Source organism: Lotus japonicus, chromosome 4 (assembly GCF_012489685.1).
Source record: "Lotus japonicus ecotype B-129 chromosome 4, LjGifu_v1.2".
Lineage (NCBI taxonomy): Eukaryota > Viridiplantae > Streptophyta > Magnoliopsida > Fabales > Fabaceae > Lotus > Lotus japonicus.
Window position 1 is genome coordinate 65,348,696 of NC_080044.1, and position 52,495 is coordinate 65,401,190.

General features: G+C 39.7%; 4 protein-coding genes across 4 annotated transcripts; 3 read left to right on the forward strand and 1 right to left on the reverse strand.

Annotated features, from left to right (window-relative positions):
- Nucleotides 1-1,889: 1,889 nt before the first annotated feature.
- LOC130713162 (uncharacterized) lies at nucleotides 1,890-2,591 on the forward strand. The gene has a single exon (XM_057562954.1). It carries the CDS (start codon nucleotides 1,890-1,892, stop codon nucleotides 2,589-2,591), a length of 702 nt encoding a protein of 233 aa, XP_057418937.1.
- A 9,837-nt stretch (nucleotides 2,592-12,428) lies between these two features.
- Nucleotides 12,429-19,230, forward strand: LOC130713163 (uncharacterized). The gene is made up of 5 exons (XM_057562955.1): nucleotides 12,429-12,884; nucleotides 12,984-13,383; nucleotides 13,561-14,146; nucleotides 18,458-18,613; nucleotides 19,089-19,230. The coding sequence occupies exons 1-5, from the start codon at nucleotides 12,429-12,431 to the stop codon at nucleotides 19,228-19,230; spliced, it is 1,740 nt and encodes a 579-aa protein (XP_057418938.1).
- A 2,535-nt stretch (nucleotides 19,231-21,765) lies between these two features.
- On the forward strand, nucleotides 21,766-26,360 carry LOC130711160 (uncharacterized). Its single transcript, XM_057560658.1, has 6 exons — nucleotides 21,766-22,083; nucleotides 22,961-23,959; nucleotides 24,080-24,253; nucleotides 25,359-25,501; nucleotides 25,859-25,969; nucleotides 26,065-26,360. Exons 1-6 carry the CDS (start codon nucleotides 21,964-21,966, stop codon nucleotides 26,135-26,137), a joined length of 1,620 nt encoding a protein of 539 aa, XP_057416641.1. The 5' UTR covers nucleotides 21,766-21,963; the 3' UTR covers nucleotides 26,138-26,360.
- Nucleotides 26,361-27,024: 664 nt separating this feature from the next.
- On the reverse strand, nucleotides 27,025-29,404 carry LOC130711161 (uncharacterized). Its single transcript, XM_057560659.1, has 4 exons — nucleotides 28,118-29,404; nucleotides 27,929-28,008; nucleotides 27,636-27,707; nucleotides 27,025-27,510 (listed from the first exon to the last, which is right to left on the reverse strand). The coding sequence occupies exons 1-4, from the start codon at nucleotides 29,249-29,251 to the stop codon at nucleotides 27,261-27,263; spliced, it is 1,536 nt and encodes a 511-aa protein (XP_057416642.1). The 5' UTR covers nucleotides 29,252-29,404; the 3' UTR covers nucleotides 27,025-27,260.
- Nucleotides 29,405-52,495: the final 23,091 nt, after the last annotated feature.

Sequence of the window (52,495 nt, forward strand, 5' to 3'; positions counted from 1 at the left end):
TGGCGATAAGCGGCAATGAGGTGGTTGTGTCCACCCGATTGTCCCGCCTTGTGTGGCGCAATAAGTGGCTGTCAGGTGATTGTGTTCACCTGGTTGTCCCGTCTTGTGTGACGTATAAGTGGCTGTCAGGTGATCGTGTTCACCTGGTTGTCCCGTCTTGTGTGACGTATAAGTGGCTGTCAGGTGATTGTGTTCACCTGGTTGTCCCGTCTGTTGAGACTTTATTGATCGACTCATATTGTTGGTTTATTGTTATCTGATATGTTAAGTGGTTGACAACTGAGTTAATCTATTTTGTTGAGGATTGTCGATATCTGATTTGTCGTTATATTGTTGAGGATTATTGATATCCGAATTGAGGTTATATTGTTGAGGATTTTGATATCTGATTTGATGTTATATGTTAAGTTGTTGATATATGAGTATAGTTATGTTGCTGGTTTATCTACCATGCTAGGTAATTAAATTTGAATAACATGATTTTCTCTCTTATACATGGTAATTGCATGGAGTTAACCCTTTCTATTTGCTACTTGTTGTTTGGGCGCTTAACGCTATTAGGCGATGGAGAGCCTTCCGCTGAAGCTTAGCTGTTTTGAGTTGAAGATCGTGACCGTGGGCGGTCAAATAATGGTGGATGAAGCAGTTGCTTCTCCCTTTTTGGAGGAATGTGTCTGAGTTTCTTTTTCCATCTGAAAACTCTGTTGTTTAAACCTTATCTTCGCCACTTGTCTAAGTGAGCGTACTTATTTTGGAAACTTGCTTATGATATTGTAAGACACTATTATTATATGTCGGGAACGGGTTGTTTAATTAAGACTATGTTATGTATTAAACTGTGTTTAGTTGTTTTGAAAAGGAAAAAAATTATCGTGTTTTATTAGGATTACGAAATAGTCCTTAGACTTTGTTAGGTTACTAATGTGACTCCTCAGTTGAGAAATTGGGGCGTTACAATTGTGGTATCAGAGCTTTGGTTGAGAAACCAGAGCTTTTGGGTAGAGTGTCCGCTTAAGATGTTTGAACTCTGAGACCGATTGATGGGGTGTCAATCGGAGGAAGAGTGTGCTTGATTACTGTTTATATAAATTATTCTTGAAGGTTGTTCGTAGGTGAATAACCTTATGCTAGTTATCGTTAATTATACATTTGATATAAGTATATACATAGTTAGTTATTATTATAGAACTTTGTGTTGTTCTAACCTGAGTATCTGTTGTGGTCTTTGATTGTTCATGAAAACAGGAACAGGAGACTTCCACAACCGAACGAGACTGAAGGTTCAGACAGCATGAACCCGATGGAGCAAGCTATTGCTAATCTGACCGCCCTTATGGCACAACAAATTACTAACACTGCTGCACGAGAGGAAGCTGAAGCTCAACGTGCTGCTACTGCTGCTTTGGTGGCTGCACAAAACCATGCTGAAGAAAATGCTCGTCGTGTTCAGCGTGAGGAGCGTGAACTAGCTGCTTCTCAGACCAGGGGTCTGAACGATTTCAAGCGTCAGGATCCGCCGAAGTTCTCTGGGGGGCTTCGATCCGGAGGAGGCTGACTTATGGCTCCAGGAGTTGGAGAAGATCTTCACCTTTCTGCGTACCACTGCTGAGATGAAAGTGGATTATGCGACCTACCTGCTGACTGGTGAAGCTGAGTATTGGTGGCGTGGGGCTAGAGCTATGATGGAAGCCGACCATCAAGCCATCACTTGGGAGTGTTTCCGTGGAGCTTTCCTGGACAAGTACTTTCCTAAGAGTGCTAGAGCCGCTAAGGAAGCACAATTTCTGAGACTCCGTCAGGGGGGCATGACCGTTGCTGAGTATGCTGCAAAATTGGAGTCGTTGGAGAAACACTTTCGCTACTTTAGAGGATAGATAGATGAAGGCTATATGTGTGAGCGCTTCATTGATGGGCTGAGTTATGAGCTGCAGAAGGCGGTGCAACCGCTAGGGCTGAACCGCTACCAAGTGCTGGTGGAGAAGACCAAGGGAATCGAGGCCATTGATAACGCAAGGGGCAAGTACCGAGGTCTGAACAAGTCTAACCAAGGAAGTGGAGGTCCGACAAGGAATAACCGAGGAAGAGACGACCAGGGCAAGCACTATCAGAAGAAGCCGTACCTCCGTTCTCAGGGTGAGGGAGCAGCTTCTGGGACTTTTTATCCCTCGGGCGGAAATGCAGTTGCACTTGGAACCCCGTCGATGAACCGAGAGGACGTGACTTGCTTTAGGTGCAACAAAAAGGGGCATTTTGCTAATCGCTGTACTGAAGGTCCTCTGTTGTGCTGGAACTGCAACAAGCCAGGTCACACTGCCGTAGAGTGCAGGATTCCTAAAGTTGAGGTTGCCGGGAATGTTGCTGGGGCAAGGAGGCCTACTGCTGGTGGAAGGGTCTACTTCATCAGTGAAACTGAAGTTGATGAAAACGAGGGTCTAATCCGCGGTACCCGCGAGATCCCGGGTAATTCCCTTATCGTACTATTTGATTATGGTGTTACACATTCTGTTATAGACTTAGCTTGTGTGACGTGGTTAAAGCTAGATGTGACAGAATTACTGTTCGACCTGATAGTATCTATCCTTGTTTCATAAGGATGTAACAATAGAAGGAATAGAAGTTAAGAGACAGATTCTGATGAGAGGTCGTATGAGTTTCAGGAGTAGGGTAGTATCTTTTGCAAGGAGGAGTTGTTAGATATTTGATAGATTAAGAGATGACCTTAGATTAGACGTGGCTACTTGATGAGATAGACTCATTGGCCTTACTGGTGAGTTTTTCTGAATTTTCATCCGCAAGATATTGAGCCTGATCAACTTAATATTGAGGGGGTGATATTTGGAATCACAGATGGCGTGGACTATGATAGGAGGATTGATTGGATTGGAACGATGATTAGTCAAGTTGATAGATGGGTTTATGTTGAATGTTTGATTCTCCTTGCGGATAAGTTGTAGTTTTAAGAAATAAGTCTTCCACTTGAGGAGGGTGAGAGAGCGAAAGGATAATAGAGGTTCAAACTTATTAAAGGTGTAGTAGACTTTAAGTCTAAGAATTCTTGTCCTAAGTGGGTAAAACCTAGAGACTGTCAGACTTTGGGTAGGAAACTAAGGATTTGATTGGCATAGGAGTGACAAGGTTAAGGACGGAAAGTTCTAGCATTGGGTTGCAGATTGGAGGTTGTTATCTGTGGGACAGTCACCAAGAACCTAAGGGTAAACGAGACGTTGAGGATAGCTTAGCAAATGTTATGTGAGGGAATGACACTCCCGAGTTCCTCTGACACCAAGTTTCGAGGACGAAACTTTGTTTTTGGGGGGTAGTATTGTAAGACCCAAGATTTTAGAATTAAATAAATAAATAATTTTCAGCTCACGCATAGGATTCTGTGTAAGCGTGAGAGGAACTTGACTTTCGTTTAATGTTTGGATTAGTATTATGAAGAAGAAAACGTTAGTAAACGACTAATTTACACTTAAAGACACGATGGAAACTAATTCCAAAAATCTTCAGAGAAATGCTAGAACTCCTCTTAATCCTTCCATGATAAGCGTTTCGATACGAAACCCTGGAATGTACGAACGTCCGATTCTAATTCTCGGAGGCTTGCCGAAACTAAATCACTGATAGTTCAAGAAACCTAAAATCAACGGACGATGAATACTTTTCCTGTTCGGAGCTTCAAATAAAGATTTCATCCGCGTACGCCCACTCTAATCGACGTTCCAAATATTTCTTCAGAAGGAAGTTTCTGCATCCGAGGTCAAAACCATAAAGTGCATTTTAAGCCGGTAAACATTAAAAACAAGCCTCGAAAACCAAAAATCATACTGATATTTCTTTGAAGAATTAGAAGATTCAGCGGGAAAATTATCGTGTCTAAAATACGTTGGAATCAGTAGGAAAAATCGGAATCGCGAAATTTTCATTTTTCCGCATTTTCCAAAACCTGTAAATAGCTTGAAAATGAAAAATAAAAAAACAAAAAAAAAATCACAAAACACACACACGGCCGTGGCTTTGGAGAGGAAGAGGAGGAAAAGTGATTTTTGCCAATTCTTGACCGATCGTCGTTCTGTTCGTTGCTACGCGTAGGCCTCGAGGTACTGATGCTTTTCCTTACCTCTGATCGCAAATTCTGTCGCTTTTCTCTATGTCTTTCTGTGCTCAAAGTTTTGAGCTTTTTGTAAAAATGTCCAAATAACTTGATTTTAGTGTCTAAACTTATTCCCTACGTGCTCCTGAGTATGTTTAGCGGATTACATTTCGCCGAATCTCGTCGAATCGCCGCAGAACTTCAATTCTGCTTAAGAACCCATTTTTATGCTGAGGTTCAGCTTTTTGGATCAAAAACTCTCGACTGAGCTTATCTTTAGTAGGATTAGTTGTTATAAATGTCATTAGGATCGACCCCATCTAATTTGTTTTTCGAAATTCTGATTTTGAGTTTCCGAGCTAAAAATATTGACCAAAATACCCATGCGACAGTTTTCGACCCGATAATTTTTCTGAGAGTTTCCCTGGCCTAGATATCGCCTAATAATACCTAGGAATTGATTTAGATCGAAGAAAAAGTTTAAACCCTATTTTCCATAGTGGCCGAAACCTATTTGCTTGGGTACCGTGTCCAAAAATAATTTTTGGGTCTCTATGAACTGAGCCATTGCGTAGCTCTTTCAATTGTCGAAATTTTGGTGCCGGTTTCGTGTCATTCCGAGTTCTGTAGCTCGAGTTATGCTCGTTTTAGCGAACGAAGTCTCCGTTGTCAATTTGTGCCTAAATAGGAACTCTGAAGCTTTAGAGGCTTTCTTTACGATTTCGATTAGTATTAGTAGATCGTGTTACTCCTAGTGAAGCTTGTGTTGATGAATGTGTTTTCTTTGTTCTAGGTTCGCAATTTCCATGCCCAACTTCTACTCACGAAGGTAAGGGTAACTCAGTTTTAGAGCGTCTTTGAGTCCTGCCTGCTTTTATCGCACTGCATGCGTTTGAGATGAATATGTTTATGTTGATTGGCATTTAATTATGATTGTTGTGCTGAACTGGGAAAATGTTTTTCTGGAGGCTTCGGCCGAGTGAACTTATTGAGACGTGTGTCTCCGTTTTCTGAGAGGCTTCGGCCGTTTACTGGTTTCTGTCATTGAACTGAGTTGGTATGCAATTGAATTGATTTATGTTTGCTGATATTAGGAATAACATGTGGTTACTCCGAATTAATAATTGGTTTGGGCAGTGTTGTTGATTGGCTTGGCATTTAGGGCCTAAGCCTAAGAGGCGATCAGGTGATTGTGTTCACCTGGTTGTTTCGCCTTGTGTGGCGATAAGCGGCAATGAGGTGGTTGTGTCCACCTGGTTGTCCCGCATTGTGTGGCGCAATAAGTGGCTGTCAGGTGATTGTGTTCACCTGGTTGTCCCGTCTTGTGTAACGTATAAGTGGCTGTCAGGTGATTGTGTTCACCTGGTTGTCTCGTCTGTTGAGACGTTATTGATCGACTCATATTGTTGGTTTATTGTCATATGATATGTTAAGTGGTTGACAGCTGAGTTAATCTATTTTGTTGAGGATTGTCGATATCTGATTTGTCGTTATATTGTTGAGGATTATTGATATCCGAATTGAGGTTATATTGTTGAGGATTTTGATATCTGATTTGATGTTATATGTTAAGTTGTTGATATATGAGTATAGTTATGTTGCTGGTTTATCTACCATGCTAGGCAATTAAATTTGAATAACATGATTTTCTCTTTTATACATGGTAATTGTATGGAGTTAACCCTTTCTATTTGCTACTTGTTGTTTGGGCGCTTAACGCTATTAGGCGATGGAGAGCCTTCCGCTGAAGCTTAGCTGTTTCGAGTTGAAGATCGTGACCGTGGGCGGTCGAATAATGGTGGATGAAGCAGTTGCTTCTCCCTTTTTGGAGGACTGTGTCTGAGTTTCTTTTTCCATCTGAAAACTCTGTTGTTTAAACCTTATCTTCGCCACTTGTCTAAGTGAGCGTACTTATTTTGGAAACTTGCTTATGATATTGTAAGACACTATTATTATATGTCGGGAACGGGTTGTTTAATTAAGACTATGTTATGTATTAAACTGTGTTTCGTTGTTTTGAAAAGGAAAAAAATTATCGTGTTTTCTTAGGATTACGAAATAGTCCTTAGACTTTGTTAGGTTACTAATGTGACTCCTCAGTTGAGAAATTGGGGCGTTACAGTCGTTGCCGTCTCCGCCAGTATAGTGGGCTTGAGAGAGATTAGCAAGCAGTGAAGAGATGAAGGAGAATGGTTGGGGGCCTTTGTGAGTGTGTTTTCTGTAAGGTGTTTGATTATAAGCGGGTTTGAGGAGATTGATTTTTTTATTTTCTGAATTTTATGATGAAGATGGTTGAAGACTTGAAGAGGATGAAGAACCAATGAATATTCTGGGCTATTGTTTCTTTTTTATTTTTTAATTTTAATTTTAATCCAGAAAACGTTAAATCTTGGACGGAATGAAACGGAAAATCAAAAATGCAAACGATAGGTAATGTGGGGGACGAAAATTGCTCATTTTTTTTGTTGAGGACCAAAATCGCACAATTGGTATAAGTGGGGACCAAAAGTGCAGTTAAGCCTTCTCCTTTACTTTGTGAGTTTCTATATTTTTAACTCTGTTCCTTATGATTATTTATTTATTTATATAGATTCATGATACCCACACCCGACGCTTACTCTATTTCATCGTGTAAAATCAACTGATTTAATTTTCCCCTATAGGTATGGATTTGTATATGCATGTATAATTGGGGTGGTTTTTTTTATTGAATTTAATTGTCCTTTTCATAGGTTCATGTTCTCCTTTTCGATTTTCCTCTTTTCTCGTGCTCTTTTTTCATATGGATTTCTCAGACACCCTATTTTTTTTTTATGGCTTAATCCAGTTTTTAGTCCCCAACCTTTGCCATAAATATGACTTTAGTCCCTCGCCGGCGTAAAGGTGGGGATTGGTACTCAGTTTTTGGCAAAATGATTGGCTTTGGTCCTTCCGGCCGGTTGGGTCAACGCCGGAGCTCCGGGAAGCTCATGTGGCATTGCCACATCATTTAATAAGCTTGGTTGGAATTTTTTTTCTTTTTCATTTAAAAAATTAAAATTAAAACACCATTAGGATTTCTGCGTGAGAAGAGAGAGGGAGCACGTTCAATCTTTCAAATCGGAGAATTTTAACAGAGATTTGAATAATAGCTGGAAAATTAGCAGTGTGAAGAAGGTTCAGAGCGTGAGATTGGAGAATCGAATTAGGGGATTATCTGAAACAACGATGAAGAGGTCTTCGTTGTCGTCGTCGACGGTGATGATGTCGTCGTCATCGGCGAAAGAGAGCTTTGCGGTGGTGAAGAAGACGTCGAAGGAGTCGTACGAGGACTTCAGGAAATTGATGGTGGAGATGATAACGGAGATGGAGATATCTGAGGCGGAGGATCTGGAGCAGTTATTGTAGAGTTTCCTGGCTTTGAACTCACGGAGATATCATGAGGTGATTGTGAGAGCTTTCATGGAGATTTGGCAACAGATGTTCATTTGGAACCCTGCATCTGTGAAAAATCTCAAAAAATGGTGCTGTTAAAACGGATTTGAAAGACTAGATTTTTTTTTTCATTCATGGAGTTTGATTTCTTTTCCTTTAATCAGGCGTGAGATTATGCAAAAAGTTTCAATTGGTTTTGGCTCTATTTTCATTTTTTTTTTGTTTCAAGAAGGAATAAATCATGTAAAGGGATGGTGTGGTTTTTATTTCCTATGGAGACACTCATTCTCTGGATCTGAGGTTTTTTCTTTAACTGAAAAAATCTGGGTTGAAGAAAGAAGAGGAAGAAGAAGATGCTCATAAGAAGAAAAATTGGTTTTTTTTGAATTAATTAAGAAGGAAGTTAATTAGTGAGGGTTAATGGTGTTTTAATTTTATTTTTTTAAATGAAAAAGAAAAAAATTCCACCCAAGCTCATTTAATGACGTGGCAATGCCACATGAGCTTCCCGGAGCTCCGGCGTTGACCCAACCGACCGGAAGGACTAAAGCCAATCATTTTGCCAAAAACTGGGGACCAATCTCCACCTTTACTCCAGCGAGGGACTAAAGCCATATTTATGACAAAGGTTGGGGACCAAAAACTGGATTAACTTTTTTTATTGATTATTCATGGGTCGAACTAGTTCTTCTTTCATTTTTATGAAAATTTGAGCTCATGTGTTTGGCACTACTATCATCTACTGATTTTTAATGCCACACTTCACTATGATTCACCACACGATGCATGCCACCATAAAATAAAAAAATCAAAGCACAGCAACATTACATAACTAAACTTGCTTATAAAAAAAAAAAACATAACTAAACTCAGAAATCACAATAAAAGGATCACAAATAGCTAGCATAAATTCATTCCATAATAATATTGTAAGTTGTAACCACACTCATGAAGCATCACCTTTTATTTGTTCTAATAATATACAAAAGGGCCACACGGTGATACATGACAAGTAAAGGCATAAAGGTATATTGGGGGAATTATAATTACTAAACTTTTCAGTAGCTCAAATCCTATGATTTGATTTTGCCCTAGTGCTTCAAAATCACCCACAGAAATTTAAGGATCACATGCATATACTCATAAGCTCCAAGCTCCTGGCGCATATACCAAATTAATCAGGGGTGGGGGCCATGGTGGGGAGGGTGCCCATGTGGCCCAGGAGGAGGTGCATGGGCATGAGGACCAGGCGGTGGTGCATGAGCATGAGGACCAGGCGGTGGTGCTGCTGGACCAGGAGGTGAAGGAGATGGATGAGCATGTGGTGGCGGAGAAGGTCCGGGATGCGGTGGACCCGGGTGGTGGTGAGGGCCTGGGCCTCCTGGTCCTGGTGGTGGTGGATTAGGCATATGTTCCTCAACTGATGAATTTGTGGAGGAGATGAATTAGTGACAATGGGTTTAAACAATTGAAACCACTGCTTTGATTAATATAGGGGATCATAGAAAGAAAGAGCCCTTATCTTATCTTCAGCAATCCATCAGTCAATGCCCAATTTTACTTTCTGTTAGGCAACTAACATTCTTCAATTTGTGTAGGTGAGAGTGGAAAATCCTGTAATTTTATTAAAATGGCGAATGAAAGTTCTACCCTGCTTACTATTTACTGCGTGTGATGATGCAAATTTATAAAGCCATCTAGAAGCTAGTGCTTAATTTTCAATGTGTGCATAATATATTTTTGGTCTAAGGAAAAAAATTATACATTGAGAAATATGACATGACATGACTTTTTAGTGTACTGAAAAGATAAATTTACATCTAGATTTAGTCGATCACCTTCTGACATATTATTTTATAATAGTTTTTAATTATCATTAACATTTATAGCAGTTAAAAACTATCACTAAAATGTATGGTTGTAATGTGTTGAGAAAAAATCATATGTCGATGTATCACCGCTCTTTATTATATATAACCCCAATTACCTTTGGCCCAAATATGTTTGGTTTTGACGAAAACGAAATGAATGAATGGAGAAGAATAGAAAATAATACTGATATTAATGTATTTAGAAACACAAAAGCATTCATCCATGAATCTTAACCCAATCCACTGAATGGCTCTCCTAGGGTTAGGGAGGCGGCCGCCAAACAAGGTTTTGTTTATCCAAGGTTGATCACCACGTTTTACTTCTCTCTTTTGACTAAACGCTGACCCTGTCTGGTGAACCATATTCTTTTCTGCGTCTATTGCATGCAACAGAGGTTTTTTCTGCTATCAAGACTGTACGAAGGCCGATCATGGCGTTTAATGGTGATGTTCCGATTCTGAACTGGGAAGAGGAGGAGAATGTCGTTCTTGACCTAGGTGAGGCTGAGGTTGACCCGCAGCTCGGTGTGAATGTCTGGCTCGTTGGGAAGGTGTTGTCCCCGAACAAGGTTACGACACCTATTTTTAGAAGCGTCATGCTTAGGCTCTGGGAGACAAGGAACGTGAAGGAGATACGACATGTTGGCCCTAATCTTTTTGCTTTTGAGTTTGGCAAAACAAAAGACAGAGATTTGTTTCTGCGATCTGGTCCGTGGCTCTTTGATCGTCACCTGGTGGTGCTGGATGTTTTTGACATCACCAAGGATCCCATGCAAGTGCCCTTGACCAAAGTTCCTCTCTGGGTACAGGTTCATGGGCTCCCGTACACGATGAGATCAGAACGGATAGCGAAGAGTTTGGGGGAATCTTTCGCCGGCTACCTGGGTTGGGACAAATATGAGGCACACAGGTATGGGTACTGCTTGCGGATTAGAGCTTGGGTGGATGTGACTACGCCGCTGCGGCGAGGTCAACTCGTAGCAACTAGAGGAGAAGCCCCCCTAAGGGTAACGTTTAAATATGAAAAGATAGTCAATATTTGTTACAGTTGTGGGAAACTAGACCACGTTCTCCGAAACTGTGCGGTGGAGGGGAATGGTGGTGCTCTCCGTTTTGGTGCTTGGATGAGAGCTGAGGATGATCACCCTGTTGGAGGTTACCGTGGGGGAGAAAATAAAGGATACATACAGCCCAATGAGGATGGAAAGGAACCCTATGAGGAAGATGGAGATTATGTCGAGGAGGAGGAACTGGAACCTGAATCAGATTTGGTGCAAAATTGTGACGGAGGGAACAAAAATTTGAACGAACACGAGGAGGGAGAAAACTGTGAGCTTGCTGCCACTTCTAGTAAGGAGGACACAGTTTACTTGCAAAAAAACACATGTAGGTGGTGAAGGTAAACAAAAGGAGACCAAGCAGCACTTAGATGGAAAAGTTTTTAATTTTGGGGCCCAAAAATCACGTGGCTTCCAGACCAAAATGGGGCCAGTGGCAAGGGATATGAGAAGAGGCAGAAACATGGGAATTAATAGAAGGGAAAGTGGTGATGGATTTGAAAATCATGGCTTACCAAGAAAGCGGGCAGGTGGACCATCTTCTACATTTGCTCAGCAGCGCACGGGGTTCTCTCCCCCACTGAAGAAGATAAATAATTCTGATGGATTGGGGATGGCGGGCACTGCTGAGCAGTCCCGCCCACCTCAATGAGGATTTTAGCTTGGAACTGTCGGGGGTTGGGGAGCATCCTGGCAGTTCGAGCCCTTGGTAGGCTCATTCAGTCTGAAGCTCCCGGCATAGTGTTCGCGATGGAGACAAAATGGTACGAGTATGAGGCACAACGTCATAGAGGCTTGGGAGGCCTTCCAAATGTCTTTCCGGTTCAATGTGCAGGCCAAGGACATTCGCGAGCAGGAGGTTTATGTTTGTTTTGGGGTCCAGCAGTGGACGTTACCATTATTTCAAGTTCTTTGAATCATATTTATTTTACTGCTACTCATGTGGAGGAGCAGAAGGTCATGCAGATTTTGGGGATTTATGGCTTCCCCGATGAGAGGAGGAGAGTTGATACTTGGGGTCTGGTTAAGAGACTGTTGGTTGACACTGCTATCCCTGCGCTCTGTGTAGGGGAATTCAATGATTGTCTTTCTCCGCAGGATAAGTTGGGAGGAGACCCCCTTGATCTTCAGCATATACAGAGGATGGCTAAAGTCAGAACCGAATGCAATTTGCAGGAGGTGGATTTTACAGGATACAGGTATACATGGTCTAATAATAGGGCACCAGATACAATCGAGGAGAGGCTAGATTATGCGCTTACAAATGACGCCTGGGATGAATTGTGGCCTTCAACGGTGGTTCACCATTTACCCAGGTATAAATCTGATCATAATCCTATTTTACTAACTTGTGGTGTTCGCAGGAATAGAGAAGAGATGGGCCGAGCAAAAATTTTCCGATTTGAGGAGATGTGGCTCCAAGAAGGACAAGAGTGTGCTGAGATAGTGACAGAGACTTGGTGTAGACTGCGAAATGACCTCCCCACCAAAATAGCTGAGGTGGGAGGGGCCCTAAAGTGTTGGGGAAAAGACAAGTTTGGTGATATTCCCAGGAAGATTTCTGATCAAAAAGCCCTATTGCAAGACTTGCAAAGAAAGGATCAAACAACGGAGGTGCTGAGTGCCGCATCAGTGGTTGAAAAAGAGCTTGATAGTTTGCTGGAACAAGAGGAAAAGTGGGGGCGCCAACGTTCTAGAGCCACCTAGTTAAAGTGCGGAGATAAGAATACCAGTTTTTTCCATAAAAAAGCAACTCAGCGGCGAAAGAGGAATATGATAGAGAAAATAGAGGATGATGGAGGATGTGAATATGTCCATGATCGTGACATTGCAAGAGTTTTAAAAAATTATTTTATGAACTTGTTCTCTACTTCTAACCCTGACAGGATTGAGGAGACCACATCTTTGGTAGCAAACAGGCTGTCAGACTCTCATTTGTAGGTTCTTGCTGATCCTTTTACAAAGGAAGATGTAGAAGAGGCCTTGTTCTAAATGCATCCGACCAAAGCTCCGGGAGCGGATGGCTTCCCGGCGCTTTTCTACCAGCGGTTTTGGGATGTCATTGGGGACGATGTAGCAGAGTTCTATTTGCAGATTTTGCATGGGCTTGTGTCGCCAGGTATTATCAATCATACGATGATTGTTCTCATTCCTAAGGTTAAGAAAGCTGTTAATGCGACCCAGTTTAGGCCTATTAGTTTGTGTATTGTTCTGTTTAATATTGTGACTAAGGTGATAGCAAATAGGCTGAAAAATATTTTACCTGATTTAATTTGCGAATCCCAAAGTGCATTTGTACCAGGACGTATGATCACAGATAATGCTCTCATTTCTTATGAGTGTTTTCACTTTATGAAGAAAAGAACTAATGGCCGGAATGGCACGATGGCGCCGAAATTGGATATGTCCAAAGCGTACGACCGGATCGAATGGTCTTTTTTGAGTTCTGTAATGACATCTATGGGTTTTCCACATAATTGGGTGAATTTAATTATGAGTTGTGTATCAACGATATCTTTTTCCATTATGTTGAACGGTAACCCGTAGGAAAATTTTGTCCCTAATAGAGGTTTAAGACAAGGGGATCCGCTTTCTCCTTATCTTTTTATCTTGTGTGGGGAGATGTTTTCTGCTTTGATTAATAGATCCATTGCTTCAAAAGCACTTTCTGGAATTAAAATAGCGAGGAATGCTCCTGTTATTTCACATTTGCTTTTTGCAGATGATAGTATCCTCTTTGGTAGAGCACCAGTACAGGAGGCGGAATGCCTAAAAGAGATTTTAGTGACTTATGAACGTGCTTCCGGGCAAGTAGTCAACCTTGACAAGTCAATGCTCTCAGTGAGCCGAAACGTGCAGCAAACCAGTTTTGATGAGCTTAAGCATCTATTGGGAGTAAAGGTCGTAGAGAGCTATGACAAGTACTTGGGGCTACCAACAATTATTGGTAAGTCAAAACGACAAATTTTCAATTTTGTTAAGGCAAGAGTGTGGAAAAAGTTAAAAGGTTGGAAGGAAAATTTTCTTTCACGAGCCGGGAGGGAAGTTTTAATTAAATCAGTGGCGCAAGCCATTCCCTCTTATGTTATGTCCTGTTTTCTTTTACCTGACGGCCTGTGTGCAGATATTAATAGCATGATCTCCAACTTCTTTTGGGGAGGAGATGTATCTCAGAAGGGGATGCATTGGACAAAGTGGAACAAGTTGTGCAAAAACAAATTGGAGGGTGGTCTTGGATTCCGGGACTTCAAGGCTTTTAATATAGCTTTGGTGGCGAAAAATTGGTGGAGAATCTATTCCAATCCAGAAGCATTAGTTGCTCAAGTTTTTAAAGGTGTTTATTTCCAGAGTGGTGATATGTGGGGAGCAAAAAAAGGCTATCGACCGAGCTATGCATGGTCAAGCATTCATAAATCGGCTTGGGTTTTTCAGAGAGGTGGTTTATGGCGTATTGGTAATGGTAAGAGAATTAATCTGTGGACAGACAATTGGTTGCCCGGAGGGGCACCCACTCTTTTCCGGCAGGATGTAGTCGAGGAGCTTAATATACAGGTGGTCAGTAATTTACTTGAGCCAGACACTTCCAGATGGCACTCAGAATTAGTGGAGCATATCTTTCACCCAGGGACAGCTAGGCGCATCATGGGAGTGCCCCTTGCTACTCAAGCACGGGATGATTTTCTTTGCTGGCCTTTCACCATGGATGGGAGGTACTCTGTTAAGACTGGTTACCATTTTGTTTGTACTGCTTGGGAGGGTGATGTTGTAAGACCCAAGTTTTTAAGTTTAGAATAAGTGAATAAAATCCTATTCACGATTAGGGTTGATGTATCGTTAAGGGAAAACCTGGACAAAAGTTTACTAAATGAAATAAATTTATGAAGGAGAAAGTTCAGGAAAAGTCTAAGGAGTGTATCGAAGTCGATAAAAGTTATAGCACGACTAATATACGCTTAAACCTAGGGCAAAAACGCTAGTAAATAGCTAATTTACACTTTAAGACACGATGGAAACTAATTCCAAAAATCTTCAGAGAAATGTTAGAACTTCTCTTATTCGTCTATAGACAAGCATTTCGATACGAAACCCTGGAATGTACGAACGTCAAATTCCAATACTCGGAAGTTTGCCGAAACCAAAACCCTGATAGTTCAAGAAACCTAAAATCAACGGACGATGAAGACTTTTTCTATTCGGAGCTTCAAATGAAGATTCCACACGCGTACACCCATTTCTCTTGATGTTTTCAATCTTTCTTCAGAAGGAAGTTTTCTCTTCCGACATCCACTGCAAAAAGTAACTTATCGGGTAAAATAGATTTACACCGACTTTGCATTATGCACCTAAAATCCAAGGAACCTCTTTTGAGTTTTGGAATTCTGTCGCCAAAACCTATCTTAGAATTCACGGAGAATGAAGCCGGAAAAATCGGAATCGCGAAACTTTCATTTTTCCGCGTTTTTCCATCCTCTATATATAGCAAGAAAATGAGAAAAATGGCAAAACTTCACCATTTTCTCTCCCAAAACCCGCGAGCTTCACCAAGAGGAGGAGGAGAAGAGATTTTCGCCATTTCTTGCTTGATCGTTGATTCAACAGTTGCTACTTGAAGGTATCGAGGTATAGTCGCTAATCCTTACCTCTGATCGTCGTTTCCGTAGCTTTTCACTATGTCTTTCTGTGCTCTTAGTTTTGAGGTTTTTGCAAAACTATCCAGATAACTTCATTTTTCTATCTAAACATCTTCCCTACGTGCCCAAGAGCATGTTTAGCGAATAATATTACGCCGATTCTCGAAAAACTATCGTCGAGTTTCAATTCTGCTTCAAATACCCATTTTGGGACAAAGTTTCGTCCTTTGGGCTGAAAACTATCGCCTTAGCTTAGTGCTAGTAGGATTAGTCGTCATAAACGTCGTTGGTGACGTCCCCATCCAATTTGCTTTTCGAAATTTCAGTTTTGAAATTCTGAGCTAAAAATATTGACCAAAATACCCCTGCGACAGTTTTCGATCCGATAATTTTTCCGAGTTTAGATTAACCTTAGTTACGACTAATAATAACCTAGGAACCAAGTTTGATCGAAGAAAAATCGACACACACAATTACCATGTGTGGCCGTGAGCACCCTAGGAGGAGGAAGAAAATTCTTTTTTCGAAAACTTGTTCTTTCGCGCTAGATTATCGTACCTCGGAGTATATGCTACTTCGAGTAACCCTAGTATTTATTGTTTGCTGAGTTTCTGACTCATTGTGATTGATTTCTGTGGTTTTGCTCTAAAGGTTCTTTTGAGGAATTTCCTGAAGAGCAAGGAGTTGATTGTGTAGGAACGTTCGAAGAGAACCCTGAAGAATCTATAGGTGAGGGCTTCTCACTGAAGTATTAGTTAATGCTTTAGGTGTCGACGTATTCGACTTGATTTACTGTTTATGCACTTGTTTGTGTTTGATTGGGAAAAGTTTTCTGAGGCTTCGACTGACAATGTAGATGATTCATCTACTGACTGTTTTTGAGATTGAATTACATGGTACGTGCTAAATGGTTAATCTAGGATGTGTGATATTTGCTTTATATGCTAAGTGCTACGTGGTTATTCTAGGAGATGTTGATATATGTGACATGCTTGTTGACTGTGCTGATTTATCTATGTCATTTCACATATGTCTGTGGTACTGAGGAGTGAGAATAACGGGCAGGTCATGCCGATTTTATTTTGAGATTTTGGAGAAAGTTTGATAGGACGAACGAAGATTCGGGCCTTGTTATGGTCTTCGTGGATCGAGACACTCTCGGGGAGTTAATTGGGATTATGGGACTTTGGAAACTCATAAGATTTGCGATAAGACTAATGGAAACTATTTTATAAGGAAAATTCATAAGACATTAAACAACCTCTAAATCTTCAAATAATGACAACAAACTCGAAAGAAAGCTTAGGATTCAAATCTTAGTTTTGGAAAAGAGGGAGTGTCGTCGGATCCAAGTGTTGAGAAAATTAATAAGTTCTGAGTACGTTGATACTCTTGTGCTCGAGTAGCAGTTGTGTTGTTGGGCTATCTGAGAGATAAGCCGAGGAAACAGGTAGTTTCCGAGTATGTTGATACTCTTTGCTCGTTGAGCCGTTTTGACCATCGGATGGAGATGAGTCGGATGATTTGGAGATCATCATGAGAGAATGTGTCGTTGTAAAGGATTGTCTTTTGTCGCAGAATCGACTTTACCTTAGGGTATGTTTTTAGAGACAATAAGTTAGCCAGAACACGTGGCGACGTGTCGAGTGAGGTCGGAGACGTTGTTTGGCTAATCATTTTGCATTCATGCACCATTAATGAGGTATTAACACGAGACGAACTTCGGACCTCGGTGGATTCCAAAATGGTCATAAGACCCGGATTTCCGCGTAAGAGCGCTATTAGGCGACTCTTAGTAGCAGACCGAAATGGCAGGCCTTCGGGTTTTATGCTGATCTGACTACCGTTGTTGTTGGAGTAAGAGGCACGCGGGCCGAAATGGTCCCACCGTGGCTGGTGCTAGGGCTGATCCGTTGATGTCCATCCCTTCCGGAATGCATTTGGTTAACTGGGTTAACCGGCATTTGCATTTCACGCAACATGCATACTGACTTAGTTGCTGAGTGTGTTTGATACTTGTTAATCCTATTTGATGCATGCTATTTGTTATTACTGTCGTTTATATTCATTGTGGAATATGCAACCTTAGGATGCTATCTTTAACTTATAAGCCTAAGCGGCTGTCTCTTATCTGTACCTATTGGGATTATTAATTACATAATTCTTTGGAGTTGACCCTCGCGTCTTCTGTGTGTGCTTTGGCGGACTACGCCCTTTGTCAGATGTCTTTAGCGGATTGGTTCACGATGGTCCACCCTTCGGGGGGGACTAGATATGAGATGATAGATCAGGACGACCCCGCTAGCCATCGAGCGACGTACTCGGGGAGGATCATGGAGGATCGCGTAGACAGCGGAGGACACTTGATGGAAGGAGTGCTGAGGAAGTGCACTGTCAGTTTCAACTTGCCGCCCGGCATGCACTGCGAACCAGGAGTAGGAGCACCACCACCACCGTCATCTTCTGATGATGAGGACCCCTCAGAGGAGGAGCCTGTGGGAGTGACTTCTTCAGAGTCCAGCTCACCCACGGTTGCTATTATTGACGATCATGGTTCGGGCCCTAAGCCCGTGAGGCCAGCACCGGAGCGCATCGCGGTTGCGAGAGGAGGACGGATAGTGTTCGTAGACTTGGTCGTTCTGGATTCAGATTCGGACGACAATCATGCTAGCACATAGTTTTGAGTGCTGGTGTGAGCTCCTCGAGATAGGATTAGTGTAGGAGTAGAGTCTTAGCTCTGACCGTCACTGTTTTCTTTGGGGACAGGGTAGTTTCCCGCCTATAGCTTTTTGTGTGGTTCCTCTACTGGAATCATAGAGAGTTGGTTGGGCTAGGAGGTCTTGTTTTAGGCCGATTGGGCTAACTTATTCTCATTTTTGAAGGTTTGTGTTGCGGACACTTAGCCTTTCCTGTCGGTTTGTACATATTGCCTACGGGCGTTACTTTTCTTACTTCCCGTCACTGGAGGTTTACTCGTGACGTGGTTTGCTACTTACAGCGGGGGTTGTAATTATTATTGTATATTAGTTTTGTTACCTTTTGTTGTCTAGCTTTATTTCTTTCAGTTTTAATTCTATTATCGAAAAAAAAAATATATGCACGTTTTTCCGCTTTAAGTTTCTTTTTTGTTACTAAAGTGACGCCACCAAAATCGGGGTGTTACAAATGTGGCCTCTTCTTCATCACAAACCTCTCTCTCAAAGCAACAATGGCAGAAGTTTTGGGGCTCAAGTGCGTTGCCCAGGTGCAAAGAGATGGCTTGGAGGCTTATTCGTGGATTCGTACCAGTGAATTCAGAACTGAAGCGGAGACATATGGAAGTAGATGAGCAGTGCGTGTGGTGCTGTCAAGAAAATGAGACTTTGGAGCATGTTTTCCTCTCTTGTACAGCTGCCAAAATGTTATGGTTTTGCTCTCCTTTAGCTTTGAGGACAAAACAGTTCACGGTTTGATAGACTTATGGGTGGCGGTGCTTCATGATGGGGATGCAGATTTTATTGGGATGGTCCAGACCTTATGTTACGCTCTTTGGGAAGCTAGGAACAGGTGCGGGTTTGATCACAAGTGTTTCTCTCCGTTGGAAGCGGTGCAGCGCTCGCAAAGGCTGCTGTCTCCCCCGTGAGTGGACACGCCAGCCCCACCCTCTCGCACGGTTCAGTACACAACGTGGAGAAGGCCAGGTCGAGGGGTGTTTATGATCAATTTTGATGCCACTTTTGTTGAGGGACAACCGTCGCTATGGTATGGTGGCGCGAAACTTTGAAAGGGAAATTTTGGCCTCGGCGACGGCGTATCCCGTGGCATCTCTTTCCCCTCTCTTGGCGGAAGCGGGTTGTTTCCGATGGGCTCTTCGGTTGGCTATTGAGTTGGGTTTCCGGAGGGTTGAATTCCAGATTGATTGCTTACAACTTTTCAATTGGTGGAAATCTCGTAGGGAGGGTGTTTCGTTCCTAGCTACGACTGTTCGTGAATGTCGTTTTTTAATTTCTGGTTTTGATGTTTTTACTTTATCTTTTGTAAGACGTTCTGGTAACGCAGCTGCTGACTGTTTGGCTAGGAACGCCTCTACTTACGCTGATATGGTGTGGGTGGACGAAGTTCCGGATTGTGTTTTCCATGTGGTGGCTCAGGATGTTTTGGCTTCTATGCCTCCTGATGCCTAATTTTTATAAAATCACTTTCAAAAAAAAAAAAAATTCGTGCATGTTTGGATCAGGTTTATAGATAAATTTGATTTTCATAAAATTGATTATTTATAGTAGAAATCAGTTAAAAATTAAGTGACTTATATTTTCTTTTACATTGGAAAAATAAATTGCACCCTCTAGAGATCGATCCTTAGACCTTTTCTCCAAACCATATGTCCCCATGTTTTTACCACTTGAGTCATCATTCGAGGACAAAGAGGTTTATATTTGAATACATTTATGAAAAAGTGATTCATGTTGATGAGGTAAATCATAATCTCGCAATTGATTATTTCAATGTAAAAGTTATTCTCTAGCATCTACAAGAATTATTTTGAATTTAAAATTAATTCTCCAAAATATCTCATAAGCATCAAACTTTTATTTATAATTAATCCTACACTACCAATATTGATTATGAGTTTCCAAATAGAAAATCAAACACACTCCTTGTTTGATTAGGAAGAACCATAAGGAAAATAAAAAACATACTTTTCTTTCCTTTAATTTTAAATGAATGTGTTAGATGAGAATTTGTACGTGAAAAATTGTCCAGAATGTAATTCATTTTAGTTTTCCTAGTTTTGGTTTATGACGATGGGTGTTTGGTTTGTCATTGGCCTTCGGAAGTTCCGACAAAGAGGGTTGAGTCCTGAAATAAAGCATTGAAGAAAAAGTAAAGATGAAATATGTGGAAAAAATAATCACATTTAACGTCGTATCTTATGGATGAAAATCTTTTGTCCACACTTGATATCTTATTCTTTTTTTTTTGAAATAGTATGTTATTCTTGATCTCACTGAAAGAAAATGTTTCGTGTTTATTTCATTCAATCATAAGATCGAATATACAAGAGTAACACATTACAAACAAGGAAGGTCAACTAGACTACTATGACCAAAATTATTATGTTACTGACTACTAATATTAAAGGTACACAAAGATCCTAAAATTATTTACAAAATTATTCTATCATTCACCAATGGAATTATATTTAGTAGATCACATGAGTATGATACTTATAAATCATAAGGTGCTTGCTATGGTACCTTAAGCCAGACTAAGGTGTGATACCCAAAATGAGTCGATTTTAATAATAAAGACACATGTACCGGTTAAAATTTTGATTGTGTTCTATCGTAGTAATGCAACGTTCCATTCTTAGGGACGTGAGATTTGAAAGTTGTGTTTTCTGAGCTTTGTGCATCCACCAACCATGGTCATTTTACGCGCATCTTCATCACCATTATTCGTTTCCACCACTCGTACATTTTTCATCAAAAAATGAATTTCATGAGATAAAGTTAATTGACAAGTAAATTAAAATCTAAGAGCATCTCCAATGGTAGGAACTTATTTTGGGACTTAACTCAATTTTTGTGGGCCCAAATTGCCACATAGGATTTAAGACACCCATAAGGTCTTCATGCATATTTCACTCTAGTGGTTGGGATATTATTTTACTTTTGACTAGACCCACAGTACCCAATATATTTATATTATTTATTTCTCTCCCTAATTTTCACTTTGGTTATGGTATTGAAGGAGAGAGAAAAAAATATTATTTTATTTAAGATCCCACATTTGAGAGTACCTGAGCTAAGGCACGGATCTTAGCTTTTGCTAAGATCTCATGCCATGTAGGATAGCTCCAATGGTGAGATCTAATAAGATCCAGATTTTATTTTAAGGTCCCAAAATAAGGACTCCATTGGAGATGCTCTAATGATGTAGTATTTACCTTGAATAACATGATAATAATTTATAGAATTACTTAATGAGGTACCATACCCAAAAAAAATTTGAGGGTACCACAGAATTTACCAAATTATAATCGTACATGTGTGAATAGGGCAGAGAATTTCACCCATAACATTGGTGAAAAACAGTCCATGGTGTAACGTACACAACAATGTCTCTTTTCACGCAAAGGAAGTGGTGTTCTGAAGGCTAACATTTTGTGTTTTGACTAGATTGGCAATTAGCCAATAATTATGCTCAATTTACCCACCACATTCAAAACCTTATGCAAAAGAAAACAAAAATGACAAAAAAAAAACACATTTCAAGTGGAGCATGATAACATCGCATGTCTTACAAGTGATAGGTTCAAGCCCACACTTATTTCATTTCTGTGAGTCTGAAAGGTTTTTCCTACCTTAAATCATGGCAACATTCACTCACCCTAGATTTTGTTATTGACTTTGTAAGGAAATTTAATTTTAGTCATTCTAAGAAAAACTTACGTTTAGTGACAGCCACTTTTATAATTATTGACAATTTTTTACCGTCACGAAGCGTTATTTTTACTTAAAAAAAAACTAAAATCAAATCCTTAGAAATTCAGAGAATAATTTAACCATTAACCCTAAACCTAAAGTGTCTTGTTTTTTGGTATATTAAATTGTTGTCATAATTTCGGTCGTGAAAGTCAAACGTTTTCGAAAATGTAATACCTAAAAATCAAGCTTTAGACCTAGATATAAACGGTCAATTTTTAACACTGCGACCGCCATCCGAAAGTGTAGTGTGTTTGCTTTGCCTGATGTGTAAGAAAGAAAGTTGAGAAATAATTGAAATTGAAGAAAAGCTCCAAGTAGGTCAGCTTTCGATTATCATCATCGAAGAATAAGCAACCATCCACATCTTGCTGCTGCTACTACCAAGCTAGCTAGCTCTTCTGTACCTCTCATCTTCTTCTCTTAGACATGGGTTCTTCTTCTAGTCGTCTCGGGTCTCGCTCTTCTCCTCCTCGGGTCAACAACAACCGCTTCAGACTATCCTCTCTTCTCTGTGGATCCTCCGCTTCCCGCTCTACAACTCCTCAGGTACCCGATTTTCTTAATACCCATTTCGTTTTTACGCTTTTTCATTTCGAAAGTTTGATTTTTATCATCTGGGTTGGTCCATTCGATTTACTTTTGAATTGGGTAGCTTTTGTTTTTGGGGATGTAAGTATAAAATTGATTTGCTAAAAGTCCAATCAATTGTGCTTGACTTATATAGATAAAGCAATTTTTGTGATAGACTGATAGTATTTGGCTTTTTTGTTAGCTGATTGATTACATCATTTGAAAAAAAAAATTGATTGTGTGAGAATATTGTGAGCTTGGTTATATAATTATAGTTTGTAGGTTCTATTGATTATCATAGGAATCTGATAGTTTGCTAGTTGATTAATACGGTTTGACGCATATGAGCCTAACTAATCTATGAAATTATCTGCTGGTGCCTGTGGTAGTGTGGTATAATTCTTTATCACAAATTTGGATTTAGCTTGTTTTATTATTTTATTGTATTCACTAGGTGATTGATTCATGGAACGGTTCAAGTCTCTTCGGTCTTGAAAGATTAAAATTTCACTCGTTACTAGTTTTTTTATTTTAACTTTTTTCTTCATTGGCACTCCTTTACTTTCCAATGATTTGATGAACTTCTTTAAGTTTTAGAGTCATGTTGATCCTAATAAGTTTATGCATCTCAGCATCTATTCAAGGGTGAATTTGGAAAATCGTATTTGTTCTTAACTTGTTGAGTATTGTTTCAAGGAAAACTGAATGCATGAGTATGTATGACTTGAAAATTTATCCACAAGCCATTTTATCTGGTCTCACACAAGCGATAATTTGTGGATGCTGGATAGCCGTTAAATAGATACTGGGAGTGACTGATACAGGAAATTACATTCTTACATTGTGTTTTTAGATGGAAGAACGTCCATCTGAGCTTCAGGTTGGTTCGGCAAGAGATTTTGATGATGAAATTCAGAAAGCAGCCTCTGAGGAATCGTCTTTATCATGTACAGAAGCTAGAACTAGCTATTGTCCCCGTGCTGAAACTTCAACCTCATCTGATATGGGAGTTGAGTTCTGTGGTGATAAAACCGTTGAAGGTTCTTCCAGAAATGTTGCAGCAAATAGTCAGAGGAAGTGTTTGTCTGAACGTCAGGAGCTAGTTCCTCCTTATCAGGTAAGCGCCGATAATAGTCGTCATGAATCATATAGTGATAGTAGCAACACAGCTAGTACTTCATCTGTTGAACATCAGTCTTCAGATCCAGTTTCTATAAGTGTTTCTGCTAACAAGGATGCAGTCAATAATGTTGATGATCCAGTGTTTAGTGGTATCTGTCAAACCTCTCGTGACACGATGTATCCAAGGAGTTCAACCCCTCAAGAGCGTGGAAATACCAGTTCTGATGAAATTTCTGTTGAGAATCACACTGGTGCATTCACATCTATCCAGAGTGCTCCTTCCAATCCTGTTGCTCAAGTTTCCAATATAATGGCAATTTCTCAAGTGCCAGAAGATGAACCTCTTCGCGAGGCAATACCTTCAGGTTTAGGTTTTCTTGTGTCCAATCGGGAAACAGGGCAGGGAGATGATAGCGTGATTCAAGTTGACGTGGTCACAATATCTTCCAACATTTTGTCAGCAAGCAATGCAGATGCCAATGATCATGATTCCAGAAGAAATGGTAGAAGATTATTTTGGGATGCTTTTTCACGACGTAGCTCTGGAAGGCTTGGTGATTCTCCGACCATTGTCTTCTCCAGTGGAGGTGCTGATGATACAGGATCTCAAGATCGATGGCTCATTGATTTTAGCGGTGATTTACCAAATGATAGGGTTGGGGATGATGCTGGAAATCCTGGTCGTAGAACTCATAGATCGAGTGAACGAATGCGGCACCCAAGATCTGAGGTGATTCTGAATATTTGGAGTATAGAATGCTTTAAATTGTTTATGTCACCTACTTGCATTTATTAAATGGGCTTGTGATCCCTTTCATGTAACATAAGCTGTTTACATTTCTTTATATAGATTTGGGAAAGGCTTCGTGGTGGCCTTGATGAGATTGGTCGGTTGAATTCTTCATGTCCATTAGGACTCCATGCTGATGGTATGTGCTCATGCGAGTCTTTCCCAATGGCTGAGGAATCTAGCACTCGAGCAAGCATTTCAAGAATAGTCATGCTGGCTGAGGCTCTGTTTGAGGTTTGAACCTTCTCTCCAGTGTCTTTTTTTTTTCTCCTAGATTTAATTAAGTTGAGTTTTCCATCCATCCTTATCCCTTGTGTTTCCTGCTCTATGAATTTTAATTTTATCTCTAAATTTCTGCGTTTGGTTTAAACATGGTACTTGCTGATTGGCAGTTCAATCTGATACCGTTGATAGGGCAGTGTGCTTACTGCATAAGAGCATTTCAGGATGCTCTCATGCATTTGATTTTCTTCTTTTTGGCCTCTTTTCTACGATATCATAACTTCCTGATGATTGAGATTATCTAATTTTGAATTTCATAATTAAAAGTTAGGTCTTTGACAATCTAATATTGGACTGCTTCTATTGTGCAGTTTCTCTGTAGTGAAAAACAGTTCTTTATTCCTCTTGCAGTAGGTCTGCAGATGTCTTGTAGCATTTGGGTGTCATCTGGTGTTTTATTTTATTTTATTAGAAGTACATCATTTCAATCTAGCTTTGCATTGGCGACTTTTCAAAGGGGGGCGGGTTGCACCTCTCACTACTCGGTAAATTAAGAATGAATATAATGAAATGTCCAATATGATCAAATTATTCAGAATGTTATTATGTTCTGTATTTTAAAGTATGTTTGAGTTCTTGTCATCATGCCCACCACAGCTTGATTGGGTATATCATAATACTCACAGAGTCACAGGCTCACCCTTGTAAGGTGGTCTTCATATTCTGAACCAGATCCCTCCTTTTCAATTGTCTGCAGTACTTTTTTGTGTAATAATTTCATTTCATTCACTTAGATGTAAAATCTAGCTTGGTTTGTCTTTCAAAAAAAAAATAGTACCTTAAATGGAAGCCAGTTCCTGTAACTGAAGGCTCTTCAGGTCATGAATGGTGGTAGGCATGTGTTATTATGCTCGGTACACAGATGCTTTGAGCTTAAAGAACAGTGTTTTCCATGATGAATCATAATTGATTTGAACCTATTATTTTCTGGTTACCTGAGATATCCGTCTTTAGGTATAATTATCTGGCCAAAAATGGTTCTATACTTTACTATTGGATTATGAGAACTGAAATGCCGAAAGCAATTTACATAGGGCAGCATATTTTTCCTCTGCAGGTTTTAGATGAAATCCATCGGCAACCTGGATCACTTTCCCTATCCATGGTCTCACTCCCCGCACCTGAATCAATTGTTGACTCCTTCCCTCTGAAGTCTCACAAAAAGGGCGATGCAGCTAATGGAGACAATGATGCTGAACAGTAAGCCTTTAGATCCCTATTATCTTAAGCAAATATGTTTGGATGAATAATATATGTGGTAGTATGGCCATAGTTAAGTGTGTGTTTGGATACTAGTCGAGTGTAATGTGAATGAACTTTCATGAGTTTCATCTCAATCCAAAAGAAAGTTCCATTCACTTTTTGTTTCGAAGTGAGTACTAGCGTCCGTGTGCACAAGTGTCAACGTGTAATCCAAGCATAGCCTAACTAGTTTTTCACTTATGTAGTCTGTCAGTGTGGTTATGATACTTTTTTTTTGTTGGTTTTGAATGCTTGAAAAGTTCTTCCTTCTCAGTTCTCCCACTATTATCAAAATTTAATAAATGAATTTTGTAGATGTCACATATGCCTGGCTGAGTATGAAGAAGGGGACCAAATACGAGTTCTTCCTTGCAACCATGAGTACCACAAGTTGTGTGTTGACAAGTGGCTTAAGGAAATACATGGGTATTGTCACTGTAACCAAAAATCGTTCATTCTTTTCATATCTATCAATTTCCATTACATAAATAACCATTTTTTTCTGCTTCCCTCTTTTACAGTGTGTGCCCTCTTTGTCGTGGCAATGTTTGTGGAGAGTTGTCTGCTACCTACTCAGTAGTGCAGTCTCAATGATATTGTGTACATAGATGTAAATATTCAACTATAGACTAAAGTACCATCTGGGTCATCTAAAGATACACCTAACATCAATTTGATCCTTCAAATATTTTTATCATCAATACGGTTCGAATTGATGTCACATCAAATTGGATGGAAGGATTATTTTGTCGTCGCTTTAAATTTTCAAAGAACTAATTGGAGATCACAATTATTTGAAAGACTAAATTGGTTTGAAGTGTATTTTAGTCTAAAATCAATGTCACCCTTGGGCCTTGGCAATCATATCTATAAACCCTTATATTTAAACTGTGTTGGGATGTTTTTTCATCAACCAAAACAAGAGGGGATTGACTACAAAGGAAACGGGGAAAAAAGAAAGAAAGATAGATTAGGAATATAGTTAAGAAATGGTGCAAAATCTTTGTTTCCTCCCCATTTCACCCCAACATAGAAAATGCATGTTTGTTTTTAAGTTTAAATCCACAGTTTGGAGCTTTGAAATTCTAAATCCTGAATTCTCATGGCCCCCAACATGAAAGGGACTTTAGCCTTTTGTTGGTGTTTAACTGAGAAACAAACATGTAACATGGTCTTGGGGGGGAATTGATTGGGAATGGTTCCTCTCAAGTTCTATTCGCCTCTTGTACATTGTTAATTTCCAAATAAGAAATTGTTTTTCTTCTCATTATTGCTTTTGTTCCCTTCATTATCTATCATCCAAGCACGGTTCAAGTACAGTAGTTATATCATGAGCTTGTGCTCTATGCAAGAATCCATTTTATGATGAAACTTGTTTGGATCTATAGTATTTGTTCTTCAGACTCCCATCTAGGAAACATCAAACTATAATTTTTTTGATTTGGCAATGTTGCAAGGAAAATAAATTTCAACGAAAGGAATAAAACAGACAATCAAATTATGCATTTAAAATTGTAAGGTGAAAAAAACATGGCTTAGCACTAGAAATGCTTGATAGTTGATAGAACTGTGAAAAAGACTAATACCATCAAAGTAAGATTGTCAATGAAGATCTAGACAGTACTTACAAGTCTCTTTGCTTGCCTTAACAATATAACAACAAATACTTTACTGCATATGGATTTCCTAGAGAAGCTGATTCAGACTTCAGCTTAATCTAGTTCCACTTGCTCTCTCCATAACCATGAGAAAATGGATTGATGTTACTGCTGCGAGCTGAATTATCATGATGAACAAAAAGATTTGGATGAATATTTTCATCATCCTCAGATGTTGTCCACCGCCTTGAGTTGCTGCCATGTTTTTCTCTAGCAACATTGCGCATGTTCTCCATCTCTCCTACATGGTTTTTGAATTCCTTCTTCACCACGTCCAGCACCACATCACCGTATCTGTCACACCATGATCTTCAACACACAAAAGAAACACAAGAAAGTACACAGTAAGTAACACTAATCCTCTGATCTCAGACTGTATAAAGTGTCAAGTGATCCAAAATTGAAACATGAAAAGTGGGGTTATGTTGACTCACTTAGGAAAGTAATTTTTCAAATCAGCCTTGTCCACTGGAATTCTAGTAGAAATTGCTTCCATCTGATCATTCCTGATATCACAACAAATGCAGCCAAAAGTAAGTAACATTTCTAAGCAAAGAACTAAGTGCGTGTTTGGATACATGGTGAGCTAAAATCACTATGGATGGAAGTAATTTCCCTTAGCTTTTGTGACTGTTCACCGTGATCTTAGTTTTACAGCTATTTTCCATAGTGTATCCAAACATGCACTAACTAATATCAGTTTTCCAAATGCAAGGAAAGTAATTACGAGAATTTAAGATTTGGGTTTGTGCTGCTAAGTTCTGTCTGGATTCTTGTCAGCTCCTTCTTTATCTTGTCTCCCAAAACCTATTCACAGTGAACAAGAATTTTGTTTAACATGTCCAAAAATTAGCTCAATTTCAAAAGGAAATTAGATTGAAATATAGAAAGAGATGATGGATGAAGGATCTAAAACCTTATCTATGAAGAAATCAGATGGAGAACCATCAGAATGTAACTTCTTCTTCAACAACTTGGTGTCTGGTCCCTCTCCATGAACTCTTGCAAGAGACTGGGAGGAAGCTGAGTGTCCCCCACTATCAGACCTCTCATTCAGAGGCAATGGAGCAGTCTCATCATCTGCCTCATTTCTCTTCCATCTCTTGAACCCATCAAACCCCCATTGCTTCTTCACTGGTTTCCCTGCTCTTTGCTCTGGCTCAGGACCACCACCACCACTTCCACCACCAACTCCCTCCCTCTGCTCCCTGTGAAATAAAGTCCTAAATGGCTTCCTCTTCAACTTCTCCGAGCCACCGGTTTCCTTCACAGCTTCCGGGGGCCCACTTTCCTCCATGAGAATTGTTGTACCTTCACTTTTATTGCCATTAGGCTCAGCATTCCAAAAAGGGTTTTCACTGGATTGCCTCAATTGCAAAGAAGGTGATTCAAAAGCACTCTTCTCCACCCCATTTTTCCCAGGTTTGTGAGGAGAAACAAAGCCGAAAACCGAGGCTGCCCCTTTAATCTGCTTCAAACCCGACCCCTGATTCGATTTTCCCTTACAATTCAAATTCTCCTTGTTCATCTTCAATCCCTTATCATCCTTCAAATCAATAACCGACCACTCTTCCTCCGAAATCTCTCTAGGCCTCACTGCCCTCACACCAACGATCACATCCTTAGCCTCAATCTGAGCACCTTGAACAGCCAATCTCTGAAGCAAAGGTCTCTTAGAAGAATGATACTCTTCTTCAGAAACACACTTTGCATACAGAAGCTCCTGCAGAAACAGAAGCTTGTCTCTGAGTATAACAGGATGCTCTTGTTCCGGAGGCGAAGCGATGAGAGTCTCGAGCAAGTGGGTTCTGAAAGCTGAAACCTCAGTTTCAGCCACAATGCCTTCTTCGTGAAGACCCATCAAATTCAAAATCTGGTGGAAAGACTCCTGCTGCCATTTGAGGTTGTCGGATTGCAGCTTCGACAACCTTTGCTCTGCTGAGAGCAATGATCGTTTCTTGAAGCTGAAAGGGAGAAGGGTCTTGCAGAGTGAGGTGATTGAGTCATGGAGTGTTGAGTAGTAGGTTGGTGTGTAGTTTGAGTACACCATTTTTTTCTGAATCTTCGGATTGTTGAATTGGATGTGTCTGTTAGAATTTCTAGCTTAGAAAAGAACTCAACTCTTGGTGGTGTGTCTGTGTTGTTTGTTTTCCTGGTTTTGAATTTTTGAGACGATGCTCTCAAACGGTCACTTTGATATGGAAACTAGCCGTTGAAGACTGTGAATGAATATTATTTCATTCAGGTAGCGCTTATAACAACTAAATTTTGAAAAATAAAAGAGAAAAATGATGATGCACCGACACCGTCAACCAATCAGATTTCAATGATGTGCCACGTCAATTAATGAAATTAAATAAAAAGAGAGATTTTCTCACATCCTTGAAAACTGATTGGTTGACGGTGAAAAAAATTTTACACCGCACTGTCAGTGTGTAAAGTTTAAGTGTTATAATCTAAGCCATTGATTTTGATCTAAGGGTAGAAAATCAATCATCTCACTCTCACATAAGAAATCTCTCTCTCACTAGATACATCCTCTATATATATATATATATATATATTTAAATTTCGCATTTAAGTCATAATTTTACATATAAAATGAAAATTAATATGACTAAATACTTTATATCATAACTAAACTCTAAATTATTTGATATTAATTTTCATCTTAAACCATTTCAAACCAAACAGTTAGCGTAGTAATTCAGCATAACGAAGGAGACGACAGTTCGATTCTAAACTCTTATGAATGAAAAAATAAATGTGGAGAAAGAATTAGTCTCACAACTATGAACAATTTATTATTGCACTAAAAAAGCTCCATTCACATGAATTAAATAAAATATAGAAATATTAATATGATAAATTAAAATTAATTACATTTTTTTGTTTCTCATTTTTTCTTAACAATGGTTTCTCATTTCTTAAAATATCTTCAACATTTAAGTCATGTTTGATTGCAGTTTTTGAAAACACCATTTAAAAATTGTTTTTAGAGATTATTTTTTAAAGTGGTTTTTCAAAAAAAAAACTGTTTGAATTAGATATTTTCCAACATTAAAAAAATTACAATATGAAAAATAAAAACTGAAATAGAAAACATCTTTTAGTTGTTTTGGTATTTTAGTTTTAAAAACTGAAATTAAGAACTGTTTTCGAAAACAGTTTTATATTATTCATCTAAAAAAAGTTCGCAGAGGGGGCGTCCAAAAGGGAGTAAGAATAAACCCATAGCATTGCCGAATAATTTTCTAGAGCCAATTCCAAGTGAAGATGGGGTGACAACGCGTTCGCATAGAGCATGGTTGATCGGAAAGGAGTTGGGACTAAAACCACGCGGATCAGAAGCTTTGATGCTGAGAGGTTTAGAAGCTCAAATCCGTGAAAATCACCCTCACCTCAATTGATATTTCGGGGCCTTGGCTCACATGGAATGTGCGTGGGCTAGGCGGAACTACGAAAAGAGAGGCTGTCAAAAAAGCACTTCAGCAATTGAAACCAGAATTGATTCTATTACAAGAAACAAAATTGAATGAGCAGAGGCAACGGACAGTTGAACAGTGGACGCAAAGTTTGCAGATGAATCATGTCGAGGTTCAGTCAGCGGGAGCAGCAGGTGGCCTAATGTGTCTGTGGAAGGAAAGCAGTTTTCAAGTTCAGTCAGTGGTGACATACACTAATTTTATTTTTTTGTCTGTAAAAGTTCCAAATTATGAACACCCAGTTCTAGTGGGGAATGTTTATGGTCCCCATTCTTTGCCGGAACGTAGAGTATGTTTTGAGGCCTTGAAAGTGCATGTGCTAAGTCATACAGGTATGATGTTTCTTGGGGGCGATTTTAACGCTGTTCTACTAGGATCGGAGCGGTCTTCAGAAGGAGTTCTTGATGTAGGCGATGTGGTTTTTCAACAATTTGCCACTGATACTAACTTATCAGACCTACCCCTGCTAAATGGCAAGTACACGTGGTACTCAAGTCGCAACGATGGCCTATGGAGTCGATTGGACAGATGGCTCGTGTCTGACGAGGTGATGTTATCTTTTTCGAATATTTCACAATCTGTTTTTGCATGGAATGTTTCTGATCATAGAGTTGTAGGTTTGGTGTTTGGTGAACCTGACTCTGGCCCTAAACCTTTCCACTATTTTAATCATTGGGTGGATGACGATGGATTTTATGAGGTGGTCGAAAATTGGTGGAGGTCCGCAATTTACCAAGGTTGGTCGGGATATATTTTGCAGCAAAAATTAAAGGGTTTGAAGGGGAAAATAAGAGAGTGGCGCAAGGGGAAAGGGGTGTGGGGGGTGGAAAAAATTATGTGCTTAGAGAATAAATTGCAGGAAGTGATGGGGGCAATGGAGGAGCAAGGGGGGGCGCAGTCTTTGTCTAAGGAGAGGAGGGAGATTTTGGAAGCTCTATGGAAAGCATACCGCAAGGAGGAAAGAACTTGGCGTCAGAAATCAAGGGTGCAGTGGTTGAAGGAGGGTGATCGGAATACAAAGTACTTTCATCGCATCTGTAAGGCAAGAATAGTAAAAAAAAAATATTACCCAGTTAAGTTATCAGGGAAGAGACTTAACTACCCCAGGGGAAATCAAAGAGGCTATGCAGGATCATTTTCAGAATTTTTTCAGGATGGCAGCTGTTACTAGGCCTTGTTTTCATAATCAGAACTTGAAAAAGGTGTCTGAATCAGAAAATCAATTTTTAGAAGCTGATTTTTCACTTGATGAAATATGGGAGGCTATTAAAAATTGTGATGGAAATAGAGCTCCTGGACCTGATGGATTTAGCATGGATTTTTTTAAAAAACACTGGAATCTAGTGAAGGAAGATTTGATGAACTTTTTTAATGATTTTCCCCATACAGAGCATCTTGTTAAGGGTTTGAACTCGACTTTCATTGCGCTTATTCCAAAAGGTGATCTCCAGGAACATATTTCTGATTACAGACCTATCAATTTGATTGGCAGTGTGTACAAACTGTTATCTAAGGTGTTATCAGTACGTCTGAGTTCAATCCTTCCTAGGCTGCTAAGTCAGAATCAGTTTGCTTTCACAGCAGGACGTCAGATTGCTGATTGTTCTTTGATTGCAAATGAGATTGTCCACTCTATGAGTTCGAGGCCGCAAGGAGGTTTGTTATTTAAAATTGATTTTGCAAAGGCTTATGATAGTGTTGAATGGGGTTTTCTGTTGGAGCTCTTACAAGAGATGGGGTTTGGGGAAAGATGGATTAGGTGGATGTACTGCTGTATTTCTTCAGCTACTTTGGCGGTTTTGGTAAATGGTTCACCGTCTGATTTCTTTTCAATTGAAAAGGGCTTGAGGCAGGGTGATCCTCTTTCTCCTCTTCTTTTTAACATCGTTGCAAATGGGATGTCTTGCATGTTAAACCAACTATCAGTGAGGGATATCCCATGTGGGGTGGAAATAACTCTAGGGCTTCGTCTCAATCATTTACAGTTTGCTGATGATTCATTGCTTTTTACAGATTGCGATCAAAACCAGTATGAGGAGATGGCTTTGGTGGTAGAAACCTTTTTGTTTGTTTCAGGTTTAAAAATAAATTTCAGAAAATCAGAAGTTTATGGTGTGAAAGCGCCCCCCAACACTGGTACAATCAGCAGCAAATTGGTGGAATTTCAAGGTTGGATCATTACCTTTTATGTACCTTGGTTCACCTCTAGGAGGTAGTCCTAGGAGATTGTCGTTTTGGAACCCAGTTCTGGAGAAATTGGCGGCCAAGCTTTGCACTTGGAATTCACGCTATCTATCACTAAGCGACAGGTTAGTACTTGTTAAATCTGTTTTGAATGCCATCCCCTTGTATTACATGGCACTTTATAGAGCACCGAAGGGGATTATCTTGAGAATAAAGAGGATTCTGCGTCGTTTCCTGTGGGGAGGTGTTTCTGGCGAAAATAAAATTATGTGGGTAGAATGGGAGGATTTGTGTAAGGGATCTCGGTATGGTGGTCTTCGGGTGGGGTTTTTAGAGTGGAAAAATAAGGCAATGTTATTGAAATGGATATGGCGTTTTGGGCGGGAAAAGAATGCCTTTGTAAGATCAAGTTTTGATCTAGTAGTACAACTCTATGTTTTGATGATTACAAGTTAACCTTTTGATATGAACAATTGTGGTACTCTAACGTATTTTTCTGAGTGTGCTATTCACAGGCTCTGACCTCAACTCAATCTCACACAAATCAGAAGCACTGTGTATAAAGAGCGACCCAAGCAACGCTTTCGCATTCACCATGTTCAGTATGAACAGTGGAAAAGCTTCAGAAGTTCTGAAGTTATACAAACTCTGATGTGGACTCAGTCACTAGAAGTTCTGAAGATCCAGAAAGTCTGATAACCAAGAAACACTGAAGGCTCAGATATTCTGATGGTGTAGAAGACTCTGAAGATCCAGAAGCTGATTAGTGAAATTCTGATGTCCAGAAGCAAGATACTCTGAAGACCATGTTCTTCCCTCTGAGTTCAGAATCAGAAGAAACAATGGTCAGAGGATCTGGGCTTTCCCTCTGACTCTGATCAACCGGCTTCACAAGTTCCAATATGAAGCATTCCCCTGATCAGATGTCTCCTAGGTTTAAAGGTCAAGTCGCTATCCAAGTACAAAAGCAACTGTACCTTCCTGACGACCTACCTAACAGTCTCAGACATAGCAGAAGCTGGATTTTCCAGAACTGCCCTCCAACGGTAGCATTTTCCATGCAACGCTCAACCCTAATCCTTGGAGTATATAAAGAGGCTGAAGACTGAAAGAAGCGGCTAGAAGCATTCACATACGCGCAAGACATATTCAAATTCTTCTAAGCTTTCTTTCATCTGAAATTCATTGAGTTTACTATTAGCTTTTTAGAAGCAAATCCCTTGTAAACAATTCTTTGATAAACAGTTTGTTTAGTTCCTTTAGGAGATCAAGGTTGATCGGATCCTAGAGAAGACTAAGAGAGTGAATCTTAGTGTGAGCTAAGTCAGTGTAATTGTTAGTCACTTGTAGGTTTCAAGTGCAGTTGTAACTCTTACCTGATTAGTGGATTGCCTTCATTCTAAGAAGGAAGAAATCACCTTAACGGGTGGACTGGAGTAGCTTGAGTGATTTATCAAGTGAACTAGGATAAAATCCTTGTGTGCTTTTCTATCTCTTATCTTTAGCACTTAAGTTCTCGAAAGATTTGTCAAAATCTTTAAGGTGGAAGCTTTATCTTGAAAACGTTATTCAAACCCCCCCTTTCTACCGTTTTTCATACCTTCAATTGGTATCAGAGCGCAAGTTCTGATTGCCACACCTAACAGTGTTCAGTGATCCGGGCCGGTGTGAAAAACAATGGCTGCCACCACCAGTGAAACTCAAAGAGATGGTTACAATGCAAAGCCTCCTATGTTCGACGGTCAAAGGTTCGAATATTGGAAAGATAGACTGGAAAGTTTCTTTCTGGGTTTCGATGCAGATCTCTGGGATATTATTGTGGATGGCTACGAGCGTCCAGTTGATGCAGATGGCAAGAAGATCCCAAGGTCAGAGATGACTGCAGATCAAAAGAAGCTGTACTCACAACATCACAAAGCAAGAGCAATTCTTCTAAGTGCTATTTCCTATGAAGAGACCAGAAGATTACAGATCGTGAGTTTGCGAAAGGCATTTTCGAATCTCTGAAGATGTCTCATGAAGGAAACAAGAAAGTCAAAGAATCAAAGGCATTGTCTTTGATCCAAAAGTATGAATCCTTCATCATGGAGCCAAATGAGTCCATTGAAGAAATGTTCTCCAGATTTCAGTTGCTTGTAGCTGGCATACGACCTCTCAACAAGAGCTACACAACAAAAGATCATGTCATAAGGGTCATCAGGTGTCTTCCTGAAAGTTGGATGCCTTTAGTGACTTCAATAGAGCTCACGAGAGATGTTGAGAATATGAGTTTAGAAGAACTCATCAGCATTTTGAAATGCCATGAGCTGAAGCGCTCAGAGATGCAAGATCTGAGGAAAAAGTCCATAGCCTTGAAATCTAAATCTGAAAAGGCTAAGGCTGAGAAGTCAAAAGCTCTTCAAGCTGAAGAAGAGGAATCTGAAGAAGCATCAGAAGATTCTGATGAAGATGAGCTGACTCTGATCTCCAAGAGACTCAATCGCATCTGGAAGCACAGGCAGAGCAAATACAAAGGCTCTGGAAAGGCAAAAGGAAAGTCTGAATCCTCAGGTCAGAAGAAGTCCTCACTTAAGGAAGTCACATGCTTTGAGTGCAAAGAATCAGGGCACTACAAAAGTGACTGTCCAAAGTTGAAGAAGGACAAGAAGCCAAAGAAGCACTTCAAGACAAAGAAGAGTCTGATGGTGACATTTGATGAATCAGAATCAGAGGATGTTGACTCTGATGGTGAAGTCCAAGGACTCATGGCTATTGTCAAAGACAAAGAAGCAGAGTCAAAGGGAGTTGTTGACTCTGACTCAGAATCAGAAGGAGATCCTAACTCAGACGATGAAAATGAGGTATTCGCTTCTTTCTCTACCTCTGAACTGAAACATGCATTGTCTGATATCATGGATAAGTATAACTCCTTATTGTCTAAGCATAAGAAGCTGAAAAAGGACTTATCTGCTGTTTCCAAGACTCCTTCTGAACATGAGAAAATTATTTCTGATTTGAAAAATGATAATCATGCTTTGATCAATTCTAACTCTGTGCTTAAGAACCAGATTGCTAAGTTAGAAGAAATTGTTGCTTGTGATGCCTCTGATTGTAGAAATGAGTCTAAGTATGAAAAGTCTTTTCAAAGATTCCTAGCTAAAAGCGTGGATAGAAGCTTAATGGCTTCAATGATCTATGGCGTAAGCAGAAATGGAATGCATGGCATTGGCTATTCTAAACCAATTAGAAATGAGCCCTCTGTGTCTAAAGCTAAATCCTTGTATGAATGCTTTGTTCCCTCTGGTACCATATTGCCTGATCCTTTACCTGCTAAAGTTGCTAAAAACCCTCTTAAAAAGGGATCCTTCTCTATGTCTAAATATCATGCAAATATTCCTTTAAAATATCATGTTGAGACACCCAAGGTGATCAGAACCTCTGGGGTAACTAACAAGAAAGGACCCAGAAAGTGGGTACCTAAAGACAAGATTATCTATGTTGCAGATATCCTTGATAGCTCCACTGAAACACCAATCATGGTATCTGGACAGTGGATGCTCGCGTCACATGACGGGAGAAAGACGTATGTTCCAAGAGCTAAAACTTAAGCCTGGAGGCGAAGTTGGCTTTGGAGGAAATGAAAAGGGTAAAATTGTTGGTACTGGTACTATTTGTGTAGATAGTAGTCCATGCATTGATAATGTGTTATTGGTAGACGGCTTAACACATAACTTATTGTCTATAAGTCAATTAGCTGACAAGGGTTATGATGTTATATTCAATCAAAAGTCCTGCCGGGCTGTAAGTCAAATTGATGGCTCTGTTCTGTTTAACAGCAAGAGGAAGAACAACATTTATAAGATCAGATTATCTGAGTTGGAGGCTCAGAATGTGAAGTGCCTTCTGTCTGTTAATGAAGAGCAGTGGGTATGACATAGACGGTTAGGGCATGCCAGTATGAGAAAGATTTCTCAGCTGAGCAAGCTAAACCTTGTCAGGGGCTTACCCAATCTGAAGTTTGCTTCAGACGCTCTTTGTGAAGCATGTCAGAAAGGCAAATTCACAAAAGTCCCTTTCAAGGCAAAGAATGTTGTCTCAACCTCAAGGCCGTTGGAACTTCTGCATATCGACCTTTTTGGACCAGTGAAAACTGAGTCTATAGGTGGCAAGAGATATGGGATGGTTATCGTTGATGACTATAGCCGCTGGACATGGGTAAAGTTTCTAACCCGCAAGGATGAGTCTCATGCTGTGTTCTCTACCTTCATTGCCCAAGTGCAAAACGAGAAGGCTTGTAGGATTGTGCGTGTCAGAAGTGACCATGGTGGAGAGTTTGAGAATGACAAGTTTGAGAGTCTGTTTGATTCCTATGGAATTGCACATGATTTCTCTTGTCCCAGAACTCCTCAACAAAATGGTGTTGTTGAGAGGAAGAACAGAACTCTTCAGGAGATGGTTAGAACCATGCTCCAAGAAACTGGCATGGCTAAGCACTTTTGGGCAGAGGCAGTAAATACAACATGTTACATTCAGAACAGAATCTCTGTGAGACCAATTCTGAATAAGACTCCCTATGAATTGTGGAAGAACATAAAACCCAACATTTCTTATTTTCATCCTTTTGGCTGTGTTTGTTATGTTCTCAATACTAAGGATAGATTGCATAAATTTGATGCTAAATCTTCTAAATGTCTATTACTTGGTTATTCTGAGAGATCTAAAGGTTTTAAATTTTATAATACTGATGCTAAGACTATTGAAGAATCTATTAATGTTAGATTTGACGATAAGCTTGACTCTGACCAGTCAAAGCTAGTTGAGAAGTTTGCAGATTTAAGCATTAATGTTTCTGACAAAGGCAAAGCTCCAGAGGAAGCTGAGCCAGAGGAAGATGAACCAGAGGAAGAAGCTGGTCCCTCTAACTCACAAACTCTGAAGAAGAGCAGAATCACTGCAGCTCACCCTAAGGAATTGATTCTGGGCAACAAAGACGAACCAGTCAGAACCAGATCAGCCTTCAGACCCTCTGAAGAGACCTTGCTCAGTCTGAAAGGATTGGTGTCCTTAATTGAACCCAAGTCCATAGATGAAGCTCTTCAGGACAAGGATTGGATTCTGGCCATGGAAGAAGAATTGAATCAATTCTCCAAGAACGATGTTTGGAGCTTAGTGAAGAAGCCTGAGAGTGTCCATGTAATTGGAACAAAATGGGTATTCAGAAACAAGCTGAATGAGAAAGGAGATGTAGTCAGAAACAAGGCAAGGCTAGTTGCTCAAGGCTACAACCAGCAGGAAGGAATAGACTACACTGAAACATTTGCTCCAGTAGCAAGACTGGAGGCAATCAGACTGTTGATCTCTTTCTCAGTGAATCACAACATAGTTCTACATCAGATGGACGTGAAGAGTGCCTTCCTAAATGGTTATATTTCAGAGGAAGTCTATGTTCATCAACCCCCAGGTTTTGAAGATGAGAAGAAGCCAGACCATGTGTTCAAATTGAAGAAGTCACTCTATGGTCTGAAGCAAGCTCCCAGAGCATGGTATGAGAGACTCAGCTCATTCCTTCTGGAGAATGAGTTTGTAAGGGGTAAAGTAGATACAACTCTTTTTTGCAAGACTTATAAAGATGATATCTTAATTGTGCAAATTTATGTTGATGATATTATATTTGGTTCTGCTAATCAATCTCTATGCAAAGAATTTTCTGAGATGATGCAGGCTGAATTTGAGATGAGTATGATGGGAGAATTAAAGTACTTTCTGGGAATACAAGTTGATCAAACACCAGAAGGAACATATATCCATCAGAGCAAGTACACTAAAGAACTTCTGAAGAAGTTCAATATGCTGGAATCTACAGTGGCCAAGACTCCAATGCATCCTACATGCATTCTGGAGAAAGAAGATAAAAGTGGTAAAGTATGTCAGAAGCTCTATCGTGGCATGATAGGTTCACTTCTATACTTAACTGCATCTAGGCCAGACATACTATTTAGTGTTCATTTATGTGCTCGTTTCCAATCAGATCCAAGGGAAACCCACTTAACTGCTGTTAAGAGGATCCTAAGGTATCTGAAAGGCACCACTAACCTTGGCTTGATGTATAAGAAAACATCAGAGTATAAGCTTTCAGGTTATTGTGATGCTGATTATGCTGGAGATAGAACAGAGAGAAAAAGTACTTCTGGAAATTGTCAATTTCTGGGAAGCAATCTAGTCTCATGGGCAAGCAAGAGGCAATCAACCATTGCACTATCAACTGCAGAGGCAGAATATATCTCAGCAGCAATATGCAGCACTCAGATGCTCTGGATGAAACATCAGCTGGAGGATTATCAGATCCTTGAGAGCAATATCCCAATCTATTGTGATAACACTGCTGCAATCTCATTGAGTAAGAATCCTATCTTGCATTCAAGGGCAAAGCACATTGAGGTAAAGTATCACTTTATTAGAGATTATGTATAGAAGGGCGTACTTCTTCTGAAGTTTGTTGATACTGACCATCAATGGGCAGATATCTTTACAAAGCCCTTAGCAGAGGATAGATTTAATTTTATTCTGAAAAATCTGAACATGGACTTTTGTCCAGAGTGAAGATGGATCAGAACCTCTGACTATGATACTTCTTGATCAGAAGATGTCTAGTCCAGAAGGTAACTCAATCAGAGTGTGTGTACCCATTGGTACGGACTCTGAAGCTGAGACAGCAACACGTGTGTCAGTATTTCTGATGCATAGTTCCTTGTGCCCGTGTGACAGTCTGTCATGTTGCGTGTAGATGTGCTTCTCTCCTGTGTGTGATATGTGTATTTACTATTACTATCTATCTTTAATTTTCAACCGTTGATTTTAAATTTCTTTTTGAATCAACAACGGTTATTTGTCAAAACCCACTATACACACACGATCTCCTTCACTTTCGGTTTTTACTCTCTCTCTCTTCTGCTATTTCAAAACCGCTTACCCTCGATTTCTCTCTCGATCTCTCTTCATCTTTCAACCTTCATCTTCTACCTAAACCTTCAACCGCTCCAAAAATGGTGAGTCAAACCAGAAGAGCTACTGCAGATGCAACCCAGTTCCCTCATATGGTAGTTGGTCTAGCAACAGGTCAAAGGGGTCCTGAGAATCCGAATCAAGATCAAGGTCAAGCTCAAGAGCAGATTATTCCGATTGCAGAACGGGGCTGTGCCGTTCACTGCGTATATGCTCCTGAGGAACTTCAAGTACTGGCAGAATGGAGATTCGACCTCGACAACCTTGCTACAAATGGGTATGATCTTCGTCCTGAAGTCCAAGCTCAAGGTTGGGGAAATTACTTCAACAGGCTTCGAGGACCGGTGTATGACAAACTGATCAAGGAATTCTGGAAGCACGCCGACTGCGATGATACTCAGGTGGTATCTCACATTCTTGGAAGGAAGATCATCATTACAGAGAAGTCTTTCGTGAATCTGCTGTGTGCAGAAACTGCTCTTGGGTATCGTTTCCAATTCACTGAATCGAAGCTGAAACCCAAGACGAAGGATGAGACCAACAAGGCCCTGTACACCAATTACAAACCGGGCAAGACTAATTACAAAGTGATGGACCTTCATCCCAAGCTCAGGATCTGGCACAAGATTTTGCTCAACTGCATACACCAGAGACCAAAGGGCAGTTCCCCAGACTACATCAACTTCAACCAGAAGGCGATGTTGTTCTTCATCCAAGACAAGAAGAAGATCTGCCTTCCCTACTTCCTGTTCTCCTACTTGAAGGAGTGTATCCGGAAGTCTCGTACCACTGCCTCCATCAAGTCAGCAATCAAGTATATTCCCTTTGGGAGACTGTTGTCTGATCTCTTCATTGAGAGTGGCCTCATTCAAGATCTGGTAAATGCTGGATGCACAGAGGATCTGACCACCATTGTCAGTGATGTCTTCACTGCGAATTCTCTAAAGAAAATGGGCCTAGTCAAGAAGAAGATTGCTCCTGCCCATGAAGACACATCTTTTGAAATCAGAAGTAGAAGGGTGCCTCTGAATGACTACCCTCTGTGGACACAGGCAGACAATCCTGAAGCCATTAGGTGCTATGTTGAAGACCTAAGGGCTCAAGGCTATGAAATTGATCTCGATGAATTCTTCAGCAGACTACCGCCAGCTCCAGAGTTTCCTTCTCCTATCAAGAAGAAAGTTCAGAGGAAGATGATCCTAGAAGAATCTTCTGAGGAATCAGATGTCCCTCTGACCAAAGGGAAGAAGGCTGGTCAATCCAAGAGAAAACATGATGAAACCAGCAAGCCAGATGATGGTGATGATGGTGATAATGAGGATGGTCCTCCTTCTCCTAAGAAGAAGAAGAAGCAGGTCAGAATTGTGGTGAAGCCTACTCGGGTGGAACCAGCTGCTGAAGTGATCAGAAGGATTGAAACTCCTGCCAGAGTGACAAGATCATCAGCACAATCAAGTAAGTCTGCAGTTGCTTCTGATGATGATTTGAATTTATTTGATGCACTCCCCATATCAGCCATGCTCAAACAATCTTCAAATCCACTCCCTCCTATTCCTGAGTCCCAACCAGCTGCACAAACCACCTCTCCTCCACATTCCCCAAGGTCTTCATTTTTTCAACCTTCTCCTACTGAAGCACCTATCTGGAATTTGCTCCAGAACCAACCCTCTAGGCCAGATGAACCAACCTCTCCCATTACCATCCAGTACAACCCATTAACTTCTGAACCCATCATCCATGAGCAACCAGAGCCTAACCAAACAGAACCTGGACCCAGAACCTCTGATCACTCTGTCCCAAGAGCATCAGAACGTCTGGCTCCCAGAACCACGGATACAGACTCTTCCACAGCCCTTACACCTGTATCCTTCCCAACAAATGTTGCTGACTCTTCTCCTTCCAACAACTCTGAATCCCTTCGAAAATTCATGGAAGTTAGAAAAGAAAAGGTGTCTACCTTAGAAGAATATTACCTCACTTGTCCAAGCCCTAGGAGATATCCTGGCCCTAGACCTGAACGTCTAGTTGACCCAGATGAACCTATCTTGGCCAATCCTTTACATGAGGCAGACCCTTTGGCTCAACAAGCTCACCCTGCCCCTAACCAACAAGAGCCTGTTCAACCAGAACCTGAACCAGAACAATCTGTGTCTAACCACTCCTTAGTTAGATCACCCCATCCTCTGGTTGAAACTTCAGAACCTCACCTTGGAACCTCTGAACCAAATGCTCAAATGTTTAACATTGGCTCTCCACAAGGTGCCTCTGAAGCTCACAGCAGCAATCACCCAGCCTCTCCTGAAACCAACCTCTCTATAATTCCTTACACTCACCTCCGACCCACATCTCTCTCTGAGTGCATCAATATTTTCTATCATGAAGCCTCATTGATGCTACGCAATGTGCAAGGTCAGACTGACCTAAGCGAGAATGCTGAACATGTGGCTGAAGAGTGGAACAATCTGAGCACTTGGCTAGTGGCTCAAGTTCCAGTTATGATGCAGCTCCTGCATGCAGAGGGAAGTCAGAGGATCGAGGCTGCAAAGCAAAGGCTTGCTAGAAGGGTGGCTCTTCATGAACAAGAACAGAGACATAAGCTACTTGAAGCTATTGAAGAAGCCAAAAGAAGGAAAGAACAAGCAGAAGAAGCTGCACGTCAAGCAGCAGCTCAAGCTGAACAAGCCAGATTAGAGACAGAACGACTTGAAGCTGAGGCTGAAGCTCTTAGATGCCAAGCACTTGCACCCGTAGTTTTTACTCCTGCTGCTTCTGCTTCCACTCCAGCCCCTCACGCTGCTCAGAATGTTCCTTCTAGTTCTACACAGCCAAACTCGTCCAGACTCGACATTGTGGAACAACGTCTTGACGCTCATGAGTCTCTGCTGATTGAAATGAAGCAAATGATGATGGAACTTCTGCGTCGATCTGATAAACCCTAGCTTTAGGATCTCTTCGTTTTGATTTCTTTTTCTTTATCTGTGTTTTATTTCGTTAACCTCTGGCTCTTTCTTGTTAATCTTTACTTTGCTCGTTTGTGATTATCTATGCATATATATATATATATATATATATATATATCTGACATTATGTTTGCAATTTTTTTTTATTATTATTCATCATAACCGCTTTTACATCATACATTTTCTCTCTTTTTCCTAAAATCCTAGAATGGAGGATCCCTCCTCATTCTTCTGCACTCCTGGCGCTGCTCTGACCTCTCCTTCTCCAGACGCTCCAGTGCATACTGGATGTTGTTGAGCCTGTCTTTTAGCTAATCCCTCTCCAGAATCTCTTATGCAGTCTTGAGCTTCTTTTCCAAGATCTCTTTTTCTTCCAGCAGCTTTAGTTCAAGCTGGCTGAGTTCTTGCACCTCCTCCACGAAGGCGAGAAATTCCCTCAAGTCTCTCTTCAACTCTGGACGCAGGTCCTCCTCCAGCAGTGTCCGTGTTAGCTCTGAGATGGTTGTTGTACCCTCTGGATGCCTAATGTTGAGAAACAAGTCCTCCTCAAAGGCTCTCTTTCTCAGGTCCTCTAATGCGATCATGTCTGACGCCATTTTTCTCTGGTATGATGTTGTGAAGCTTACCCCTCTCTCCAACGCTTTATATAGGCTTCACTTTCTCTCTGAAAGTTAATGCTCCTACAGTTTCTCGAGGTTAAGTTCTTGGTAACTGACCCTCCTCTTTACTCCCTTGGCCGGTGGTAAACGTTCTTATCTTGCATTAACTCTTCTATTTATTTCGCCTAACTCTGATTCATGCATCGTTTTCATTTTCTTTAAACTTAGACCTTCTCTAAGGGGGAGTACCTTGTACTTCAAGCTAAGTTTTTCACACCCCAAGCTTTTTGCTTATGACAAAAAGGGGGAGTAAACCCAGTTTTTGATGTGTAAGATGTGTTAGTGTGATTTATTTTTCTTTTGGAGAATTTAAGAGTTCCACCTTTATGACCATAGATGTGTCACTGGGCAAATACAAGGAATACATTTCACTTCTTCTGAAGTGATTCTAATTTGACTCTGATACCCAAGACTCTGATACCTTGTCCGTGACTCTGATTACTTATGCGCTCTGATTACTCTATTTTCATCTATGTCATAAGTTTTTCACTCTGAACTCTTATATCATTTAGCTCAGAATCTAGACTTTACTAATGTTTTCATCAAGTATTAGATTCAGGGGGATCTAAGCTCAGAATCAAGCAGTGACTTGAATTCAGAATGAGCAAGATAAACTATTCACATCAGGATAAGTCTTGTTCTATATCTCTAAACTCTGAGTGAATTCAGTTTAATGTTTAAGAATTGTTCATCAAAAATCTTAGTTTTGTCATCATCAAAAAGGGGGAGATTGTAAGATCAAGTTTTGATCTAGTAGTACAACTCTATGTTTTGATGATTACAAGTTAACCTTTTGATATGAACAATTGTGGTACTCTAACGTGTTTTTCTGAGTGTGCTATTCACAGGCTCTGACCTCAACTCAATCTCACACAAATCAGAAGCACTGTGTATAAAGAGCGACCCAAGCAACGCTTTCGCATTCACCATGTTCAGTATGAACAGTGGAAAAGCTTCAGAAGTTCTGAAGTTATACAAACTCTGATGTGGACTCAGTCACTAGAAGTTCTGAAGATTCAGAAGGTCTGATAACCAAGAAACACTGAAGGCTGAGATATTCTGATGGTGTAGAAGACTCTGAAGATCCAGAAGCTGATTAGTGAAATTCTGATGTCCAGAAGCAAGATACTCTGAAGACCATGTACTTCCCTCTGAGTTCAGAATCAGAAGAAACAATGGTCAGAGGATCTGGGCTTTCCCTCTGACTCTGATCAACCGGCTTCACAAGTTCCAACATGAAGCTTTCTCCTGATCAGAAGTCTCCTAGGTTTAAAGGTCAAGTCGCTATCCAAGTACAAAAGCAACTGTACCTTCCTGACGACCTACCTAACAGTCTCAGACACAGCAGAAGCTGGATTTTCCAGAACTGCCCTCCAACGGTAGCATTTCCCATGCAACGCTCAACCCTAATCCTTGGAGTATATAAAGAGGCTGAAGACTGAAAGAAGCGGCTAGAAGCATTCACATACGCGCAAGACAAATTCAAATTCTTCTAAGCTTTCTTTCATCTGAAATTCATTGAGTTTACTATTAGCTTTTTAGAAGCAAATCTCTTGTAAACAATTCTTTGATAAACAGTTTGTTTAGTTCCTTTAGGAGATCAAGGTTGATCGGATCCTAGAGAAGACTAAGAGAGTGAATCTTAGTGTGAGCTAAGTCAGTGTAATTGTTAGTCACTTGTAGGTTTCAAGTGCAGTTGTAACTCTTACCTGATTAGTGGATTGCCTTCATTCTAAGAAGGAAGAAATCACCTTAACGGGTGGACTGGAGTAGCTTGAGTGATTTATCAAGTGAACCAGGATAAAATCCTTGTGTGCTTTTCTATCTCTTATCTTTAGCACTTAAGTTCTCGAAAGATTTGTCAAAATCTTTAAGGTGGAAGCTTTATCTTGAAAACGTTATTCAAACCCCCCCCCCTTTCTACCGTTTTTCATACCTTCAGCCTTGTGGCAGAGGGTGCTCTGTGGGAAATATGGGTTGCCTATGGAATTAATATCTTTTAATTTGGATATTTTAGCATCTACAAATATGTCTACCCCTCTAGCTGATGTGTGTGCAGTTTAGCGCGAAAGTGGGCTGGTTGGGAGTGTGTTCAAAGATGGCTTAGCTTGTCAAGTTGGAAGGGGGGTAGGTGTTTTATTCTGGATAGATCATTGGGCGGGCTCAGGTCCTTTTAGGCTTGTATTCCCTCGTGTATTTGCTCTAGCTGCGAATAAGAGAGCTACGATCAGGGAGTGTGGGGTGGTTACAGGGTCTCAGTGGGTATGGAATATAGCTTTTTTGAGGGAATTTTTGGGCTGGGAACGTCAACAGTATGAAGAGTTACAGTGTGTCCTGAATCAGTTGGTTCCAAAGCAGGGAGCCCGAGCAGAAGCAGACATCATGGTATGGAAGCATGACAATATGTTTACTGTTAAATCTCTATGTTCTGTAGTTGAGGCACGATGGTTCACAGAGGACGGTTGGTCAATTCCTAAAGTATTAAGGCCTATTTTACCTTCAAAAATTGTTTTATTTTTGTGGCAGGTGCAGAAGAATAGAATTGCTACTAAAGAGAATTTGCAGCGTCGTGGTGTAGTTTTGGAGGGGGGGGGTGGAGTGTGTTTTTTGCATGACTGCACCTGAGACTGTGGCACATCTTTTTATGCATTGTCCTAAGGTTTGGCATTTATGGACATCAGTGTTATTTAGGGAAGGAGTTTGGTGGGTGATGCCAGAATCGATTCCGGATCTTTTGGAAGTTTGAGTATCAATGCGGAGAACAACCTCAAGAGTTTTGTGAGATTTGATTCCCTATGCGATGTGTTGGGTATTATGGTTGGCTAGAAATAATGTGATTTTTAATGACAAACTTTTTGATGCAGAGGAAGCATGGGAGTCTCATATATTTATGATGTTCACCTGGATAAAAGCATGGTGGAAGGATTGTCCATATGGGGCAGATCAATTTGCTAGAGGTTTTACAAGAATTGATATTCAAGGGAAGGTTGGTTTTCGTCAAGTGGTACCTTGGAAACCTCCTCACGGTATGAATTTAAAGTTTAATGTTGATGGGTCTTTTCAATCTGGCAGTGCTGGAATTGGTGGAATTCTAAGGAATAGTGGGGGAAGTGTGATAGGTAAATTCTCAAGGAAAGTTGAGGTTCAGAGAGCTGATGAGGCTGAGGTTTTGGCCATTTTGTATGCTCTCCTGTTTTGTCAGCAATACATGATTTTTTCAGTGGAAGTGGAGAGTGATTCTATTCTTGCAGTTGGTTGGGTGAGAGGGGAAAAGCAGAGACCTTGGAAGCTGGCAAATGAGCTAAACATGATTGATTACTTGATGCCACTTGTCAAGTGCATTGGAGTGAAGCATATATTACGGGAAGGGAATGCAGAGGCAGATGAGTTGGCCAAGCAAGGTTGCTTTTGTATGGAACCGGTTTGGCTATTCTTAGGGTGCTAGATACATTGGTGCAATTCACTGTTTTAGTTTTCTTTTTGCTGTAGGAAATCTAATATAAGCTGAAGAACAAATTGGTGCATTTGGTAGCTTATGTAGATTCTTGGTTGCTGAACTTGCTGCTGAGTTGTAGATTGACGAATGCGTCACAAATGGAATTTTTGTAATTGATGTCGTTGTTGAAGTAAACAATGCTGTTGCTGTTTTTACTGTTGTTGTTGGCTGTTATCACTGTTACTGCTGTTTCTGTTTTGCTGTTGCTGTTGAAATTCTGTTGCTGTTGCTGTTGCTGTTGCTGTCGCTGTTGGCTGTTGCTGAAATTCGAAAATTATAACAATGCTGGTGCTGTTGCTGTTGCTGAATTCCGAAAATAATAAGCTTGTTGGTGCGGTTTTGTTGTTGTTGCAGCTGTATTATGGTGCTGTTCTTGTCTGATGTTTGTTGCACTACGAACATGCATAGTCTGGCTCTTCTGGGATCTTTAATTTCCTGTACTTCTCCCAACTACGCTATATTAGCTTTTTCATGCTTGTAGGGGCTATTTTCGTTTGAATCTTGTTGTGAAATGGTTATCCCAAGATTGTGGTACTCTTTTTCCTTGCTAGGTTTTTATCCCATTGGGTTTTTCCTAGCAAGATTTTAATGAAGCTCTCTCTTGAGAATTCGGTTGTGCCATTTTGCAGGTTGGTGGTGGGTTTTTATTTCTCAGCCTCATGTAACTTGTACTTTGCCTGTTTTGCTTCTTTGGCTCAGGCTATTTCATTATTAATATATCTTTCATTTTCAAAAAAAAAATTTATTCAATTTTTTAAAACAAAAAATAGTTTTTAGAAACTTTAATAAAAAAGGCCCTTAATAATTTCATTATTATAAATTCTTATAAGTATAATATTTTATCAAAATAAATAAATAATGGAATTGAAAAATAAATTCAATTTTTTTTTATCTTTAACGGATGTTCTCGCCCGTTTGAGAAAGTAAAAAAATATAGGTATTCCTTACAAAAAAGACTTTTTTAAGATCGGACTTGTATTCTAATTATTACCGGATCTAGTTTGGTTACTACTAGACTAATACTTATTAGTATGCATACAATGTATAAAATGTTTATTGGTTTAAGAAACATTTTTTTGGATAAAAAATGCATAATTTGTTTATCAGAGAATACTTTTTGGTTTAATTTTAGTATTTAAATTAAGAAAAAGTGTTTGTGCAAATATATAGTAGCATAACACATGTGTTTGTGCAAATATATAGTAGCATTCCTCCTCTAAGAAAAACACACGTGAATAAGAATAAAGACAAGATTAAAAAAAAAAATTAACCGTTTTTCATTGAAAAATGAATATAAATAATGACTATTTTTCACTTGGCACACACAATTTTTCCTTTACATTCTATTCTCTGAAGAAGACTCAAGGTTGAGCATGTAGCCCTCCCCTCAATTTTCATCCACCATTGGAGTTAAGCTTACACTTACTTATTGCTTGCACAACACAAGGTCATAGTAGTTTTCCTTTCACTTTGAGGTTCTTAGATGGTACCATGTAGATTGATTGTGATATTGAAGAGCTTATAGGGGTTACTCAATTCAATGTTTACTTTACGGTGCAAATGGGTATTTTTTTCTTATGACCTATGTTTAAAAAGATTGATGCTCGCAAGGTGTTTGTTAAAATGCTTAGTTAATAGAATGTTTAGCTAGTGTGTGATTGGGTAAGAGATTGTTAAGGATCTTTGTAAATTTGATGTCAAAAGATTTTTCCAATTTGAGTACCCCAATTAAATGGTTTGCATCCAATTTGAATATATATACTTCCAAGATTAAGGTAGCAAGAAACAGAAATAAAGAATAGGGGAAGAAACAGAGATACGAAAAACAGGGAAAGGGAAAAAAGCATTGGTGAAGCATGGGTGAGTGATATCGTTGTGACCATGAAGTATGTTCCAGACTTTCATTATATCACAAATGCAACGTTGTGATCATGATTGAGAAAGTGTCACAAATGCTTTGCCTATGTCGTTGTGATGCCAAGCATCTTCCTGACTTCCCTTTAGAGTATAATTTAAAGAGCATGTTATATAGCTATTTGATATTCAATCTATCATAGTCGGTGCACTGTTAAGTATCCTCTTCATATGTACCTTAGATGCATGAAATGCACATCATATTGTTTTTTCCAAATCTATTGTTTGTTTTACTGTGCAAATGAGCAGTTGTTTGTTGAAATGCTTAGTGCGTGATTGTGTTGAGTGATTATCTTTGCAAATTTGATGCAAATACAAATTCTAAATCAAGGTCAACAATGGAGCACATTTCAAACAAGAAAAGGAAGTACGGTTCAAACAAGAAAAAGAAAGATGCCAAGAAGAAGAAGATAGCCGATGGTAAAGTAGCATCATCTTCGGCTTCGGTGGAGCAGGTATACCTTCTTTTTTTTCAAAGAAGACAAAGGGGACAAATGACTATTTATAACATAGCAATACAATAATTACTCTTATTTTGTAGGTTGAAGCCAAGACTCTAATCATTAGCATATTGTACACTAAATCCCCAGAGAATGATAGGTTGCAATGGTGCCATCAGGATGCGTTAACACTCAAAGAAAAACTAACACCACTTGGATTCATGGACACAAATATATTGATGATGTCAGATAGTTACTAAAGCAAAGAAGAATCAGAATGTCCTAGTATACATTGGAAGTCATGGTGTTCTTGATGATTATAACAATGAGATTTTAGCATCAGATGGAGACGTGGTTAAGGGTAAGTATTTTGCACAATTTGGAAATTTGTTACAAAACCATTGAGTAATACAACTTTTTTCCTTTGACAGATGAGCTATTCTCTCAAGAAGACTCAAGGTTGAGTATGTAGCCCTCCCCTCCACTTCCATCCACAAATGGAGTCAAGCTTGCACTTACTTATTGCTTGCACAACACAAGGTAATAGTAGTTTTCCTTTCACTTTGAGGTTCTTAGATGGTTGTTTTCTTCTCCCTTTCACCCTTTCACTTTGAAGTTCTTAGATGGTACCATGTAGATTGATTGTGATATTGTAGGGCTTATAGGGGTTACTCAATTCAATGTTTACTTTACGGTGCAAATGAGAATTTTTTTCTTATGACCTATGTTTAAAAATATTGATGCTCGCAAGGTGTTTGTTAAAATGCTTAGTTAATAGAATGTTTAGCTAGTGTGTGATTGGGTAAGAGATTGTTAAGGATCTTTGTAAATTTGATGTCAAAAGATTTTTCCAATTTGAGTACCCCAATTAAATGGTTTGCATCCAATTTGAATATATATACTTCCAAGATTAAGGTAGCAAGAAACAGAAATAAAGAATAGGGGAAGAAACAGAGATACGGAAAACAGGGAAAGGGAAAAAAGCATTGGTGAAGCATGGGTGAGTGATATCGTTGTGACCATGAAGTATGTTCCAGACTTTCATTATATCACAAATGCAACGTTGTGATCATGATTGAGAAAGTGTCACAAATGCTTTGCCTATGTCGTTGTGATGCCAAGCATCTTCCTGACTTCCCTTTAGAGTATAATTTAAAGAGCATGTTATATAGCTATTTGATATTCAATCTATCATAGTCGGTGCACTGTTAAGTATCCTCTTCATATGTACCTTAGATGCATGAAATGCACATCATATTGTTTTTTCCAAATCTATTGTTTGTTTTACTGTGCAAATGAGCAGTTGTTTGTTGAAATGCTTAGTGGGTGATTGTGTTGAGTGATTATCTTTGCAAATTTGATGCAAATACAAATTCTAAATCAAGGTCAACAATGGAGCACATTTCAAACAAGAAAAGGAAGTACGGTTCAAACAAGAAAAAGAAAGATGCCAAGAAGAAGAAGATAGCCGATTGTAAAGTAGCATCATCTTCGGCTTCGGTGGAGCAGGTATACCTTCTTTTTTTTCAAAGAAGACAAAGGGGACAAATGACTATTTATAACATAGCAATACAATAATTACTCTTATTTTGTAGGTTGAAGCCAAGACTCTAATCATTAGCATATTGTACACTAAATCCCCAGAGAATGATAGGTTGCAATGGTGCCATCAGGATGCGTTAACACTCAAAGAAAAACTAACACCACTTGGATTCATGGACACAAATATATTGATGATGTCAGATAGTTACTAAAGCAAAGAAGAATCAGAATGTCCTAGTATACATTGGAAGTCATGGTGTTCTTGATGATTATAACAATGAGATTTTAGCATCAGATGGAGACGTGGTTAAGGGTAAGTATTTTGCACAATTTGGAAATTTGTTACAAAACCATTGAGTAATACAACTTTTTTCCTTTGACAGATGAGCTATTCTCTCAAGAAGACTCAAGGTTGAGTATGTAGCCCTCCCCTCCACTTCCATCCACAAATGGAGTCAAGCTTGCACTTACTTATTGCTTGCACAACACAAGGTAATAGTAGTTTTCCTTTCACTTTGAGGTTCTTAGATGGTTGTTTTCTTCTCCCTTTCACCCTTTCACTTTGAAGTTCTTAGATGGTACCATGTAGATTGATTGTGATATTGTAGGGCTTATAGGGGTTACTCAATTCAATGTTTACTTTACGGTGCAAATGAGAATTTTTTTCTTATGACCTATGTTTAAAAATATTGATGCTCGCAAGGTGTTTGTTAAAATGCTTAGTTAATAGAATGTTTAGCTAGTGTGTGATTGGGTAAGTGATTGTTAAGGATCTTTGTAAATTTGATGTCAAAAGGTTTGTCCAATTTGAGTACCCCAATTAAATGGTTTGCATCCAATTTGAATATATATACTTCCAAGATAAAGTTAACCAGAAACAGAAATAAAGAACAGGGGAAGAAACAGAGATACGAAAAATAGGGAAAGGGAAAAAAGCACATGTGAAGCATGGGTGAGTGATATCATTTTGACCATGAAGTATGTTCCTGACTTCCGTTATATCACAAATGCAACTTTGTGTTCATGATTGAGAAAGTGTCACAAATGCTTTGCCTATGTCGTGTTGATGCCAAGTATGTTCCTGACTTCCTTTTAGAGTATAATTTAAAGAGCATGTTATATAGCTATTTGATATTCAATATATCATAGTTGGTGCACTGTTAAGTATCCCCTTGATATGTACCTTAGATGCATGAAATGCACTTCATATTGTTTCTTCCAAATCTATTGTTTGTTTTACTGTGCAAATGAGCAGTTGTTTGTGGAAATGCTTAGTGTGTGATTGTGTTGAGTGATTATCTTTGCAAATTTGATGCAAATACAAATTCTAAATCAAGGTCAACAATGGAGTACATTTCAAACAAGAAAAGGAAGCGCGGTTCAAACAAGAAAAAGAAAGATGCCTAGAAGAAGAAGAGAGTCGATTGTAAAGTAGCATCATCTTCGGCTTCAGTGGAGCATGTATACCTTCTTTTTTTTCAAAGAAGACAAAGGGGACAAATGACTATTTATAACATAGCAATACAATAATTACTCTTATTTTGTAGGTTGAAGCCAAGGCTCTAATCATTAGCATATTGTACACTAAATCCCCAGAGAATGATAGGTTGCAATGGTGCCATCAGATAGTTAC

Excerpts from the sequence above, each read along its gene's own strand:
- LOC130713163 (XM_057562955.1), top strand. The coding sequence starts at position 12,429 with ATGCATCCGACCAAAGCTCCGGGAGCGGATGGCTTCCCGGCGCTTTTC. Across the intron at positions 13,384-13,560 it reads GGGGCTACCAACAATTATTG|ATATTAATAGCATGATCTCC; the intron begins GTAAGTCAAAAC and ends GCCTGTGTGCAG. Across the intron at positions 14,147-18,457 it reads CCTTTCACCATGGATGGGAG|CTGCCAAAATGTTATGGTTT; the intron begins GTACTCTGTTAA and ends TCTCTTGTACAG.
- LOC130713162 (XM_057562954.1), top strand. The coding sequence starts at position 1,890 with ATGTGTGAGCGCTTCATTGATGGGCTGAGTTATGAGCTGCAGAAGGCG.
- LOC130711161 (XM_057560659.1), bottom strand. The coding sequence starts at position 29,251 with ATGGTGTACTCAAACTACACACCAACCTACTACTCAACACTCCATGAC. Across the intron at positions 27,708-27,928 it reads AACCCAAATCTTAAATTCTC|GAATGATCAGATGGAAGCAA; the intron begins GTAATTACTTTC and ends TTGTGATATCAG. Across the intron at positions 27,511-27,635 it reads TTGAAAAATTACTTTCCTAA|ATCATGGTGTGACAGATACG; the intron begins GTGAGTCAACAT and ends TGTGTGTTGAAG.
- LOC130711160 (XM_057560658.1), top strand. The coding sequence starts at position 21,964 with ATGGGTTCTTCTTCTAGTCGTCTCGGGTCTCGCTCTTCTCCTCCTCGG. Across the intron at positions 25,502-25,858 it reads GGAGACAATGATGCTGAACA|ATGTCACATATGCCTGGCTG; the intron begins GTAAGCCTTTAG and ends TGAATTTTGTAG. Across the intron at positions 25,970-26,064 it reads TGGCTTAAGGAAATACATGG|TGTGTGCCCTCTTTGTCGTG; the intron begins GTATTGTCACTG and ends CCTCTTTTACAG.